Raw genomic sequence first — 72089 nt, forward strand, 5'->3', positions numbered from 1 at the left:
CCACCGCCATGTTGTTTGGCCTGCTCAACCATTACCCGACTTGAAAAAGGCCACAACAATTTCTTAACGATATTTTTTTTCACTTTCCTCACTCATATTATCAAATACCTGTTTATCATAGCTATGAATCGTTGTGTACATCGCTTTTGTGAGTACTTTAGTTTTCAAATTAGGAGCTTAGAGCAATTTCTTGCATTATGTGATACAATTTTCCACGATCTACTCTGACGGACGAATTAAAGTATATCATCAAAATATCATTTCGGTTTTAAGGATACAGTATCGTCCGGACTAAATAAGTATCGAAATCTGGAGTGAAATCTGATGATTCAAAGAAATAACGAGTCATATGACTAAGCTGATATACCTATTTACTTTAAGCAAGCAAGGTCCAGGCATTGTCCCTCCTCCATACATGCGCAAGAAAATATGAAATTTCCAAAGCACTAAACTTATCTTTTTCTTCTGTTTGGAAAATTATATTGAGTGAACAAAAATTGAGAAATGTTACAAAATTAACCAGTTTCATTGAGCTATATGATTTAATAAATTCATGTTGAGACCTCATGCCCTGTCCCCCAGAGGAACTGTTTATCCATAGCATCTGCCAGATCTGTGTCTATTTTCGGAGGTTTCACGAGGTGCTCTGCGGGGAATCGAAGCAAATCTGGTGAAAAACGGACATTTTAAAATAAAGTAATAATTATTACATGGACTGCGAATCGATGTACCATGTGACACGTGCACAGTCGAGCAGGCAACATGGTGGATTATCTGCAATGTTTATTTCATTGGCAATTAAACTTTGCCATGTCTCCAGGGTTGTTCTATGTTAAACAGCAACTCATTTGTGGATAAAGTCATTCTTTGAACAAATTCATTTAATTTCTTTGACTGCTGCAGGTGTGGTGAAGACCAGCTTTAAAGTTAAAGGGATCCTATATGGTATGCAGCCACAGCCTGGCCAGCCATTCCTTATCAAGCATTTAATTAGAGTGCTTGCCTGAGTGATTAAGCCACTTGCCGAGAGCCCGACAGTCGGTAGTGGTACAGCTCGTGTCCTGATCGGGATGTACAGTTGGCAGTTGCTACAAGGTAGAGGTACATGATTTACAAAGGTTATATAGTTTCTCTTTGTGAGTTTCAAAGCAAAATATATTTGATAACACCCGATTTCTGAGTCTTTTGCCATATTAACGCGTTTTCTAAATTACAGAGCCAAATTTTTTTTCCACCCGTTACATGACGATTGGCAGTTATTTATAGATTAATGTTTATGTACATCTCCCTAAAACGTCTAAAATGCAACGTTGTTTTAATAATTTGTTTATTGAAATTCCCCCAAAAGGTTTTTTTGGGTGTGTGCCAAAACACCCCCCCCCCCCCTTGTCATGGAATGACTCCTAGTTGGGCTTATCTTGGCCTTAAATAGCTTTTCTTTCTTTCAGGTCCTTTGACCTTTTCCATCTGCTTTTCGAGCTGTTTGTTCGTTCTTTTTAAAATCTACACATTTATTCCTAAGTGTGTTCAAGTCTTCTTCATCTGTCCTCTCCTTCTTCTTCAGGATTTTTCTACTCTCCTACTCTCAATCTTTCTCCCAATCCACCAATAAATAATTCGCTTCACCAAACCTCAATTCAATAAGCCCTCCTTCACCCCATCAATCGTACCTTCAACCCTGCAGGTTTATTCTTGCCCTTTGGTCCATCTGTATCTCTCTCCGTTACCACTCCAGCCATGCATTATTTTATTAAGCACATTTGGTGCATCTGTCTTCCTCACCACTCAAATCCACTCATTCTTTTATTCGTCCCAATTAACCATCCGTTCATCCAACACTCCCTCTGCTATTACTCACCACCAACCATCTGTTGATCACTGTAACTGCTGCTTTATTTGAGATTTTTATGAAGGTCTTCAACCTTAAAAGGTTGAAATCTTCCACATTTGGAACATAACCCCCATTTTTACATGTTAACTATTGCTTTGAGAACACGCCGTTTCGCAGGAAAGCATCCCCGCATTATACGAGGGTCACCTGTACTGGAGTTTTCATGATGGGTTGTCAATTGAAAATGCTGTCATTCTTAAAGGTCAGAGATTCCATATACCTAAGAGTATGAGACATGACATTCTGCAACAACTCCACTCAGGTCATTTTGGGCACTATTACCAACCCCCCCCCCCCAAAAAAAAATCACTTTACCAACCAAAATCACCAACACACATGATCTCACACTCGCACAAAAAAAACTCAACCACGATCGCCATGCTCGTGCACATGAAATGTCGTGCCTCTACCCTGGACAACGAGTTTGCATTCAGAAGTACAACAACCATTGTTGGGAGCTGGCCACGGTCCTCTCCACGTGTGAAGAGCCACACTCATATTTGCTTGTATCACCAAATGGTGAAACACTCCAACTCAACTGAATTAATATTCAGGAGCTTACAGCATGTGTTGCGGTGTCCCATCAACATACGAGCCAAACATAGAATTCTGAACCCACCGTGAATAGGAATGGCGAACCATATGCAGGGTCTAGTGTTGAACCTGTGAACCATGACTGTGATGTCACTCACCCAACCAGAGCAGAGATAGTTTGTCAACCTCCCCAGCAGTCTGCCAGTTGAAGTCATAAGTCACCTCCTTTGCAGAGCCTGACAACGGTCATACCAGGTCTGGCCGAGCTGTAAAGACACCATGTCATCTTGATCTATAAACATTTTGGTTGTCTGGTGTTAACGGTATTACATTAGGTTGCTGTTATTGCTTTGTGTTCATTGGAGTGGAAGCGCTGGAGTGTGATTTGGTAAAGAGGGGGAGTTGTGGGGTACAGTGCATTCTGGAGCTTCGCTTCACTTGGTGTGTGCTGATTCTGGTACTGCAATAAACTCGATTGTTTTCTTTGAACATTACCTCTCTATCATTAACATCAGAACTTTACATGAAAGTGCCTCGTCATTTACGAGCAGCCCAAAGTTCTTGAACACATGCATCCAAGATGTAAAAGGTATCCAAGATGTGGAGGCTCACCAGGATTTTGTAGGAATACAACCGGTCGTGTAAGAGCAAGGTAAGCCTTCTTCATCACCAACATGTTGTACAGTAATGGGCAGCAACAGCAGGCAGTTCAGCTCAACTGTTTAATGGCGTCTCTCCTCCAACCCTTCTCGACACATCATTTCACGTCGCCAGTTCAGCATCATCATTTCAGTTTCAGTTTGCTATCGAGTAAATCCCAATACCACAGTAGGTCTTGTCTAACAAATCTTTTAGAGTTTTATGAAGCAGTTTCTAATTGGATGGGTGAGGGAATGACAGTGGACATAGTATATCTAGATTTTAAGAAGGCATTTGATAAGGTACCACATCGGAGGTTGTTAGCCAAGGTGAGGGCTTGTGGAGTGGTGGTCATACAGCTCATTGGATTGCAAACTGGCTTAGTGGTAGGAAGCAAAGAGTGGCTGTAAGTGGGTGGATATAAGTCATGAGGTACCTCAAGGACCAGTATTGCTAGTGCTTGGGATGGGTAAGAATAATGAAAATAGAGATTCAATGATGCAAGGGGAAATCTTGAAGAATATCGCATCGGAGAAGGATCTGGGGAAGGTGATGGGGTGGGGGGGGGGGGTGGGGAGTCAGCAGATAGGACAATGCCAGGCAGATTTCCATATGCGATGTCAATGCCGCATCCTTAGGGTTCGAGGTATGACCGAGTCTCAAACAGGGCAATTTGTGAGATCACTGGACTTGGCCCAATCACACTGGATATTGCAAGGTGATGCCATTCCCTGTTTGGACATGTCTGCCACTTAAGTGAACATGTACCGGTCCATATCTCCCTGGAATTTGCCACAAATCTTTGCCAAGGTCAACAACCTAATCAAACCTGGTGTCATGCTCAAGGACGCCCAATAATCTCTTGGATATGCCAGTGTGCCAATGACATTGGCCTTAGCGCATGTGAATGTTGGCAGAATGCAGAAGACCAACAGTTACCTACGTGCTACGCCCCTTATTTGGGCATGCGAATTAGAAGTATTGGTAAAGGAAAAAGGGTTTTCGGTTGTATTCGGAGGGGTATCATTTATAAATCAAAAGAGGTGGTTTTAACAAGGTATAGGAATTTATTGAGGTTCCATCTATAATATTGTGTGCAGTTTTAGTCAGCTCAACTCATGAAGAACATAGCTGCCATAGAGAGGGTTCAGTACAGGGCTACTAGATCGATTCTGGGCCTAAATAAACTCAGCGATAAGGAGCAACTGAAGAAGACGGCGCTTTATACATCAGAAAGGAGGTGGTTATGAGGGGGTATGATAGAGATGTTTAAGAAGGTTTAATGTGTAAAATGTGTTCTTTTCCTGAGTACAAGCTAAAATACACGCAGTTTCATGAAAAACTTGCGTTTCTCCATTATAATAGTGATTTGGAACAAAACAAAACAAAAAATGAGTCGGAACAAGCTAATGTGTTAAAAACGCTTATATTAGTTAAACAAGTATTTGCATGAAAAAGGTTTCTTGTGTAAAATGTGATGTTTGGTTTAGTCCAAGGTAAATTACAAACTATTTGATGAAAAACATGCGTGTCTGCATTATAAGTGATTTGGAATACAAAATGCAGGTCAGAACAAGCTAATGCATTTAAAACCAGAGTTGGTGTCAAAGCCACCCAATGCTCGCCTGTTTATACATTTATCATTTTTAAAAGACTCGTCTAGTAATATTTTTTATAAAGCATTGCAGTGAAGTCAAATCCAAATAATTTTAAAGCAATGTATGTATTTGTATATTGTAATCAGTAAAAAATAGTGTTGTAGATAAAAACATTAGAAAGGAAATAACTTGCACCAAAAACTTTAACATTTTCACGCTCACGCTCACACCGGGGGTATCGCTATAGCTCTCTGTGTTCTTCGAACAGGCGAGCTAAAAAGCTTGTTTGAGGCAAATAAGATCATTTTTGTATGAAAAATGTTTCTTGTGTAAAATGTGTTGTTTTGCTTCCTACGAGCTAAAATACACACTATTTGATGTAAAACACATGCTTCTGCATTATAATAGTGACTTGGAACAAAAAACGGTGTCGGAACAAGCTAATCTGTAAAAAAAAAAAACAAAAAAAAAAACACTGGCATACAAGATCATTTTTGCATGAATAAGGTTTATTGTGTAAAATGTGTTTTTTTGCTTATGACAAGCTAGTTTGATGAAAAACATGCGTTTCTGCATTAGAATAGTGATTTGGAACAAAAAAACGGGGTCAGAACAAGCTAATATGCCTGGGGTTGCATTAATGGTTAGGGTGGTGGGCTTGGGATCCTCGGATCTTCAGTTAAAATCTCACTCGGCTGTTGAATTAATACCAGGTTGGGATGACTTTGCCTGTCATCCTTCTGAAGTCGGCAAAATGAGTGCCAGCTTGCTGGTATCTTGTGTCGGAATGGCGACCCGTCCAGGATTGTGCCCAATAGCCAAGGAGACTGCTTAGGCAGCACCAATGCTCTGCACAGAGTATGGTCCCGATGGATGGATAGTTGGAACAAGGTAATCTGTTAATAGTTGTATAAAAGTAAAAAAAAACAAGATGTGATGGAAATTGTTGACATCACATGGACTGTTATTGTATTTTGTTTTCTTGTACATGATGGGAAAACAAACAAACAACGAAACAATTACAAATCATGACACCAGTTTCTCATGCTGCTTTTGTTGCCCAACGTGTGAGCATACTGCGAACCCCAATCTCTCTTGAAAACCGCTCGAAGTTTTTCTTGCACTGTGAGGCCCAGCCCCTTGGCTGCCTCCTTTGTCTGGTTGACCACCAGGCCGACTCCCGCCGTGGAAACAAAGTAATCTTCTGACCAGTTTGACGTTCCTGGAAATAATATTTAATTATCATCATAGTCATAGAGAAAACTCACAGACTTGGACAACTTTCACGAATTTGGTGTATTATATTATGTGGAACGCACCGATGTACGCTGATTTGTCCGTCACCAGGAACTTATGGTGGTAGATCCTAGATGCTGCGATTCTTTTCTGAATCTCATCAACAGGCAGCTTGAATAATTTCTACATAAAATAATAAATAAATAAAAATCAGATTTTAAGAACGTGTTCAAACTGATGTTAACACAGCAATTTATGCATATTCACAAAACGAATATATGACAATTTCAGCAATGACTGGAGGAAGTCGTACTTACAAAATTAGAAATATTCTTCCTCCTCTGCACTTATCTTTCCAAGCTGGAAAAGGAGCCTCAGTCCTACTTCACAACATTACGGATGTATGGATATTTTATCAATGTTTGATTCAATCTAAAGTACTGTCGGACCCCGCTATTCATGGAATGGCTGTTCGTGGACCCCGCGTATTCGCTGTTTGTAAAATGCAACCTGCTTTGACATTCACATCCCTGTGCTTTGCATATTCCCATTTTTTTTTTCATGTTTTCACGTTTTATTTTGCATTTTCGCAGTTCTTTTGTGTGCGTATTTACAAATTTTTGCATGCATATTCGTGTATTTTTCATTGGATTATTTTATTTTCCCTCATGAATCATGAATCACCGGGAACCTATCCCCCTTTTTCCATTCAAACAATGTCCTGGTATCCACTGATTCGGTATTTGTGGCATTTTTCAGGAACGTATCCCCCACGAATAGCGGGGTCCAACAGTACACACAAATATAGACCGTTATACAACCCTGAACTGATTATGATTAAATAAAAAATGCATACAGTGGTACTCACCCATTTAAGTACAATACTGCATTATCCAAAACTTCACAAGTAAATTATTGAATCTTGTCCAAAAGATAGCACTTGTCATGTTCAAAACAATATTATCAAGAGATTACAGTCGACTAATCACTACTTTATTCATTGGCGATGATTTGCCATTGTTTTTCAGTGTATTTGAGAAATCAACAATTGTCAATGTCACCCTAGAAAGCCAATGTGGCTTTCATGCTGGATGTGGCACGACCGATATGATGTTCTCTGCTCGTCAACTCCAGGAAAAGAGTAGAACACAACATTGTGACAAAGACATGGTCTTTGTCGACCTTAGTAAAGCATTTGATCTGGTCAGTAGAGAAGGCCTGTGGAAGCTACTGTACAAAGTCGGCTGTCCCGCTAAGTTTGTTAACATCAGATCTTTCTATGAAGGCATGGGTGTTTGTGTGAGGGACAGTGCATGCACTTCTGAGCCATTTCCTGTTTCCAACGGCACAAAGCAAGGCTGTGTCCTTGCTCCCCAATGCTTCATGATGCTTTTGAACATTGCACCTGGAAAGTGATGATCCAGTTTCGCACCGATGGTTGTGTCTTTAATTTGCAGCGTCTGAAGGCCAAGTCCAGAATCATGGAAATGTTGCTCCGTGATCTACTTTTCGCTGATGACTGCGCACTCTTCAGTAATAACCTCAAAGACATACAGTTTATTGTCTACTTCTTTGCGCAATCTGCTCATCGCTATGGCCTTACGATTAGCCTCAAAAAGACCGAGGCCATGCTTCAGCTGAGACTAGAAGGTGCATATACTGTCCCATACATTACCATCGATGATACGCCACTCAAAGGTGTAGATAAGTTCTGCTACCTCGGAGTTGTTCTCTCTCAAAATGCAATGATTGATGATGAAGTAACATCAAGACTTGGTAAAGCATGTGTCCTTTGGAAGATTGACACATCACCTTTGGCATGAACGTGGCATTTGTCTGGACACCAAGATCAGCATCTATTGTGCCGTTGTCCTATCAACACTTCTCTACGGATGCGAATCTTGGACACCCTATCGTCATCATATCAAACGCCTTAATCAATTTCATAAGCGATGCCTTCATAAGACTCTTGGCATCACCTGTCTATCACCTTGGAATATCTAACACCTCAATCCGAGACTGCTGTCGTATCCAAGGAATTTAGCATTTCCTGATGCAAGCTCAGCTTCGCTGGTCAGGACACTTCACACGTATGGAAGACCATAGAATCCCAAAAGTGCTTTTCTACGGCCAACTAAAATTTGGTAAATGGTCACATGGTGGAAAAAGGAAGAGTTATAAGGATGTCCTGAAGTCTACACTCAAATCGTGTGCCATTCCAGTCACCACCTGGGAATGTCAAGCCACAAACAGGTCAGCTTGGCATAACATTTGCCACAAAAGCCTGGACCACTTTGAATGTGAGAGACTTGCTATCAAGAGACAGTGGAGGCAAGAAAGGAAAATCTGCCAATGCCCACCTCAGTAAGGAACAGCCTATACCTGCGATGTTTGCAGTAGATGCTGTAGGTCCTGCTTTGGACTACACAGGCATCGCATGATGCACAATGCTTAGTGAACACACCAGTGTAGAGGAAAGATTCATCGAAAGCGATGACTCACACCATCATTTGAGAAATTCAAACATTTTAGTGCGATCTTCGTGATCATATAAGGGATATCATCACTATTTAGCTATTTTCGGTCCATTGCAGAATGAAGACCATTGCAGAAAACGTCTGAATGACGTTACAGTTACCACATCAACAGTGTAACGGTTTTGAAACTTGTATTTCAAATAAACAGATACAAAGTCAACTGAGGAAGTTCACCATTATATACAATGTCCAACTCCGATTCCCACATTGAGTTGTTTCTGCCCAATGTCCCCATCCTGCCGGCTTAACTCCCATGTGTTCACCTCATAGGCCAGGGCTGTCGAACGATCGAGTCCTGTCACATCGTTCTCACTTGACGTCCTTGCAGTGTCCGTCGGGGCAGTCCAATGAGCGACTCATGTCACGTTGTTCTCTCACGTACGCTGGTCCGCCCAGGATGATTGAAGAGCTCAAAGGAATTATTTCCCAATGCACAATCTTAATGAGTTTTAATCAACCTAATTATAATCAGCTCCACATGTTAACAACCACTCTGGACATTAAAACCTTGGTCACTCATCAGAGTTAAATCGAGCATGGGGACGATAGACACACACATCTTGTCACATGTCTTCCGTCTCTCTCCACTTCCTTCTCGCGGGTTTATATAGTAACACAGAATGATCCCATGCCTTCCAGTAAATATGATTCTCATCTATACGGGAAGTTTTGTATGAGAACAATCGAGCATCGACATGAATCTCACCAGGCAGTTTACAGTGCTATACTCCCATTGACAGTCAACCTCTGCCAAGCTGGACAGTTTATGGTTTGTATCCCAAAGAGAGGCTGGATCTGCATCCGGACCTGAACAAAAATCGAATCAGCTTATTCGTGTCACCGAAGCAACTCATCTACTAAATCCATCCACAAGGTTTTGAAATATCGTGCTCTATATCGTCTTTGGCCCGATCATCAAATGGTGAAGAATCACTTCAAAAATTAAAATAAACTCTTGTATCTGGATCCGGATCCGGATCTTCACCCAAATCGAATCAATTCATCCTTGCAACACACACCGAATCTGTCCACCAGATTTCGTTCGAATCCGTCCATAAATTTTTGAGATAACCTGCTCACAGGCAAACATACAGCGAGACTAACAGACAGACAGAGGTGAAAACATAACCTTCATCCACCTTCGGTGGCAGAGGTAATAAGGGATACAAGGAATATCGAATGTAATACTCGAAAATCAAAAGCAAACAGGATTTGCAAGAAAAGCAATGAAGCAAATCAGAGAGAAGCAACAAAGAGTAAATGAGATAAACAAGAGAAGAAAGAAGAACATTTCACCACTTGGATGTTGCAGCCTGTGGAGTTATCGGCGAGAGCGAGCAGCGACTGCAGGAAGATGAACAGAATGTCATGGGTTTTTCTCCAGCAGCCGACAAGTAATTGCACATGAACCTGGCGCTCGTAGGCCGCATGGCGAAGGGCATCGTCGATCAACGGCCAGAACCTGATGGCGAGCATCGAGGAATATCAGTGAGTTTGGTTCTTGACCTGACGAGAAACTGTCAGATTGATGTTTCATGCGTAAATGGCATTTCATTCAAGCTTTATTATTAAACTAGCAGGGGTACCCGGCATTGCCTGTTATTTTTTTTCGTGGGGGCCCAAAACACTTCCCTACACCCACTAAGGAATGGGGTCGAGGATCATTTCATATTACCTTTCACGTAGCTACAAAGGCTAAGGCACTATAAGAGAGATTAGAAATTCCTTCCTTCATTAGCACTGGAAAGGAAGTAAACCCCCCATGTGTAATCCTTGCCCACTGAACTTGCCTTCAGGAGATGCCCTCACAAAATCCCTCAGGGTACATCTGGCGCACGGCCTCTCTAAACCCTTCCCCTCCAGTCAAAAAACGAACTTTTATACCTCCACCACCGAAGGTGGATGGAGGTTATGTTTTTACCTCTGTCTGTCTGTTTGTTTGTCACTTGCAAAATCATTCAAAACCATGATCTTTTCTACCCATGTTAATCCACCCCAAACCCACCTCCTTCAAATTTCCTGCTTTCCTTCCTGAAAGCCCCTGTAGTATCCATCTTGTTTACCTTGTGTACCCAGCCCAATCCCTCTCCCTTCCATAGATCTCCTTATGTCTCTGTTCCCCACTGTTTTTTCCTTCCCTCTTCTCTCCCCTTGTTCTACGTTCTGTGTTGGCTCTAAAACGAGCCTTGACATTGCATTTAAAAAATTTTTTTTTTAATCCGATTCACCTGAGCTTTGATTGAGATTGTCAAATTTAATCTTAATGAAATGGACAATTTGATGTATCCATGGCAATCTTTGGAGAGGGGGGGGGTGGATTTTGCAAGTACCGTGGTCTGCACGACATCTTTTTCTTGTAATTGTTTGTGAACAAAATAACTCAAAAAAAGTTGTGGACGGATTTGGACAAAATTTTGTGGAGACCTTGGGTATTTGACAAGGACGAAATGATTCGATTTTGGTGAAGATCCGAATCCGGATCGGGATCTGAGAATTTTAAAAGTGATTTTTCACCATTGGAAGATAGGGCCAAAAAAATGACATGCAGCAGGATATCTCAAAAAGTTGTTGCCTGATTTGGACGAAACATGGTGGGCAGGTTACATATGTAACAAGGAAGAATTGATTCGACTTTGGTGAAGATCCGAATCCGAGAATTTTGAAAATGATTCTTCACCATTGAGTGATTGGGCAAAAACAACATATTGCAGGATATCTCAAAAAGTTGTGGACGGATTCAGACAAAACTTGATGGCTTAGTCGCGTACGTAACAAGGAAGAATTGATTGGACTTTGGTGAAGATCCGAATGCGGATCCTAGAATTTTAAAGTGATTCTTCACTCTTGAGTGACAGGGCTGAAACGATATATAGCAAGATGTTTCAAAAAGCTATGGACTGATTCGGACGAAACTTGGTGGGTGAGTTGGCTCGGTGACGAGAACAAGCCGATGAAATTTTAGTTCAGATCCAAATCCAGATCCGGCCAATCAGTTGGATACAAAACGTAAAGTAATCAGCCTGGCGGAGATATGCTCTCTACCGAGTGCCCTTCTTGTTTCACATGTAATGAGGTGTATATAACTGAAGATGCGGTCTCGGAACGAGGGAAAGGAAACTGTCTCGTGCAGCAAACATTTCTCACAATTTCCGCTGTAAAGATTAAATATATAATAAGGTAGGTAAGGTAAGCCTTCCTATTATTGCAAAGCGTTCCAAAGATTTTAAACGTAAAATCTGCAACAATTGCATTGAAGAAAATGTTTTCAGTGGTTAATTATGTTTACCTTTTTGAAGCTTACTAATACATTATGCTAACAATCAGGATCTGTTAGTTGCTAAACATTGTTGAAAAAGATGGATATCAATAAGGTATTTTCAGTATTGGCCCTGTTATTGTCATTTTAATTTCCAGATTGAACAACGACTTCGACGACTGAAAGAGAAGGATGTAGCTCTTCAAAAAGGGCGAATATTCAAAGCAGTATTCACAGTTTTTTATTTTCCAAAAAAGACAGAATTACAGGACCATAAAGACAAATTAAAGTGCATGTAGAAAACGATTAAAAGAGTTAAACTGTTTCAATTTGATTTTGGAACTCCACTAACTGGAATAGCCTTGCCAGTGTGTTGGAATTTAGTAATGACAATTACAAGTATGGAGAGTCGTGTTGTTGTTAATAATATCTTTTGTTTGTTTGGTGTTTTCATGCATCGTGATTGTGAACTATATATCCATTGAAGAAAGAGAGCACACTGTGCGTTTTAATGTAATTTTCCCATTGCGTAGTATATAAAGCCGCTGTCACACCTTGACGTTTTAAAACGCATATGGCAACGTATCAAAATGTATGTAAAACGCTGGCGTACGCTGAACTATTGATGTTTTTTTTCCAGTTTTGGGCATATAATAACGTGTTGGACGTATGCATAACGTATTAGTAACGTACACAGAACGTTTCGATAACATATAGATAACTTATACCAATGAATGCTGAGCGTGTCGTCGGCGTTCACAACCTTTGCCCAACGATAGTCTAACGTATGCATAGCGCGGCAACATATCGCCGACGATCACGTGGCGTAGCCTATTAAAAGGCTGCGGCTCGACGATTCAAATCCTAACCGCACTAGACATCGAAGTGTCAAGCCGCTGTCACACCTTGATGTTTTAGCCAGCGTAAGCCGACGTATGAAAAATTTGCCGAATACGCTGGCACACGTCGAATACGTTATGGGAAAGTTTTGTATACGTTAAGAGCGCACTGAAGCACGCTGGCATACGTCGTAGTACGCCGAGTACGTCGACAAATTTTCAGCATGCTGAAAATTTTTCGACGTATGCCAGCGTATGACACACGTTCCGCATACGCTGGCCATAAGTTGTGGGCACATTACGCGATCGTTGACACACGTCGACACACGTAACTTGAAAGTTACTCATAAGTCAAAACGCGTCGAGGTAATGTTTAGCGTACCCGGAACTTATTTCTAACCTATGAGTAACGTGCTTTGAACCTATGTGTAACGTATCTCCAACGCATATTGACGTATGTAGATGTATTTGACGTCTTCCAGACGACCATAGAACTTACTGAACGTGTTACTAACTTACAGCTACCGTACAATGGTGTATTGGCAGCGTTTAGGGGAATTGGTATAAAAAAATGGGCTTCACACAGGAGGAACCCGTCAGTGTTCCAGACTCCATGGTTTTTTGTTTTTTTTTTCTTCGGCATGACAGTGATGTTGACACTTCGATTTCTGGTGCGGTTATGATTTAAATCGTTGAGCGGCAGCCTATTAATTATATTATATTATAACCGCACTTGAAATCGAAGTGTCAATATCACCGTCATACTGAAGAAAAAAACCCCAAAAACCATGGAGTCTGGAACACTGACGCTAACCATTACCTTGACGTGTTTCGACTTATGATTAACTTACAAGTAACGTGTGTCGACGTGTGTCAACGATCGCGTAATGTGCCTACAACTTATGGCCAGCGTATGCGGAACGTGCGAGTCATACGCTGGCATACGTCGAAAAATTTTGACCATGTTAAAATTTGCCGACGAGCTCGGCATACTACGACGTATGCCAGCGTACTACGACGCATGCCAGCGTACTACGACGCATGCCAGCGTGCTCTTAACGTATACAAAACTAACCCATATCGTATTCGACGTGTGCCAGCGTTTCAGACAAATTTTTCATACTTCGGCATATGCTGGCTAAATCGTCAAGGTGTGACAGCGGCTTAAGCTTGGTACATAAGAGATCCTGAGTTCTTATCTCATTCTATGAACGTTTATTTATTCTTAATCAAAATCTATACATGCATCGCAAAGATTCTGAAATGATTAACAATAAACTAACCTCGCTCTGTTTGGAAAAATTACATTTTTTAATGTGATCTAAATCTTTGCGCCCCCCCCCTGCCCCCCACCACAAACTAAAATCCGCGGTCAGGCCCTGGTTATACAGTAAAGCAAAAGAGACAGTGCAGAGCTAACCTGATACTAATACTTCAACAATCTTACTTATGCCAACAAACTTTTCGGTTCCGGTTCTTGAGCGACGGTGGCGGTTCCTCTTCAGGGTCTCTGTTGACTTTCTGAAAGATGTTTTCCGGTTGTTTTTACTGTCATTTTGTTATCTCTGTGTTTCCTGTGTGTTTCTAGTTCAGTCTTGTGTTAAAATTGTGCTAATTGTGGAGTTTTTGTCGCATTTTCATGTCGAGTCGCAGGTTTCCTTGAGACCAACCTTCTTCCCATTTGTGTGCACAATCATGTTTATTATATTTTCTCCTTATTGCCACGAGTTATTATTTTTCCCACTTTTTCCTCCACCCTCCTATCCCTCACAACTCTACCCTCCGTTTCATGTCTTAAAATATATTTTAAAAAACGTTTTCCCTCACATTTTTTCCCCACTAACCACGTGACTTCCTGCACTGACTGCACTCCTGCACTGACTTCTTCCTCCTTCTGCCGATCTACCATCTTCGACTTTTGCCGACCCACATTCACCATTCACGATTTTTGTCTCCAACCTTTCTTTAACCTAATCTTTAAAAAAAATTCTTCTTTTAACCTCTCGTGTTACACCTCCTGTAACCTGTAACCACGTTTCTCTACCTACTCTTCTTCTTCCTGTAACTTTCGTCAAACTACCAGCTTCCTTCTGTGTTTGCTGATCCAAATTCACCAAACACTGACACGATTTTTTCTTCAACTTTTCCTTTTCCTAATCTTCCGTAATCTTTATCGAAAAATAAAAAACACGGCCTCTTAAAATGATCCTCCACACATGTGGTTCTCGGTATTGTGTCATAATTCACTCTCTTCTTCTTCTTCTTCTTCTTCTTCTTCTTCTTCTGTCAAACTGTTACAACGTTTCTTTTCTCCATTCTCTTAATTCTCCTTCATTGCATCCCAGGGGTGCAAATTAACATTTTTATCCACCGGCCAGCAGGGCCGGTGACTAGAAAAAGTTACCGGCCCAGCAGAATTTCTACCGGCCCAATAAAATAAAGAAAAAAGTCACAAATTTGATATCAAACACTTTTAATATACTCCCATGAGTGAGTTTGATGAGTGAGGTTGGTTGGATGAGTGAGTTTGATGAGTGAAGTTTGCAGAATGAGTGAGTTTGATGGAGGAGGTTGGGTGGATGAGCGAGTTGGATGGATGGATGAGTAAGTTTGATGAGTGGGGTGGGGGTGGGGGGATGATGCAGGGAGGAGGTGGTTGTGGGTGATGGGGGACCATTTTTGTGTGGATGATGGGGGCAGGGGGTTGTGAGTAGTGCTGGGGGGGATTTTTGTGGGTGATGGGGTGGTTGTGGCTGATGGACGATGGGGGGGGAAGGTTGTGGGTGATGGACGATGGGGTAGAGGGGGGGGGGGTTGGGTGATGGACAATGGTGGGGGTACTACTCGTCCACCCAACATCAAATATAAACTCACTCATCCACCTAACCTCACCCATCAAACTCACTCCTTCATCTAACTCACTCATTAACCCAAAAGCCTCAAACTCACTCATTCACCCAACCTCACCCATCTAACTCAATCATTAACCCAAAAGCCTCATCAAACTCACCTCACCCATGAAACTCACTCATTCACCCAAATTCACTCATTTAACCAACCTGGGCATAGTGTTGGGCACCGATAACCAAAAAGTTAACTTCGATAATGATAATCCGATAACCCCAATTTTTAAGTCCGATAACAATAATCCGGTAATTATAATACAAAGTTATCGGAAGGTAACGATAACTACTTTTTAACAATAATTCAAAAAAACAAGGAAAAACCTTCAAAACCCATAGAAAAGGCTTATTTATGCTAAACCCAAGAATAAAATAAGCATTTCGCGTCTTTTTAGAGTTTACGAGTCGTCACACACACACACACACACACACACACACACACACACACACACACACACACACACACACACACACACACACACACACACACACACACACACACACACACACACACACACACACAGCACGGTTAACCGGACGGAGTCCAACATGCACTGGGAGGTTAACGGGACGGGTCAAGGACACAATGTGAATCCAACAAACAAATTAATGTCCATTTCTTACGGAAAGAGCAACGGGAATAGGTCCGCGGACGCTGCGCACACAAACAGGAAGGCAACGTTAATTCAAACATGAGAGGCCCGACCTCACAAACACACCGAGAACAGTCACAAACATGGCGCGACGGTATCTCCACGCCTCGACACTCATGTCCGACTGTCCGTCGCTCTGCCAAAGGTTAGACCGTCCTTGTGTTTGAATTAACCGATCTGTACGTTTCCCAACCTTGACCGAACCAGTACCTGCAGAGCTGAGCAGCCGCATGGCTGAGGAAGTCTTCATTGTAAGGTTTCTTCTTCTTCTTTCTCCTCCTTCTTCTTCCTCCTCCTCTTCTTCTTCTTTCTCCTCCTCTTCTTCTTCCTCCTCCTCCTCCTCCTCCTCTTGCTCCTCCTCCTCTTCCTCCTCCTCCTCCCCCTCTTCTTCCTCCTCCTCTCCTTCCTCCTCCTCCTCTTCTTCTTCTTCTTCCTCCTCCTCCTCCTCCTCTTCTCCCATTTTTCTTCACGCGGCGGCCTGATTCAGCATTATCTTGTAAAACAAGTAATCTATAATCATGTACATTTTTCTCCTCCTTGAAAATTAGTTCGGCGAAATGCGACCCGGAAACGATAAAAATGTTATCGGACAAAAAATTAACGGACATTATCGGAGTAAAAAATCGAGTTATCGGAAGTTAACTGGTCCGATAACGATAAATGGAAGTTAACTTCCAATAATAGTCCGATAAAAAAGTTAACTTCGATAATTATCTGTTATCGGATTATCGCTTTTGTGCCCAACACTGCAACCTGGGCATGAGAAAATGCGTCCGACTGCGCCAAACCGTCAAATCTCGCGCAATCTCGCGGGATTTGGAACGAGATGAAAACAGACAAAATGGCCGCCGCAGAATTACTGGTGATTTCTACAGATTTTTTGCGCACAAAAACAGTAGTTCCAGTTGAGAAAACTAGTAGAGAAGCTCGTACAAATTGTACAAAATAACAGGAATCACCGGTGATTCGCCAGCCGGATGGGTAAGGCAGTTTTGTGTACCCGCCCAGCACAAAAGTGAGGGGCCATTGGCGACCGGGCGGCCGTTAATTTGCACCCCTGCATCCCTCACATAATGTCTTTAATCGCATCTCTAAATTTAAAAAAATTTTAATCCCAATTTGCAACGTATCTTTGTGTTCCATCAATCGTCCTTTTTTCCAACTTCAGTACCAATTCACCCCACCTACTTCAATCTATCTCATCCTCCTAACTCCTCAGATCTTGTACCTCGCCTGCCCGGTCCATTCTTCACCATACCTCGACCAAGTCTCATCCTTCCCCTCTCCCCACCTCTCCCATCGCCCTCCTGCACCTTAACCATGCTTGCTCTCATCGTCTCCCCTCCCTCTCAAGCAACCTTCACACCCTTCTCCCTCAACTCTCCCCTCTCACCCTTCTCCCTCCAATCTTCATCCTCACTCCCCCTTCCCAAAGTTGCTCCCCCTCACATCAACAAAGCTGCCTCTTTCCACAACCCTCTCTCTTCCATCTCATCACTCCACCTCCTCCAATCTTCAACTTCCCTCTGCCCCCTCTGTTATTACCCACCACTGTACCTCAACCCAGCACCACTGAGCCTTATCTCCTCCTCATCCTGTCCTCTCCCCTAACTCTTCTGCAACCCCCCACACTCTTTAAACAACTCTCCTTACCTCCTCCCCTCCTTCCTCATCCTACAATGCCCCTCCCCTCCCCTGCACACAAAACCTCCTCCCCACCCTCTTTCTTCACAGTTTGCACCTCAAACATCCGGGCCTTCGCTCAAACCTGAGCGATCTTTTCCATACAGGTTGCCACGAACAAACCAGACATAATCTGTTTAACAGAAACTTTCCTTCTTCAAGACATCTCTGACTCTCCAGTATCTCTTCCTGGTTACTCCCTCCTCCAGTATGACAGACCTGAGCCTCATCCTGGTAGCAGAGTTGCTCTTCATCAAAAACTCCATTCCTCACTCACCATGCACTGACCTCCTCTCTCCCCACCCTGGTGGTGGGCTAGTGCCCTGTTCTTTTTCTCGTTTTCATCAATGGTCTCTGATGCTCTCTGGAAAATGCTCTTTATCTCCTATCTCTGATAACTCCACCCTCTGCCGGACCATCTGTCATCCCTCAGATCAGCAAGCAGCAACCTCTTCACTCTCTGCAGATCTGGATAAAATCACAAGCTGGTCCAACATGTGGAACATGTTTTTCAATCGTGACAAATCTCACTATGTCGCTCCGAAAGGACTGTCTGGAAAACCCCCACATCTACTTTCTCAACATTCCTCTTGAAGAAGTCCTTTCATTCAAACTTCTGGGTCTCACTATGTGCCATGATTTTTCCTGGAAAACACACATTTCCAAGCTGGCCTCCAAGAAAGTCACCGACTGGGTATCCTCCACCGTGCAAAGTACTTCCTTGGCACACCTGAGCTCCTGACCACATACAAAGCTTTCATTCACAGCCTGATGGAGTACTACTCTCCCCTCTGGGCTGGTGCTCCCGCCTCTCACCTTTCTCGGCTTAATGCTGCGGAAATCATGGCATTTAGGATCATTCGCATCTCCACGATGAGGCTGAGTCTTTGGGTCTATCACTCTCTCACCGCAAGCAGGTCGGTGGTCTTTCTGTCTTCTACAGTCTCCTCTCCGGTCTTGCCCCCCTGCTCTGTCTGAGATATGTCCCCCTCCCACCCTCCCCCCCCCCACATTTCTGCAGGGCGCTCAAGTTCCACAAGCAACCCCCTTCTGGTAAAACTACCAAAATCACGAATCACTGCTCACCTTCACTCTTTCATTCCTCTTTTTTCCCACCTTTCAATCTCCCACACTCTCTTCAATCCCATTCTTCCATCCAGGTCTTTAAAACAGCTGTTCACCACCCTCTCTTATCTTCCGCCATCCAAAACCATGATCTTTTCTATCCCCACTAATCCACCCCAAACCCACCTCCTTCAAATTCCCTGCTTTCCTTCCTGAAAGTCCCTGTTGTGTAATTTCTGAGAGTCCCTGTAGTGTAAGGACCTGAAGGTCCCTGTAGTGTAAGGACCTGAAAGTCCCTGTAGTGTCCATCTTGTTTACCCTGTGTACCCTGCCCCATCCCTCTCCCTTCCACAGATCTCCTCATTGTTCCACACTGTTTTTTCCTTTCCTCTCCCACCCCTCTTGTCTCCTGCTCCCCTTGTTGTACGTTCTGTGTGTTAGCTCTCATACGAGCCTGGACAGTGTATTCAAAAATCCCCAAAAAACAGGAGCCATCAGGGTCATTTCAAGGAAGGGTACATCAGAGAGAGAGAAGATAAGAAAAAGACAAGGTGGTTTTGATCTCTTTGCTCAATCACCAAGCGGGGTTGATGAACCCATGCTGCCCAAACGCTGAGGAGGGGTGAAAGAGGAGGAATAATGGTTGTATATGCGGTGTGTATTTGAGGATTTGAGGGTCCGGGTGAGGGGCAAAGGAGGTACAGATGAGGTGCAAGGCAGAAACTGGAAAGAGGTGCGTATCTGTGAGGTCACTCTGAAAAGAACGGTTTGGTGGGACTTGCCCTCGCCGAGCTCTTGTGCATCCACAGTGGATGAGACGGAAAGTGGGGTGGGACAGAACATGTAAAAAGAAAGTTTACTTATGTGTGAGATTATATGTGCATCAAAATGTTTATATCGGCTTGGCTCCAATGAATACACTCGATATGGTGCCTGGATCACTTGCTTGCCCAGTGCTCCGTTCCACAAACTCCGTTCCCTCCACTCTGACAAGTCAGCTACGTTCCACCCCTTGCCATGCACCGCCGACCAAGCCAATACAAGAATGATCTCTCTCATTGTCTGGAACGCTTCCCTTACATAGTCGCTGGCCGGGGGCAGAGCCCGGATGTGGATCAAACGGGTCGCTAGGCAGAGGGACCGGGACTTATGGTGCCCCCATTGGTTCACATACAATAACTCCAGCACCAGCACCGCTTACGCGAGGCCACAGCCACGATGAGGCTGGCATTGACCTCTCGACGCCTCACGAGATGGACTGATCCATTTTTGCATCTTTTTATGGTGTGATGTAATGATGTGATGTTGCCTGATTTCCAATCAGAAGGGTCATTCCGTGCCAACTCACCTAAGGGTCCCCAGGTCACCTCCTCAGATTTTGCTGGAAAAATTATTAAATGTAGATCTATATGGCTCTACCCACCATGCAAAAGATTAGCTTTCAATTCCTCATAGTTTAAAAAATATCTATCTCTAGAGACCTTTGAAATTTGGCCCTAAAAATGCCAAATGGGAAAAACGCATTTTTCCCAACTTCAGTGGCTTATAATTTTAAAATGGACTCCTCTAGAAAGCTAATATTGCAAATATTTACTTATTGGCATCCAAAATTTTCAATTATGGCATCAGATAGCTTCTTTCTGGGATACATATTTTTCACTCTATAGGAACACTATATAGGAACACTCTATAGGAACAATTTTTCACTCTATAGGGACAAAAATGGCTTTTTGGCCAAAACGAGCTAAAATAAGGTGAAACTATAGGAGCCCCCCTGAAAATATGGAACAACTTAGAATTTTTTTCCTCATAACACAGTGATTATAGGGTCATTATTTATCCATAGATTCATTTTTGTTGGGATAATACAGTTAGGTGATGAATTATAAAAGTTTTACCATAAGCCCTTGCCTCCGAGGGCTCTAAAATGGACCAATTTTGTCCCCTGGTTTGACCATTTGGCTAGGGGTTTAGGATCTTAATTTTTTTTCTAACGATTGCCTCATATAAGATGTGTCTACTAACCGAATGATTTTATCTCACGCCCAAGGCTTCATAGTAAAATAAATTTTTATTTACATGCACGTTTTTTATAATTATTCACTTTTTTTCATATTGAGAAGTTTATAAGTCTTAAATGGAACTATCCAGGAAAGAGTTACTGCAGAATTTTATAAGCTGGTATACAAAATTTTAGATTGTGGCATCAGAATGTCTCTAGAAAGCACATACTCCTAGTTTTAGGAAGCCAAATATGGCAATTTGGCCCACTTGGTACAAAACAAGGTGAACTTGCAGGGGTGCGCATGAGGCTAAATTATGCTTCTTATTAGACATTAGTGATAAGGATGTTATTTATTCATAAATACATGCTAATGATTACTTTCGTAAGTGATTGCAAATTATAAATTGGAACAAATTTGATTAGTTGAGTAGCAGCTTTTTTATTTACAGATATACAGAGACAATGAATATTAGTAATTTTTAAGTTATTCCTGATCTCCATGAAATCAATTCTTGTGACTTCTTCAAAGCAGCAACTTGTTTAACTCCTTGTATAATAGGTCTTGTGACACTCCTGGTCTAATTTGGTTCCAACAGTGCATCTACTTGTCAAACTTGTGCCACTGGGCCCAGGTTTTTCTGCATCCATTTCCTTTGTTTCCTCCTCTCCTTTGTTCTCCAAACAGACAAACAGACAGACAGGTTGACTGTGCTGCCCCTAGTGTTGTGACAGACCATTACTCCATCTAGTGGTGTATGTCATAAATAATTAATGACTTCAAATAGAGAACTGTAGGACATGTTTTTTAAATTAAAACCCAAGCATATGTTTGGATTATCATGACAATAATTTATTTTTGAATAAAAAATGTACTTATAATTATTAATTTATGAGAAGAATAATCGAAGTTGTTACATAACCCCAGTTAATGCCCCCTGCATATTCACCATTTTGGTCAAAGTGGCATTTTCAACTTCCTACAGATAGAAACATATGCATTTATCAGGCATTCTGATAACAGATCCTTAAATTTCATATGCCAGTTTATAAGTATCTGCAGTATCACTTTGCTGGAGTGTTCAGTTTCAGATTTATAAGCTCATGAATATGAAAAAAGTGAATAATTATAAAAAACGTGCATGTAAATAAAAATTTATTTTAATATGAAGCCATGGGCGTTAGATAAAATTATTCGGTCAGTAGACACATCTTATATGAGGCAATCTTTCGAAAAAAATTAAGATCCTAAACCCCGAGCCACATGGTCAAACCAGGGGACAAAATTGGTCCATTTTAGAGCCCTCGGAGGCAAGGGCTTATGCTAAAACTTTTATAATTCATCACAACTGTATTATGCCAACAAAAATGTATCTATGGATAGATAATGACCCTATAATCACTGTGTTATGAGGAAAAAATTCTAAGTTCCATATTTTCAGGAGGGCTCCGATAGTTTTACCTTATTTTAGCTCATTCTGGCCCAAAAGCCATTTTTAGCTTCCCATAGAGTGAGAAATATGCATCCCAGAAGCTATCTGATGCCATAATTGAAAAATTTGGATGCCAATTAGTAAATATTTGCAATATTAACTTTCTAGAGGAGTCCATTATAAAATTATAAGCCCCTGAAGTTGGAAAAAAAAATGCGTTTTTCACTTTTGGCATTTTTAGGGCCAAATTTCAAAGGTCTCTTGAGATAGATATTTTTTCAACTATGAGGAATTGAAAGCTAATCATTTGCATGGTGGATAGAGCCACATAGATCTACATTTAAGAATTTTTCCAGCAAAATCTGAGGAGGTGACCTGGGGAGGTTTTTGAAATTTAGGTGAGTTGGCACGGAATGACCCAGATGTAAGATGACCGATGGTATATGACAGGGTGAAAAGAGCAGAAAGAGGAAGTGAAAGAGCAGAAAAGCAGGTTTTTAGGACTTGTGAGTTAATGCCCCTCCATTCCAGTTGCAGAGTCAGAGTTGAGGGTTCCCAGAAACTTTTTCACCATTTCAGGTGTCAAAGACACATAATTCAGGAGCAATTGGGTATGACTGGGAAGGATAGTTGCAGAGAGGGAAGGTTAGGGAGACAAGATTTTGAAGCAAACACTGAATTGAGACATTCAGCCTAATCACGAGTGGAGTCAGCTGTGATGCCATTTGAAGTGAGGAAAAGGATGAAAGGGGAGCATACATCAGAGACGGACTTGACATGATGCCACCAGGTTTTAGATGAGAGAGACAAGTTTGACAGTTCAGTCTTGAGATTGGATAGATGTTGTTTTCTGACTCTCCTGAGAGTAGACACACTTGTGGGCTTTGTGGAATGATCTGAGGTTGTCTTTGGTTGGATTTGCTTTGCAGGAGGAGAATGCAAGTTGTTTAAAATCAAATGCCTCACCACATGATTCAGAGTACAAGGAGCGTAAGGATGGGTAAGATAACTGAAGACTAGATGGGATTAATCTGTGCATAAGAAAAAGCAAGTTTCCGTGGAACAATTCCCATGCTGAATTAATATTAGTGATGGTGGATATAGGAGACCAGTACTAAAGTGTGATGGCTTCTTGCAGTCCCTGTCAGTTTGCTTGAATGAACTGTCAGACTCGCCGGTATAGAGGCTGTTCTCTGAGAACGGCCAAAGAGATATTGACTTCGCTAGCACATGATCAGAAGAGCCAATTGGGGCAGAAGACGAGCAAGATACATTCCCAGGGAAGTTGGTCATCACCAATTCCAGAAGGGAAGATTTTTCCATTGGGAGAAATCTGGGTGGGAAAGGTCACATATTGAATCAGACCCATGGAGTCACAGAAGTCCTTTGCAGAAGTGCCATGGCTGGTGAGAGAGGTACCAACACCCAGCTAAGTAACATGGTGACACTTGAAGTCACCACATATGAGGAAGAGAGAGTTGGGATGAGTGATGAAAAGTTAGTCCTTGTCATGAGAGAGAGAGAGAGAGAGAGAGAGAGAGAGAGAGAGAGAGAGAGAGAGAGAGAGAGAGAGAGAGAGAGAGAGAGAGAGAGAGAGAGAGAGAGAGAGAGAGAGAGAGAGAGAGAGAGAGAGAGAGAGAGAGAGAGAGAGAGAGAGAGAGAGAGAGAGAGAGAGAGAGAGAGAGAGAGAGAGAGAGAGAGAGAGAGAGAGAGAGAGAGAGAGAGAGAGAGAGAGAGAGAGAGAGAGAGAGAGAGAGAGAGAGAGAGAGAGAGAGAGAGAGAGAGAGAGAGAGAGAGAGAGAGAGAGAGAGAGAGAGAGACAGACAGACAGACAGACAGACAGACAGACAGACAGACAGACAGAGAGAGAGGAAGATGGAGTCATCATGGTTGAGAGGATGGTACAACACACAGACAAACATGAGATGAGAATGGAGATGAAGTCGCAACCAGTGGTACTTCTGGGGTTTGGGGGGGTGTAATAGCAGTACATGGAGAGTGAGAAATTGAGTTTTTGATGTAAAGCGCGACTTCGCCACCAGCACGGAGTTCAGGTCGATCAAACTAGAGGAGACAATAGCCAGGGAGAGACACAAAGGAGTCAGGGATGTCCTGTGGGAGGAAGGACTCAGTTTCGCAGACGATGTCAAGTTTATTGGCAGCAGCCTGGATTGAGGAATCTGTCAGGCTGGAACGGAGGCCTTGGATGTTTGAGGTCCACAACACCAGGGACAGGGAGAGAGGAGCTGCTGATAGGACATAGGAATGTGGAAAGTAGCAAGGAGAGGGTGTGGGTCGGGGGAAAGCCGAGGAGGGGGCGAAGCTAGGAGGTGCAGGGGTGAAGCTTGAAGGAGGAGGAGTGGGGGGGGGGAGTTGAGAGGGGGAATTATGATGGGGGGCAGAGGTGGGGGATGGTACCGACACGGAGGGGTTTGACACCATGAATGGAAGTAAAGGGTAAATGTTTATCAGGTACACGCAGCCTTTGCAAGTTGCATCGCATTTGATGAAATTGGTTGGTGTTCCTGAGGCTTGTCATAAGGAGGTGGTGTGGAAGAAGGAATACCAAATTCAAAGGACAAATAGAACTATTATTCAAATATTCCCCAATAATATTTGACCTCACGCATATAGACTCAGTGTACAAAACATTAGGAACACCTTCCTAATAGTGAGTTGCACCCCTCTTTGCCTTCAGAACAACCTCAATTCGTCGGGCCATGGACTCTACAAGGTATCAAAAGCGTTCCACAGGGATGTTGGCCCATGTTCACACCAATACTTCCCACAGCTGTGTCAAGTTGGCTGGTAGTGGATCTCTACTCCGAGTAGCTTGTTCTGTCTCATCTGACAGATTCTCAATTGGATTGAGATCTGGTGACTGGGTAGGCCACTGCAGTAAGCTGAATTCAATGTCATGGTCACGGAACCATTCCTGGACAATCCTTGCCTTGTGGCATGGGGAATTATCCTGCTGAGGAAATCCATTTGCAGATGGATACACTGCTGTCATGAAGGGATGCATTTGATTGACAATGATGTTCAGATATCCTGTGGCATTCAAATATTGCTCCACTTTTACCAAGGGGCCCAATGTGTGCCATGAAAACACACCCCACACCATCACACCACCACCACCAGCCTGAAATGTTGACACACAGCATGATGGATGCATGTACTCATGTGGTTTTCTCCATACCCTGGTCCTCCCATCAGCGTGAAACAGCAAAAACTGGGATTCATCAGACCAGGCAATGTTTTTCCAATCCTCCGGTGTCTAGTGTTTTCGCTCCTTAGCCCACTGCAACTGCAGCTTTTTGTTTTTTGCTGAAAGAAGTGGACCTCTGTACGGTGTCGGCTTCCATACCCCATTTGTTTCAAGGTACGACGAGTTGTGCATTACTTTACGGGTCTTTCGGCACCCAATGTTGTACTGGACTGTCAGTTGACTAATTGCAGCCCGTTTGTTGCTCTGCACAATTAGTGTCAGCCTCCTGTGGTCACCTTCATGAATGAGTCGTTTTTGACCAACGGCCTGCCATTGGCTGGAAATCCTTTGGGTGGTGGACCATTGTTGATAAACACGGGAAGCTTTTGAGCATGAAAAACCCAGCAGCACTGCAGTTCTTGACACACTCAAACCGGTGTGTCTGGCACCTACTACCCATACCCCATTCAAAGGCACTTAAATTTGTCTTGCCCATTCACCCTCTGAATGGCACGCACACACACACACACACACACACACACACACACACACACACACACACACACACATACACACACACACACACACACACACACACACACACACACACACACACACACAGTGCACCTACCGACGATGGTGGCGAAACTCTGATGATGGAAAATACTTCATGATGGCAATGTTGATGAAGCTCTGGGCATTTCCAATGATTGATAAGATGGAGCTCAAGTCTGGTGTTCGACCATGTCCATTCAGTTGTGTCGGGGAGCTCTGTACACAGCAACAAGCAGTAAAACGTACTTCTATCGTAAAGAAAACTTGAAAATGATCTCCATAAAGAATGTTGGCACAAATATAAATTGTGAGAAAGGAAAATTACTGTTCCAATTCAACTCGAAAGCCAGCCATAAATTCACTGTTGAGATCTCAACATTCAATCGAGTTATGTCACATATTATTACTGTTCTTCCAATGTGTCCACCCATCTAATCCTCTGAACATGTTCAATAATTACTTTCACAAAGTGTAACATCTTGAGTTTCATCAACAGCCAATGGCCTTGTCCTGAACATACCACGTTTCCAAACTCCGCCCCCCCCCCCGCCCCTGAGAGCCAAACTGAATATACTCTACTGGGCCAAGTCTTTTGTTTACCTCTGTGGAATCCAAAGTTTTCACCATTATTTGAATCTCTCATGACGATGGCCTTGAGGTACACACGCTCGCCTCTGAGCCCGCCGGCATGAGTTGGAATGTCAGCCCAGCTATAAACTGTCATCATGGTGTCTTGCATACTGGGTGAGGCATCAACATGTGTGTGCCGTCCCTCGGTTGGACGTTAAACAGGACAACCCGTCTGCCAGCATTAGTTGGTGGATAGTTAAAATCACTTAAAAATAACTGGAATGGCACTCGGTGGAGCACGTACCTCCCTCCGCCAGGCTGATTAGTTTATGTTTTTGTATCCCACTGATAGGCCGGATCTGTATTCGGACCTTAACCAAAATGAAATCGGCTTGTTCTTGTCACTTAACCAACTCATCTACTAATTTTCGTCCAAATCCATCCACAGTGTTTTGAGATATTGTGCTATACATCGTTTTTAGCCCTATCTCGCAATGGTGAATAATCACTTTAAAAATTCCAATATCCAGATTTTCACCAAAATCAAATCAATTCGTCCTTGTAACACACCCAACATGTCCAATCAGCTTCGTCTGAATCCGTCCACAACTTTTTGAGATAGCCTGCTCACATTCAAAAAAAACAAACAGACATACAGGGGTGAAAACATAACCTCTGTTCACCTTTGGTGGCAGAGGTAATAAATACATAGCATTTTATCATACTATTTATTATAATAAAAATTATCATATTATAATATTATCATATTATAATAAAAATACTATTTATCATTCCCTTGTGAAAGCATGCATTACATCTGGAACTATTCCATTCATGAGCTTTCAAATAGATTTACAAACAAGCTTTGTCAAATCCACTGGGGTAAAAAGTGGACTTACAGCGATGTACAGTTCTGTGGGAATCCCGTTCATGTTCAGGCGAAGAGGATGGGATCTGTTGATGTTGGTGTTGAATCGGGGAGGCCACGGACGTGGAATAGAGCTATTTCCCTTCCCGATCTCCCAGTAGGAATCAAACACCTTCTGAAGGTCCCTGGCCAGGCAGCTGCAGTTGTATATTATGATGCCAAGCTCCTTGACCTTTGAACCACAAAGATAACAAGAGTGAGAATTGCTTTACATGACATGTCCTCCACCGATGTGATAGTTTCTAACTCTTAAAAGGGCATAACTCTGTGAAAAATTGACGAAACGCCCTGAAACTCGAAATAATTCTGTAACTTATCATAATAAAGCCATGTACCAAGTTTCAGTTGAATATATTGTTACGAATTTACCGCCCGCCCACCGGACGGACAATTCAGTCGCGACCTTCCGGAACAACGCCGGAAACCAGTCACGGGTGTGCTCCAAACGCACACCATGGCCTAGTCAATATTCTACCCGCGCGCGACAGGGTCAATCGCAGAATTATCGATATACCTAAGTATTCGCGCGGGCAGACTACCGAGAGACCGTACCTCGGCGAGGTCTGCTTGGACACGAACCGCTTAAGCGGTTCGTTCCGTTCTGGGATAACCGAGCGGGGTATTATCGCGAGACCTCGCTTGACCCAATTCTTTTATCGGCTATTAAAAAGCCCGCTATTATTCCGAAAGCAAGATAGCAGTTCAATTGGGGAAAAGGGACACGACGAACGGGTTAACATTCACACAAGGACATTTATTTATAATGCACACGTAAACAGGGATGGAATGAATGGGGGAAGGGGACAAGACACGAGCAAGGTAAAAGCACTACAACCGTCTATGGTTATTATTTACAAACACTCACACATTTCTACTTGCGGGACATTGCGCCACAACATTCACACAAATAAAAGCAAAGAAAGACCCCCTCAAAGGCAAGGGAGTCAGACTGGACCCGTAGGCCTTTATGTCCAAGGAGCCTGGTTGACCGAAGGGACTCCCAGAGGCCGCCGCAGGTTACCTCCACCCTCGTGGTGACTTGGTTGGGCGACCCTCGATGGACCCTCTCAAGCAACTCCACCGACTGACTGCTTCACCCAGACCGAGACCTCCACCGACCGACTGCTCCACCCAGACCGAGACCTCCACCGACCGACCAACAACCAACTCCCTTCGCTTCTCGACTCGGTTCTCTCCACGCAGCTCTGCTACGCTGCGTCCAGCATGCCCTTTTATTCCCAACGCTCCCGCCCCTCCCCTCGTGGCCCGCAGGGGAAGAAGAATCTGCTGCCCTGGCCCTAAGGGGGTGGGGCGCCGGGCCCATTTTTCGCCCAAAAACAGGCCCCCACCCTACATCACCTTTGACCCCTGGTTCAATCTGCTATTCCCCCGTCCCGAAGCGTGGGAAAGCAGGAGGGAAAATCCCATGCGTGGTGTTGGAGCTCGTTCTTCTTTCTCCATGGCAGACAGTTTTTGATGCGGAGAGGGTTGTAGCGTGGGTGTGGAGAAGGTGATTGGTGGTGTGGTTGTTGTAATGGTGGCATGGTTGGCGTTGTGTGGTGGTCGTGAGGGTGGTGTGGTTGGGTGCTTGTAAAAAAGGTGGTTGGTGGTGTGGTTGGTTCAAAATAACGATAGCAAAGAATAACGGCTAACTCAAAGATCACAGCCCTGATAACACGAATAAACCTCTTTAGACAACGGTGGGAAATCTATCTGAACGCACACTTAGCGATATAACTGATCTTGGGGATATCCTTTTTGGTGTCCTGTGAATTTCCACAGCCGTAACAATATTAAAGGTATCAGGGAAAAGTGTGAAAAACTACAGGTGAGACGGACGGTCAGACGGACGGATGGAGAGTAAACAAAAAATCCTCTCTGGTAAAACTGGTCGGGGACAAATAACTAAGACCAAAGGAGGGCTATACAGTAGTTTGTAGGAAACTTTTTCTGAGAATGCTAAAATAAAATGATAAACTATTCTTAATTGCTGGTAAAACATGACATCATGCATTATAATAAATGGCACATAAAAAATAAACACAATGCTGATCTGGTCTTATTTCATGGGAATATCAAATACAAAAATAAGATAGCCTTGAGATGAGATCAGACTCAGATTCTTAGTGGAAGTACAATGATAAAAAAAAAAAATGTGTAAAACTTTCTGTAAAGGAGAGGACGTGAGCATTTCAATGGCATTCTCAAGGAAATTCCAACCATGCCTTGAGCCTTGACTAAACCCTTTATAAAGTTGATGAATCATGATCAAGGGGCTCAGCACAAGGGAATTAATCTTCATTTACACTGCAGACAAGGACAGTGAAGTCGTGAGAACACAATTTGAACAAAGGGAATATCTGTTAAGACATAAAACTCCAAAGTGTAGATGTCTTCCCCAGTTTGGACACTATTTATCAAACAGCTATTAAAACATTTCTCTCACTTTGAAACAATGCTTTGAATTTAGTTTTATAATGAACCAAAAAACGAAAAGGAGTGTGAGGGGGGGGGGACACAATAACCTGGATAAAAATATGGACTTTAAGGGGGGGGTTAATGAGTATGGATAGGGCATGGATAGAACAGACTGAGGAAGTTGGTTCCAGAAGGGCGAGTAAGAGGAACAAATGAGTGGAGGTGAACAGTGATCCCTGAATTTGAGAGTTTAATAAGAAGAGAGTTACTGGCAGACTGCGTGCAACCAGCAGAGAACTGGGGTGGACAGAGCGAGGGAGGGGTAGAGGGTGCAAGTCTAAAAGGAAGCGGTCAAAGACAGCAAGACCATCGACCTGTTTGTGATGCGAGATTGACAGGCCCAGAGTTCAGCTTCATCCTGAGAGATTCCAATGATTTGGAGGGCCTTTATGTCCACGGCATCAGGAAGTACAAGGTTTGAGGCAGGGAGTCAACCCAAAGGGAAGACCAGTACCCCATACAGTTGTGGATGACTACCTTGTGAGCTGATAGAAAGATTTGCCAAGCAAAGCTATTGTACAATGGTGGAAGACAACCTGGACATATGTTTGCACAACAAAGATCATCGCTGATTGTGAGGCCCAACGTTTGAATGACTGAACTTCTTCAAGAAATTTGCAAAAGAAGTAGATGGGAGGGTTCTCCAGACAGTCCTTTCGGAGAGATAGTGAGAGTGTGAGATTTGTCAGGATTGAAAGATGTATTGAAGTGTTTGACCAGCTTGTGATTCCATCAAGGTCTGCACAAAGGGAAGAGGCTGCTGCCTGCCTATCTGAAGGATGAGGGATGTTAGCAGAGGGTGCAGTCATCAGGAAATAGATAAAGGAGATTTTCCAGAGTCAGAGAGATCGATGATGAAGATTAGAAATAGAACTGGGCCCAGAACACTGCCTTGGGCACTCCAGTCTTGACAGGAAGAGGAGATGAGGGTATCTTGGCAACATATTGGCTACGAGAGAATATGAAATCAATAACCATGTGTGGAGGTTGTCTTTGGATGCCGCAGGCAGATAGTTTGGAGATCAAGGTGGGGTGCCAGACTGTATTGAATGCTCAACATATGTCCAAAGACACGGCTCTGAAATCATGTCTGAGATTGAGGGACTCCATCTAATGATAGGAGAGCAGCAACACCATGTTCAGGGTAGAGTGACTGGGTGTGAATCTGTACAGATGGTCTGAGATCAGGATATGTATGTATGTATGTATGTATGTATGTATTCATATATATATATATATATATATATATATATATATATATATATATATATATATATATTATTTTGAGGGTGCGTTTGCACGTGCACGACGAGGCACCTCAATTCCATGTTCCACAAAGACCATCTCTGGCACAAAGCTAAGTGCGGGATAAAAGAGGTATTTTTCTTTTATTATTCGGTTCCCTTGTCTCCTGGTGTTGGCTTAGTGGGTAGGGTGGTTGGCTTGGAATCCTGGGGTCCTGAGTTCGTGCCCTGTTGTCACTGAATTAACACCAGGGGGTGTTAATTCAGTGTTCTACTATATTCAGTGTTCAGTGTTTAAAGATTTTATATTGTTCAACTATATATACAGTGTATCAAAATAAAGACCAATTACTGCACCGTATTCCCAAGAAGGAAGCCAGACATAACAACACACACACACACACACACACACACACACACACACACACACACACACACACACACACACACACACACACACACACACACACACACACACACACACACACACACACACACACACACACACACACACACACACACTCAAATTGTACAGTATCGGCTATTCCTGAAATATAATATAATTTAAAGGATTGTTGTTAATGATGTTAACCTCAAAATACAGTTCCCTTACCGAAGGAAAGAACCGTAACCTGTAAGCAAATTGATGGTTTCCCGACTCCGTGGATCATCAGGTGGGCATCGATCTTCCTCGAGGTTTCGATCCTTTCAGCCCAGAACCTCTCCAAACAGCGGATCCACAACTTTGGTAAAGGATCCACATCAGTAGATCCACAACCTCAGTTGCGTCCATGCGGTCAGTCAACCCATCAATGCAACATCACTAATTATACTTTACTCGCTGGAGGATTTAATGCAGTGATCTTTACGATTGTTTGACAGGGGGCCACTTTTGCCGATAAGACATCAGTGTGAGAGCCGCCACCACCTGGAAGACTCCATAATAGCTGCGACTCGGCTCTGTCTCCACATACTCTTCTTCATTGTGGTTAACTAGGCTGCAAGTGTAATTATTTATACACTGCAACCATATCCTGATGTCATGATGTAACTTTTATGCTTCACGTTGGAACACTCATTTGAAACCATTGGGTCAATTTGATAGCATTTATGGCGGATTATGTTGGGGTGTTTTCACATTTGTGTATTATCGGCTGCACGGCAGGGGCCGCACTTTTGGCCACCAGGGGCCGCCAGTGGATCGCGGGCCGTCCAATGAAGAACAGGGATTTAATGTTATCACATAGTTACAACTCCCATCACACATTCTATTTTATAATAATATGTGAAATCATGTACACCTTACCATATATATAACACATCCACCAACAAGCTTGACCATGCCACTAACCTCGGGATCAATTGTTCAAATATTCAAACGGTTATATATAAACGGCTTTTTACCGGTTTTCTTGTCTCCTTGCAACCACTGAAATAGGTTTGAATGGTGTCCATATATATAAATATATATTGTTATGGATATGGCCCTTATTAGTCTACTAAATATAGGATTAGCTCAGATCCCCCATTAAATGCATGTTTAGCTAGGTTGTTCGGTAAAATGGACGTTACATGTGTGTCGGGAGGAGTAAGAGGCTGTTTATTGTTTGTGCGGTGGCGGTGGATCGAGAGCTCCCTCTTCTTCCTTTGCCTCTCCGGACGATAGGCCCCGCTCAGTCGGCTGAGGGGGAGTGGCTTGGAGAGGGAGGTGGTGCTAAGGGGAGGAGCTAGTGGCTTCAAGGCAGCGAACGAAGACCTCATGAAATGGTTCAGTTTTGGGGAAACACGGTTTCGAGGCGTGCTCGGGTTTCGAGGCGAGAAGGAAAGGAAAAAGTGGTAAGAAACTGAGAGGACAGAGGTGATTCTGCCGTGAGAGAAACGGCAGTCGGCTTTGAGAGGAAGCGAGCGAACAAGGAGGGACAGTGTTGAATCTACCGGGAGAGAAGCTGAACCTGAGCGCATCGATTTCTGATTTTTTTGGCATTAAGAGAGGCTGCCTGCATGTCGAGTCTGCCTTTTTGGCAGTAAGAGAGGCGGCCTGCACGTCGAGCCGGCGATCGACATGTTCAACCTGCGTCTGGCCGCGGAGCCTCCGTCCTTATTCACCTCACGGCTCGACACGTTTGTCGATCCACCTGCGGAGCCCGGCACCTCGATTTGGCCTTGTCTGGGGAGCAGGCCAGGCCTGGAATTGTATGCTGGACCTTGAGAGAAATCAGCTGAAACCCATCGTCGATCTGGTGGTCTTGTGCCGTCGACATTGCGCGGGGCCAGAACACGCTGAGGAGGGCGTGCACACGCGGTGCCTTGAGAAGAAAGAGTACGGCGCCACCATCTTGCCACGTGGCGTGTCTGAGCTTCGGTTTGAATCAGTGGACATCGGCTTGTTACGAGTGACATTCGTGCTTTTGACACTTTCCTCTCGTCCATGAAACACCACCAAGTACTCTGTCTTGTCTGCATGCTGTCTGTCAGTCTTGTCTGCACGTTGTTTAAGCCACATCTCGGTCGGGACCCCCTCAAAACCTGTAATCCGTAGTTCCCTAGTTAAGAATGGGTTAAAGATTGTTAAAGTTAAAGAATGGGTTAATAAAAACATTGTCGTGAATGTTTTGCTTGTGTTGTGTTCCCCGGTGTTTCCCAATAAATCTGGTTGGTTCATATGAAGTTGCCGCGATGGATTAATTTGTGTCACGTCGAGGAACGATCCGTTCGATTGGCATATAAAACCAAAATGGTTGCAGACTGGCAGAAAACGCTCGGCATCTGACAAAACCAGTCTGCAACCGGGTTCTATTTCCCCAACTGATAAGGTCCAGGATTACGTTGGTATCGTGATTGAAGACGCGTGACCCAAGGCCTGTGCCGAGCCAGCCGGCGTTATAAACCCCGGAGACGGCTGGAGTGGGTTGAGAATCCCTCCATCGCGGATCCTTAACAATATATATATATATATATATATATATATATATATATATATATATACACAGACATACACACACACACACACACACACACACACACACACACACACACACACACACACACACACACACACACACACACACACACACACACACATATATATCTTCTTCTTCTTCTTCTTCTTCCTTCGGCTGCTCCCGTTAGGGGTCGCCACAGCGGATCATCCGTATGATCCGCATAGTGATTTGGCACATGTTTTACGCCGGATGCCCTTCCTGACGCAACCCTGGTTGCCTCTTACGACACAGGGATATGGTACACTTATTTTAATCAGGGTATACACCGGCCCAATACACTGGTACTCACTTCGCCGACCTCGGAAGGATGACAGGCTGAGTCAACCCCCTGGTGTATTAATTCAGTGGCCCAACGGGGCTTGAACTCAGGACCTTTTGGATCCCAAGCGCTGCCCTAACCACTGCGCCAACACCAGGCTCAATATATATATATATATATATATATATATATATATATATATATATATATATATATATATATATATACATATATATGTATGTATATATATATATATATATATATATATATATATATATATATATATATATATATCCATATATATATATATATATATATACATATATATATATATGTATGTATATATATATATATATATATATATGTATGTATATATATATATATATATATATATATATATATATATACATATATATACATATACATACATATATATATATATACATATTGTTGCGGTATTCGCGCCCGCCGGCGTGCTGGACGGCCACGTAACTCGAATCGCGGCACGTCGCCCACCCCGGACGGACAATCCAGTCGTGACCCTCTCGGACTAACGCCGGGAACCAGTCACGGGTGGACCTTTCGGTCTCACCGCGATCGAGCCAATCAGCCCCCGCGTGGGATAGGGTTGCTCGCCAAATTCGACCTACCTAAGTACCCACGCGGAGGGTAGACCGGGCGATCACACCTCGCCGCAGGTCGACTTCGGACACGGGCCACTTAAGCGACCCGTTCCGTACTATCAGAATAACCGAGCGGTGTTATCGTCGACCTCGACGGTTCGATTAATTATCGGGCGTACTCAGCCCACTACCAACCCTTTACGTGAAGCAAGATGAGGGTTCAATGGGAGAAATGACGAAGCGAAGCGGGAAACAGTTCAACACAAAGCACATTTATTCGCGACGAACGGAAAGCACACATATTCAATTCCACCAAAAGCACACAAAAAAGACACAATGCAATTTACACAAAAAGCAAATATAAAAGCGAAAACACAATGCAGAGCTAATACCGACTACCGAGCACACGGCAACACTTATACAATTCTACCTCACAGACGGCGCCGACAACACATACCCAAAACCAAGGAAAAGAATACCCCCAAGAATGAGGCGGGCCTGAGGCCGAGACCCGGTCGCGCCTACCCGTCTGGTGATGAGACGCGGAGCGGCGATGGCGCCCCAACTCCGCGGACCTCGCGGACAGTGTCTGGCAGGGGGTGGGAAAGGGGCCCCCTTGGTCGCACTATCTCAGCGCGGGGGGAAACAGGAGGGGGTTGCTGATGCTCGGGGTATAGAGGATCTTTATTATCCCTGGTGTGCGTCTCCACCTCGGCCAGGTCGCGCTGTCGGCCTCCCTCGGGTGCAGCTCCCTGCACGATGCGAGCACCCCCTCGTCTGGTGTCGCCGCTTTTCCACAGCTCGTCCCCTCCGTTCCGACTCCAACGCACACGACGAGCAGCTCCACCGCCCGCGAAGTCTTGACCCTCTGCTTCCGACTCTCCTACTCTCCGCCTCTGGACTCTCCGACTCTCGACTCTCCTTGACTCTCCGACCGACTCTACCCTGGACTTTCCGACTCTCCTGACTGACGAACACGGTCCTTTTATCCCCCCGTAGCTTCGCCTTTGACCCCCTCCCTTTGACCTTTCACCTCGCTCCCCATTGGCCCGAGAAAAAGTGGGCGTGAAGGCTTTTTTATCCACAAATTTGCATATATCGATCGTCCTGGAGGCGGGGCCAAATCGCCCCTCGCTCACCGATTGGACGGCAAAAAGTGGGCGTGTGTCGTTTTTGATCCGTTTTTGAAGCACAAAATCCGTGATTTTGTACACGCTGTTCGACGCGCGCCCTGCACGAGTCCAACACTGGTACCCACAGCGGGGCAAGAACGGTGGCGATGCTACGGTTGCGAGGTGTGACGTGAAGGTCGTGGCGGTTGTGGTGAAGCGGCGTTGTGGTTGGTGGTTGATGTTGTGGTTGTGGTGGTAATCATGGCGGTTGGTCCAAAATAAAGATAGTAAAAGAAAAACGGCTATCCTGAAGAGTCGCAGCACGCATAAATGACATGTATTCCCACTAGACAACGGGTTTGGGCCTAACTACACATGCACTTACCGAGATACCTCACCTAAGGGACCTGAATGGTGGTTTGCGAATCTGGTAACCACAACAATATATATGTATGTATATATATATATATATACATATATATATATGTATGTATATATATATATATATACATATATATATATATATGTATGTATATATATATATATACACATATATATATATATATATATATATATATATATATATGTATATATATATATATATATATATATATATATATAGTAATGCATTTATATAAATATCTCGTTAATAATATTTTTTACTCTTTTTATTGTATTTCACTAATTCTATTTAGTGTTGTTTTATGATGTTAAACAAAAGTTGTTTTAATCTGCTAACAGTTGACTTCTTGTAATCTAATGACAAGTTCGGTGCTGTGTGTGGTTGCTCTCACGGTCCCAATGACTTTACCTGCAACTGTACCATTGAGTAGAGAGCAAAAAAACAAAAGTACTTTAACGATTCTCATAAAATCACATCTCATTGCACAATAAATTAAAGATTTTATATGGGATACAAATTATAAGACAGCAGGAGTTGAGGACATGAAAATCGAGAAAAACTTGACCAAAGGTGGTGGAAGAAGAAATGCGGGTAAGGGGATTAACAAGGGCAGATGCAGGAAATAGGGTAAAGTGGAGAAGAATGTCACGGAGCCTACAAGACTAACCCCCGCTCTCGTGGGGAAAATGGCCTTTAAAATGCCTGTTGTTGTTGGTGTACATGCACAGTTAAATTTACTTGTGATATACCTGAGTAAAAGCCCTCCAGTCCATATTTGGACTTCCGATAAAAATATGCTGCTGGTCGACCACCCAGAGTTTGCTGTGCATCACTCCTCCAGTCAGTTGATGCATGTGTAATACTCGTACCTGCACACCTGAAGAAGGAAAAGCACCACATTCATCCAGTGGAGACCACTTGAGTAGTTCACACCTTTTTCGTTAATGAATGAGCAAAGATTTTCCGAAGAACAGACATGAATTAAAATTACAGCACTGTTGGACCCAGCTATTCGTGGGGGATATGTGCCTGGAAAATGCTGCGAATGGTGAATCCGCGAATAGCAGAGCATTGTTTCAATGGAAAAAGGGGGGATAGATTCCCGGCGTTTTGTGATTTATGAAGGAAAATCAAAACTTCTGCGAAAAACTACAAATATGGCCCGCGAATATAACTGTGAAACCCCGAAAAAAACCTCCGCAAATATGCCTGCAAAAAAACACGAAAACATCACGAAACGTGAAGTACTTTCATCAAGTAACAAACAGACAAATAGGAGTGAAAACATAACCTCTGTCCACCTTCGGTGGCGGAAGTAATTCTATCACATCAAAATAATTTTCTTCAAAGGGACATTCTTCAAAAAAACAAACAAACAAGCAGTCATAGACTGGTACTTACGAAATCATCAACTTGACCTCTGACCTTGTCTAATAAAAGCTGTCTCTAGAGAAGGTAGCGACGCAAACCAGAAGTTTCTACGATGATTCTGTACCAAACCATCAAAAATCGTAACGTCGACCGAAGCAAAAATCTCCATTTCTCCACACAATTATTTTATCAGAGTCACAAAACCATAATATTCAGCCATCCACCAACAATCTTTACACAATCCGACGGATTAGCGAGTCAGGCATGCAATGATAACCTTTATTGGGATAAAAAAAGACTTTTAAACACCATCTTTATCGAAAACACCGTCAGCGTGCACACGCAAAACCTTTACGTGGTCAACGCCGCCTCTGCTCAAGTGCACTGCACCATGTGACGACCCGTGACGCGCGAGTGAAATATTTTTTATACCATCTTAAAACGTCTCCAAAACATCCGATTTTTACCAGAATTTCGACAACGGTGTTTTAAGCGTCCTAAGCGATCGCAAAAACCGAAGACAAAATTAAAATCGAAGTTAAAACGAACTCGTAACGTCGAGCAAAGCAAAAATCTCCATTTCTCCACACAATTATTCAATATTATTTTCTCAAAGTCACAAAACCATAATATTCGGCCATCCACCAACAATCTTTACGTAATCCGACGGCTCAGCGAGTCAGGCATGCAACGATAACCTTTATTGGGATAAAAAATGACTTTTAAACACCATCTTTATCGAAAACACCATCAGCACGCACACGCAAAACAATACGTGGGTCAACGACGCCTCTGCTCGAGCGCACTGCATCATAGGACGACCCGTGAGGCGTCGAGTGAAATATTTTTTATACAATCTTAAAACGTCTCCAAAACATCCGATTTTTACCAGAATTTCGACAACCGATCTTTAAGCGTCCTAAGCAATCGCAAAAACCGAAGACAAAATTAAAATCGAACGTCGAGCGAAACAAAAATACTCCATTTCTCCACATTAATTTACGGAATCATGTTTCACCTCACTGTGACCTTGACCTTTGACCGATTTTGACCAAAATCTAATCAGCGCTAGCCATCACCCTCCTGAATCACGTGGTGTAATTTGACATTGGTCACTTCTTCCGTTCTTGAGTTATAATTTTTTTTTGATGTTTGACCTCACTGTGACCTTGACCTTTGACCGATGTTGACCAAAATCTAATCAGCGCAAGCCATCACCCTCCTGAATCACGTCGTGTAATTTGAAATTGGTAGCTTCTTTCGTTCTCGAGTTATCTGTACCAAACCATCAAAAATCGAATGTTTGACCTCACTGTGACCTTGACCTTTGACCGATTTTGCCAAAATCTAATCAGCGCGAGCCATCACCCTCCTGAATCACGTGGTGTAATTTGACATTGGTAGCTTCTTCCGTTCTCGAGTTATCGTGCCTACAAACAAACAAACACACAAACACACACACACAAACAAACACACAAAGAGGACGGAAGTCATCAATAAAGATTTCGTAAGTAATAAATAAAAATAACGCTGTGTCTCACCTGCTGCTGTCATGTTGGCTAAGTCGGAGAAGGTGGTTTTCATGACATCACTCGAGATGGCACGAAATACCAATGACTTGGAAGGAAGCGAGAGCAGCAGTCGAAACATTTCTTCACCCTAAGACAGGAAATTGTTTTGGGTGCAATTATTTCCGACAATGATCATCGTTTCATCTGCAATAACATCCCCCTTCGATAATTCTCCAGTATTGTATTATTGTGTTTACACTGACACCTACTTCCACACCATTGAATTTCAAAAGACACCACAAAATAAATCAAACTATGTGATTTTGCAACCTTATTTGACATGAAATGGCCGTTTGACGCATCACACACCTGTTGCATCCTTTCCAAACAACAACATGTAACGCAAGTGGTCTCACAAAACCAGATAAAATAATAGGAGGTTCAGGGACAAAAATGCAAATGTGATTGATGATATTTCTAATATGCGACTTTCAAAATGATGTATGAATGCCAAATGAGACCTTTTGCGCATGTGCGGTGTGTACGTTTATACTAATTTGGTTCGGCTCGCTGGGCACTTTTAACCTGCCGTTGCTAGAGCAAAATCTGTGATTCAAATCGTCTTTTAAACATAATTTTCAGCAATTGGATGAAAGAGTGGCAATTTCAAGATGGTTAACCATAATTGTTCTGTTCCTGAATGTAAAAAAAAGACTCACAAAAATACAAGGAATTCGAGAAATATCCATCTATGAGAGGAGTCTGGTTTGTACCATTTCCTGTTAATACAATTATCGAGTGGTGATGGTGGTTATAACACACACCCACACAAACATCCACATAAACGGATGTTTGTCCTTTGATGAAGAGATGCAAAAATGTCGTATAATTTATTTTGTGGCGCCGGAACAATACTGTATGTATATATATATATATATATATATATATATATATATATATATATATATATATATATATATATATATATATATATATATATATATATATATATTGTTGTGGTTGACGAAATTCGCAAACCACCATTCAGGTCCCGTAGGTGAGATATCTCTGTAAGTATATGTGTAGTTAGGCCCAAACCGTTGTTTAGAGGGAATAAATGTCATTCATTCGGGCTGCGACCCTTTTAGATAGCCGTTTTTCTTTTACTATCTTTATTTTGGACCAGCCGCCATTACTACCACCACAACCACCACCAACCACGTCTCAACAGCCATCACACAACAACCACCAACCGCAACGCCGCTTCACAACAACAGCCACGACCCTTGCCGTCACATCTCACTCTCGCAACCATCGCATCACCGCCATTCCCGCGCCGCTTGTGGGCACCGATCCTGGACTCGTACAGGGCGCGCACCGAGCAGCGGGTGCAAAAACACCAGCCTTTCCGAGAAATCGGATCAAGAATGATTCACGCCCACTTCTGTTCCGTCCTATCAGCGAGCGTGGGGCGATTTGGCCCCGCCTCCAGGTGCGTCGGAGTATAATCGCTATATGCAGATTCGCGGATCAAAAATCATTCACGCCCACTTTTCCTCTGCCCAATGGGGAGCCAGCCAGAGGTGAAGGGTCGAAGGTGAAGGAGCGAAGCCCCGGGGGCTATAAAGGGCCGCGTTCGCTCGCCGACAAGGCAGTTGTTGAGGGAGTTTCTGAATCGGGAGAGAAAAAGAGTTTCTGAATCGCAGTTGGACGGAGTTGAGAAGAGTGGAGAGTGGGGGAGTTGGAGAGTTGTGGCGGCGGCGAAGGCAGTCGAGAGGGCGCTTGTGTCAAAGTCGGGGAGCTGTGGAGAGGGGAGGCCGGTAACGCGACCGAGGTCGCGGTGGAGACGCTCGTCGCGGGACCCAAGCCAGCGAGATATCCTCATTCCCCCGAGCATCAACAACCACCTCCTGTTTCCCCCCGCGCTGAGATAGTGTTAGAAGGGGGCCCCGTTCCCATCCCATTCCAGGCAGTGCCAGCGAGGCCCGCGGAGTCGGGGCGCCGCCGCCATCTTGCGGCTCATCACCAGACGGGTAGGCTCGACGCGGTCTCGGCCCCAGGCCCGTCTGCCCCCCTCATCGTTGAGGGTGGTCCCTTTTTCTTTTGCTTTGAGTATATGTGTTGTCGGCGCCGTCTGTGAAGTAAAACTGTATAAGTGTTGCCGTGTGCTCGGTAGTCGGTAGTAGATCTGCATTGTTGCATTTGCTTTTTGTGCAGAATTGAGTGTTTCTTCTATTTTTACATTTGCTTTTGGTGTATAATTGTATATGTGTGCTTTCCGTTTGCCGCGGAATAAATGTGCTTTATGTTGAACTGTTTTCCCCATTTCGCTTCGTCTTTTCTCTAATTGAATCTCCATCTTACTTCACGTAAAGGGTTGGTCGTGGGCTAAATACGCCTAATAATTAATCGAACCGTCGAGGTTGACGATAACACCGCTCGGTTATCCCGATAGTACGGAACGGGTCGCTTAAAGTGGCCCGTGTCCGAAGTCGACCTGCGGCGAGGTGCGATCGCCCGGTCTACCCTCCGTGTGGGTACTTAGGTAGGTCGAATTTGGCGAGCAACCCTATCCCACGCGGGGGGCCGATTGGCACGATCGTGGTGAGGCCGAAAGGCCCACCCGTGACTAGGTCACGACGGGATTGTCTGTCCGGTGGGCGACGTGCCGCGATTCGAGTTACGTGGCCGCTCGCACGCCGGCGGGCGCGAATCCGCGACAATATATATATATATATATATATATATATATATATATATATATATATATATATATACATACATATATATATATATACATACATATATATATATACATATATATATATATACATACATATATATATATACATACATATATATACATATATATATATATACATACATATATATATACATACATATATATATACATACATATATATATATATATATATATATATATATATATATATATATATATATATATATATATATAAATAATGGCTATCACAGCCCACAAAACTCCCACTCCCTTTGCCTTCTTCAAACCATGATTAATAGTAAATCTCATAATTTCTAACCTACCCTGTGCAATGTGCATTGACAAGCCCCAGATATGACCTTCCCATCGGTGTTAAGAAGCACGAAGGTTTGGGAAGAACACGCTCGTCTACGAGCCCTCGGGCCTTTCACGGACCCACACGGTTGAGAGTTTTTGCAGTACCAGATGAAATATATCAACTTTTGGATGAGTTGATCAGACAGTTCTCCAAATCTTTCGGTGTGCAGAGGCACACTTCTTTCTCACAGGTATGTTTCCAGTTAATTTTAACTTCTTTAAAAGCTCGGTGAGCCATTTCATGCTGCAATCCTTATCTGGCCCATATGATACACGTCGAGGCCTCTCCGACGGACTTCGTAACTCGAGGTTTCTGTGCATGACTGTGGCAGATTACGTCATTTCAAAAGTCACGTATTAGACGTTCACTACCGCTAAACTCGACTTCAACCAACCTTTTTATATTTTTTATTTATATTTATTATGCAGTACTGAGTTTTATATGGACACTATAATTTATATTTTATGTGGATTCGTCAGGTATAATTAGAGGACCATATATTATACTTGACAGCCCCTTCCTCTCCCTTCCTCATCAGCACCATGCACACATATTTAACACCTCAACATCCGCCCTTTGTCTTCAACACTTAATGTACAAAGCAAAACAAAAAGATTTATTTTCCCTTACAAAATTGAATCATCAGAGGAAAGGTAGGCTGGAAAAGGGTTGGCGGGATAGGTTATAGAGGTATTTGCACTCGTCTTTGAGCTATCAATCTCTGATTGCTCGTTTTCTTGTTTATCTTGTCATTATGACTGACTGATGTACCATACTCTGTTATGGAGTGTTGGTTCTACTTAAGCAGTTTCTTGGCCAAGGGCTGGGAGAGGGATAGCAGTTTCAGTTTACCATCCCATCTCCCAGCAGTAGTTAGGGCAGGAATTTGTAATTTGTTCATGGTGCTGGTGATATCTCGCATACTCTTCACGAAAGACACATTGGTATCTTTAAACGTCCACCAACGAATGCTGGATGACGGGACGCCCGGTTCAACATCCATCCGAGGGATGGCACACCCATTAATGAAATCACTCTGTCTGTAAAACACCGGGATGACACTTTATAGCTGGGTCGAGATACAAACCCAGGCGAGACAGCTGAGAGACGAGTTTGCGTAGACTTAGGTTACTGTGTCAGCCCTCTGTGACATCCACGATTAAAAGGAAACAGTTTTAACAAGCATGTCTTTGACATTTTAAAGATCGTTTTTGTTTCATTTCCATTACTATTTCAGACTGTAGCTCTAATTTAAATAGCAAATACTCTCAAATCAATGGTGTGGATCGTATCGAACTTGAAACAATTAAATTGCTCCAACCTAGCACTCTATCTTGAGTGATTTTCTTGACTACAAAAGAACATTGCTGACCAGGTGAGCAGAGCTGTCGTTGATGCCAATGTCTTGACCCGCCATTGTCCAGTAAAAAGAAGCGACGTCCAAGCGACTGCGAGCCAAGTGCAGCAGGTGGGTGAAGCCTTTGTCCAGTGGGGTCAAGTATGTTGCATTTGCTGGGAATTTCAGTCCAATCGGGATGCTCTCCACCATCTCAAAACTTCAAGAACAACGACAACACGTTTTTACAATCATCACACAAAAATGGAGTTATGTGTACGTGGGTATGTATGTCCACTCTGTACCCATTAGTTGGACAGCTGGCCTGACTTGACCCACAATTGTAACCTGAACAATATCATGCATCTGCCATTGTGTGAAGGCCCACACGCCTCAGGCCTCTAATGTCAGCCCATGGCCCAGAACAATTGGAATTATTTGAGCTATGTACACATGATGTATTATATATGCACATAAGCAGTATAGGTATGTTTTTACTTTATGTATGTACCCTGGGATATTAGCCAGCACTTGTGAAGTGAAAAGCTGAGTCAAGCAATCGGTACCATACGTACGTACGTGCATGTCTGAATTTCGTTATTCCCTTTACTCCGGAACCGCTTGATGCATTGACACGAAATTTTCAGCGTATGTGCGACGACTCGTGCGGAATGTTTTAATGATAATTATGTCGCCATAGGTCACGTGGTGTGGCAGCCATGTTGGAAAAAATGGGAAATGTTGAACCTCTATCTCTGCAGCTGCTCCATGGAAAAAATTGAAACTTGGCACTTGTCAAGTACTTCCCAAGGGGAATAAGTGTAATATATATATATATATATATATATATATATATATATATATATATATATATGATGTCATAGGTGCTTTTGTTTTGACATCATAATTGCATGAAAAGTTTTGAGGGTCATCGAGGGATAAATTGGTCAATAAATAAAAAATGATGACGTCATAAGCCATGTGGTTCGGCAGGCTTCTTTTTTTTTTAAACATTCAAAAATCTTCTCAGCAATGGCTGAACAGATCGAGGAGAAACTTTACAGGTATGACGCCCATCCAAGAACAAAAAGTTCCCCACCTATGATGTCATAGGTCACATGGTTTGGCAGCCATATTAGATTTACCCAAAAACCTTTAAAAACCCTCTTCTCCAGAATGGATGGACAGGTCGAGGAGAAACTTCACACACGTTCCCCAAGCCTAGGGGACACCAGGGTGTTCACGAATAAATAATCGGTCACATGGTTTGGCAGCCATATTGGATTGAAGGAAAATATTTTTAAAAAATCATCTCTCTTGAACCGCTGCATCAATTGACATGAAACTTCAAAATTATTATTGAGTAGTGATGGGGAATAAATGTTTTACATTTCAACATGATGAGACACATGGTCTGGCAGCCTGTCCAGTTTTTAAAAAATATTTAATTAGAATTATTTAATTTTTTGATCTGAGTTTTATTTTATTTTTTATTTTTGAATAAGGTTGACTTGGCTGCACCTGGATGGGTTTGAGGGTACAGGAGTAGCAGTTGAAACCCAAATACTATCCAGGTTCCTTCTGATGACTTCATCCTTGCTTTTTACTTGTTGAGACTCCTGATAACTCCATGACAGTACATGTTTTATTTGGTCTTCCATTTGAAATTAATTTTTTTAATTACAAATTTGCCATCACAACAGTTGGCTCACACCAAGTCATTCATAAGACTGCACGGTGTAAGTGTTCCATGAATACCATCCAGTTACTTGCACAATCGAAATCGAAGATTCACAAGTATATCAGTTGGTCTGATCTGTGATTCTGTCTTTTGTCTGTCTGTCTGTTTGTCTGTATGTCAATCACCTGCAAGTCACAATTTTAAACCAATCTTCATAAAACTTCATGAAATGGTAGAGTTGGTCATAAACAAGAAGCCTATTGATTTTGAGGACCTGTTGATTGTGAGGTCCAAAGATCAACAACATTGTCAATTTTCTAAAATCATCAACATTCATTTGATTGACTTGAAATGTGAAGAGGATTTGTACATCACATCAGTGAATTCAACCACCAATTATTTTTATGGTCAAATTTGTTTTTGGGATTTTACAAGTGTCGTGCTCCATGCAGCGTCTTTCTTGTTTTTTTGTTTTTTTTTACTTTCAGGTGCAATTGCGGCAGCAGTCTGTTGCCTATAAACTGCCCAAATTAAAGGCCCTGTCACACCTTGACGATTTAGCGAACGTATGCCTGACGTATGCAAAATTGGGCTAAAACGCCAGCACACGTCGAATACGTTATGGGTAAGTTTGTATACGTTAAGAGCATGCTGAAAAACACTGCTATACGTCATGGTACGCTGGCTTTCATCGTTGTACTTTGCGGTTGTCTTCAAATTTTCCATGCTTGAAATTTTACGACGTATGCCAGCGTATGACTCACATGTTCCGCTACGCTGGCCATAAGTTGTAGGCACGTTATGCGATCATTGACACACGTCGAAGCACGTTACTTGTAAGTTACTCATAAGTTGAAACACGTCGAGGTAATGATTAGCGTACCGAAACTTATTTATAACCTATGAGTAACGTGTTGTAGGCACGTTACACGATCGTTGCACCCACGTCGAGGCACGTTATGCGGTCGTTGACACACGTCGAGGCACGTTACTTGTAAGTTACTCATAAGTCGAAACACGTCGAGGTAATGATTAGCGTACCGAAACTTATTTATAACCTATGAGTAACGTGTTGTAGGCACGTTACACGATCGTTGCACCCACGTCGAGGCACGTTATGCGGTCGTTGACACACGTCGAGGCACGTTACTTGTAAGTTACTCATAAGTCGAAACACGTCGAGGTAATGATTAGCGTACCCGAAACTTATTTCTAACCTATGAGTAACGTGCTTTGAACCTATGTGTAACGTACCTCCAACGCATATTGACGTATGTAGACGTACTTGATTGACGTCTTCCAGACGACCACAGAACTTACTGAACATGTTTCTAATTTACAGCTACCGTATAATGGCGTATTGGCAGCGTTAAAAAACAACAACAACAACAACAACAACAACAACTTCAGATATTTCGTCACGTGCCTTCACGGAGCCAAGGAGAAAAAAAGAAAATGTGCCTCGACGGAGAAAATAAGTTTCGGGTATGCTAAACATTACCTCGACGTGTTTCGACTTATGAGTAACTTACAAGGAACTTGTGTCGACGTGTGTCAACGATCGCATATCGTGCCGACAACTTATTGCCAGCGTAGCGGAACGTGTGAGCCATACGGCGAGTACGTCGTAAAATTTTCAGCATGCTTGAAATTTCATGACGTATTAACCGTACCACGAAATATGACAGCGTACTTCATCGTTTTTCAGCGTGCTCTTAACGTATACACAACTTACCCATACCGTATTTGACGTGTGCCAGCGTTTTAGACACATTTTTCATTGGTCGGCATACGCTGGCTAAATCGTCAAGGTGTGAATGCGATGTTGACACTTCCAATTTTCAGGCGGTTATGATTTAAATCGGCGTGCGGCAGGTTTTTAACAGGCTACGCCATGAGTTCGTCGGCGATACGTGCAGCGTGCTATGCCTAAGTTAAACTATCGTTGGGCATAGGTTGTGAATGCCGACAACAGGCTAAGCATTCATTGGTAAAAGTTATCTACAAGACAACGAAACGTTCTGTGCCCGTTACTAATATGTTATGCATACGACCAAAACTTTTTAAAAAAACATCAAAATTTCAGCGTACGCCAACGTTTTACATACATTTTTATACGTTGCCATTGCTGGCTAAATCGTCAAGGTGTGACTGGGCCTTAAGAGCTGATCAATTTGTGTAAACAAAATAAGGTTTTGTGTGTAATTTTGGTTTTAGTCCGAGTTTTCAAGGCTGAATAGTGTGAAAATACAAAAGGGTCGCTCATCATTCAGACGAGCTTTTCTGCTAGTTCTTACAACTGCAGTAAATGATTAAAAATTCTCTATAAAACGAAGCATAACAAGAAGCCTGGTGTATGGATACACAATAATTGGAATCCATCCATCTCTACACTTTCAAGTATGGTGGAGTTTCTAAGCAACAACAAACCCTTGGATCAAAAATATAGGTTCTCTATATATTGCCGCCATAATAATGTTATAATTAATTTTACAAAGCAGAAGTTGGGAAAGCACAAGTTTACTGTCATGAGAAACAAAGTAAGGCTGACATTTCAGGCATTACCCTTCGTCAGAGCAAAAGCAATGTTATACTTTGGCACGATAGCAAAAGCTCAACAGCGATGCTATAGTTACAAAAGAGTCAGTGAAATTAATTGATGTTATTACATCGTTATAGTTAAGACCATTTCTTGTCACAAGCCTTTTTCGAGCTTGCCGTCCGAGCTTCACTTCCATTTCCTTTGCTTCCAATCACACCTTTGGGAGAACCTATTACACATGCAAATATGGTGGTAATTTTTACCCACACGTCCTTATACTCTCCTATCATCCTCTCTTCTCTTCCTTTCTTCAATTTAAAATCATTCTCAATTTAAGCCCTTGTCCTCAGGTGCCCCTGCTTTTGAAACACAACCAGCTTGCAACCTGCTGGTGAGGTTACTGTCTGCATCCACAGCTTACTTTTCCACTTTGATCAAGAGAGTACATTACACTCTTTACCAAAATGGAATCTCTACTTTTCACATCTCTTGATCTCTGAGAACCTCAACTACCACCACATTGATTGATTGGAGGTCAGCTCACTGACACTCCAAGGCATTGCAGTGAAATCATTCTGTTAAACTACAGTCATCGCTCAACCTCTTGCTTTCCCAACTCACTATCCTTAAAGGTTGCTCAATGACTATTTGACATTATCATATTTAACTTCTTGCATGCCAGATTCAGAGGACTGCCAAACAGACGCCACATCTCGGAATGAAATCAGGCAGACTGTTGTCATTTGCAGTCCTTTGTCTCTCTCAGTGACTGGTCAATTATAATGCTAAGCTTCAGATGATGAAAAAGCTTGATATCCGTTCCTCATAAACCTGCACCCTCTTTAGCATCAATAGCAGCTTGGCTTCCCAAAGTCATGCTCTTGCTTTACCAAATAATGTGGTGAAGAAATTGCTCACAAACAGCTTGCCTTTTCAACCAAAGTTAACCCCATTGAAAGAAGTCTGTGGTTGCATCATAAAAGAACACAAGCAGTGTTCATTGATCTTCAGACAAGTTGGAGCTCAACTCTAGATTCATCTCAGATCCAACCTTTTTGGCCTCTTTTCTTCTTCTGGTGGAAACTGGTCAAATCTATTACTGCAACAAGCTCTTCATCTGCCCTCTTTACTCAGCAAGGATGGAGCCCATATGGACAGATACAACTTGTGAGCAAAGGTAGAGTCTCCAATTCCTCCTAACCAGCTGTTCAATACAGAAAGTGAGCTTCCATCCTCCAAAAGTATGTGGACAACCTCTACATACATCTCCTCAGTCAGTATCTGGGCAACCACTATATCTCCTCAGTTAGTATCTGGGCAACCACTATATCTCCTCAGTCAGTATCTGGGCAACCACTATATCTCCTCAGTTAGTATCTGGGCAACCACTATGTCTCCTCAGTTAGTATCTGGGCAACCACTATATCTCCTCAGTTAGTATCTGGGCAACCACTATATCTCCTCAGTCAGTATCTGGGCAACCACTATATCTCCTCATTTAGTATCTGGGCAACCACTATATCTCCTCAGTTAGTATCTGGGCAACCACTATGTCTCCTCAGTTAGTATCTGGGCAACCACTATGTCTCCTCAGTAAGCGGTTGCATGTGATATAGTGCTTTAATCCTCAAAACCTGTGTATCTTTCCTGTCTTCTCACCTTTCTCTGCTCTTGAGCAAGTCGTTCTCAGATGGATGCCTGCATTCATCATGGAAAATCACGAATATTATCCTTATCCATAAAAAAAGGTTCAAAGACCGATTGTCTCAACTCTCGACCAGTTAGCACCTTCCCATTATTTGCAAAATGCATCCATTATGATTCATTTTACTAATGCCAAGTTCTGAACCTCAAATCTTGTTTGCTAACTCTCTTGATCTCAGAACATCAGTTTTATTTCTGCCCTTGCCATTCCACATGAGACATTCTTCTCCGATTAAGTCAGAAACTGATGGATGCACTGAACTTCAAGTGATGTCAGGTCCATCTAAATGGAGATTCCCGAGCCTTTTGTAGAGTTCAGCATCCCTCCCTACTCTCTGTAAACTTTATATTAATGGCATTTAGGGTCCAATCCTAAATAGTTTTTAATACAGGTCTTGAGGCTGATGGAATTGCAGAACAGCAGGAAGCAAAGCATCAATATAGATTTCCTCCACACTTAAAGCAGTGAGTTGCTCTCGAGAGCATTCTCTCCTGCTCTACCTTTGAAGGTTGTTGCTCTTCGAGAACGCATTCTCGGTCCAATCCTCTTCTTGGTATTGATATTGTAACAGGTACAAGATCCATCATGGCTCCTTAGGCTCCGATTAGTCAAATACGAAGCCGCAGAAGAGGGACTCGTTACCACCTGGACTCACGGTTTTTGCTGCCCTTGCAGTGTTTCTCACGAAAAAGACAGCATGAATGCACACACCCAATGATTTAACAAGCAATTTAATAATGATGCTTTAAGAATTACAAAATAATAATTTCAAACAAGATACATTTCAATAAATTCTGCACAAAGACGATGGCTACGAACTGGCGATGGAGTGCGGGGAAGAATAGTGTGGGAAAGAATTAAAGATCTAGCAGCCATGATCCTTTAATGGTGGGAGTGATAGTGGCTGACTCGTATTGCTCGCCCAGAGAACGCTTCAGCCAAAAGAGCCCAGCGGGCAGTGAGAGCAGCCCTGTTGGATACTCACCCCTCCTGGGACTGCTTGAGCTCCACCTCTTAAAGACTTGAGATGGGGTTTTACCTGTTTGCAAACCATGGTTGCCTCGCACCACAGCGCTCAGGCATTGTTTTCCTACCATTACAGGCACCATGTGGTATGCAGGTGTATGCATCGATAACAGGAGGGTGATGCGGGGAAGTGGGAGAAACGGGGAACGCGTAGAACATGTGGCCCTCCACTCATTATGGCTTTTATTGATGTCCAATGCCTTCTTGTTTGACACACAAAATGTCCATGTGGATTATACACAAAAGATGTGCACAGCGTGGTAATTTATACAAGAATCATGAAACAAAAGGTGGTGGGGTTGGGTTCCTACCCCTCTCCATGCACATTCCATTATCAATGATTTTGGATCTCTGGAAAACCCTATGCAACACTTTGCAGATGACTTCCATTTATCTCAGATACTCCACCTTGTGCATGATAATTGCTAATCCATCAGAAAGAACGGCTTTGGCAGCTACATTGTTTGTTGATCTGGGACAAAAATCAGCACCTGGTCAACTAACTGGAATATGTCGTTCACTCCCTCACCTTGTCTTTCCATAAATATTACATGGAGAAATCTCCCAGTCTACTTCTTTAGTCAATCCCAATAAAAGGAGCTGTAGTCGAAGCTTATTGGACATATAATTAGCTGTATATTGTCCATGGAACACCATATTTCGAAACTATCCTCCATCAAGCTCAGTCCTTTCTCAACTGTAACAAGCTCATTATCAGGGTACAAGTCTTACATCTGCAGTGCCATGAAATATTGCTCCTCACTTTGGGTTGGTGGAAGTTTCGCAATGTTTGCATACCTCTCGGCCATCCTGCCAGCCCACCTAGCGTTTCTCTATAAAATTCTTCAATGACACATTGCCCATTTTTACTACTGACGGTTGGCAAGAAAGCTCAGTCATGACCTTCCCTGGTTCTTTTTACCTGATGCCATGATGTAGTTTTGGAGCCAAACAAAACTGTCATTTGTGATTGGGCAAGCAACGATAGCGCATCTTGTCGCACTCCATGAGGTTGGAAACAGTGCTTTGGATGTTCACTACATGAGGTAGACATTGAACACCCCATGATACATTTAGGTCAGCATCCTCATCAAACTGGAGTTCATAGACCACCTTACCCCGTGTAATCTTGAGAAACAAGGACATGGGCAGGGTGTGCGAGCAGCAAATTTGATTGGTCGAGATGATGTAAAATGCCGTAATATTTTGTCCAAACCCTGCGAGAAGGAAGGGTTTTGAAAGTGTCAAAAAGGTGATTTGTGTTCTGCAATGTTCAACTGTATAATTCAATTGAAATAAAATAAAGGTCGTAAGGGTTGTAGGAAAACAAATTCCAGAAGTTTACCACCATTGACGCAGCATCTTTTACGCCACCTTATTCTGGATGCTTATCCCTCTGCCGGATGCTTGTAATGATGATTCGCCCCCCCCCCCCCCGGGTCTTTGATATGTACTGATAATCAGGTTTTAGTAATGGTTACCAAACCATGCAACTAAGCACTCACCAAGCAAAACAAAACTAGAGAGTTTATAGAACACCTTACCCCGTGTAATCTTGAGAAACAATGACATGGGCAGGGTTGGCGAGTGGCAAATTTGATTGGTTGAGATGATGTAAAATGCCGTAGTAGTTTGTCCAAGTATGGCACTGCGAAACGAAAGGATTTTGAAAGTGCCAAGAAGGCGATTTGTGTTCGACAGCGTGCAAGTATATCGTTTGACTGAAACAAAATTAGAATTTTAAAGGTTGCAGAAATTATTTTTTTTGGAAGTTTACTGCCAGTGATGCAGCGTCTTATACACCACCTTATTTAACACGTTACATTACTTCTTCGTACCTGCTTGTATCCTTGATGATGTCCTTAAAAACAGTAAGTTTCCTGTTTGGAATGATTTGAAATTTTTGGCAGACAGTAAAATAAAAAGATCTCACTCCTCTCTGCGCATGTGCGATCCGGACAAATTCAGAGCCAAGGTACTGCTAAACTGCAGGTTTGTTTTCCGATTCGTTTTCAAAATATAACATTCAATTGAAATGAAATTGAGTCTCGATCATAAACTGGCATTTCCAGACAGACAGACAGACAGACAGACAAAGTGAACCAATTGCTTCACCCTTTTTATGCCGGGTGCCCTCCATATTAGTACACCCAAAGAAAATGACCTCCGAGTAATTTTTATTACAGAAAACGGATGACTAAGTGTGTCTGATCACAGAGGAGATGTCCAAGTTTCAATTGCCAGTGTCATCAGGGCGCTACTGGTGAGAGGTTGTGTCCAGCTCCACACAAGGGACAAGACTACATATTGGGTGGTACCCAAGAAAAGCAAACCCGACGTGCACACTGCCATCAAAAAAACCCACAAGTTGATGTGAAAAATGCCAGAAAGGAATTCATGTGAAGTGCTTCAAATAGTATCACACACGGTAGCACAAAGATAGTAAAATATGAGAGTAAAAATATTTGTTCATTTTTGTTTGGATTATGTCCTACATGTGGGACACCATTTATTTTAGTTATTTATGCATTATTTCCAAAATAAATATCTTTTTCATTCGATTTGCGTCTAATTGATTCAAAAAAAAAAAATAGAGATTACATTAATATTTCCAATTCAAAACACTTGTGGCATAAATGGGTTAACCCCGCTTTTCGTGCTCGGGGGGAATTACAAGTTCACTGCAGGTCAAGCATCATATTGAAGATCATGCCTCATTCGACCTTTTATGGCTTACAACTACTACAGGACAGTGCAATGGCCGATAGGATGGTGCAGAGGTAGCGTACTTACTTTTAAGCCGTCTCGTCTGGGTGTGATTCCAAACCCATCGATAAACTCTCAGATTTAATTGTGATTTGCAGGCTGGCTGTTGCATCACAAAATGCACAGTCACTCGGATTGGCATTAGGCTGGGTGTCCCACATGTGAGCATTAACTGGTGGATCTCAAAGGTCCCACGATGTTTTTCACAGAGAGTTGGCACATTATCAGCGGCACCAAATAAATGACAAATTCCTGCCTAAAATATAACACCTGGCCAGCTTCATGAAAGATTTGGGTCAAAGTGGACAGTGGCCAACCCCATAAGAAGGTGGAATTGGGACCATTAAAAGCAGTAGCAATCATTCATTCCTAGATGCCTTTCATACAGCCGAAGAAGGCTGTCCACATGTGACATATGAACAACCTAGGTATATCAATTTGTTTTTGTACTTCTGCCCAGACACCAACCATAGTCTGAGATATCAGTGCAAGAGTTGGTGTCAGAGAATATCCAAGACCAGATCTCTTTCTAACCACAGTTTAGAGTGGAATTTTGAATTTGTTCAGGGTGCCAGCAATAACACATACTCTTAACGAAAGACACCATGGGATCTTTAACGTCCACCATCCAGAGCTGGCAGACAAGTGCTCTGGCTTATCATCATTCCGATGGACGAAACGCCCTGATGTATCACACTGCATGCAAAACACCAGTTTGACAGGTTACAGGTGAGTCAAGATTTGAATCCAGGGTAGATAGCTCACAGGTAGTACACAGACCTCTAAGCTATTCTGCCAGCCAATAATATTGTTGTGGTTTCTCACCCACCGGCGTGCGAACGACCGCGTTTAACCAATAGCGGCTTTCCGGATCAACGCTGAAAACCAGCCACGGGTGTGTTTTTAACCACACCAAAACCTTGTCCGTATTTTACCCGCGCGTTACAGGGTCCGATCGCCGAATCTTCGATTTACATAATTACTCGCGCGGGTAGGTTACCCAGAGATTGTACCTCAACGGGGCCGCTTGGAAACGAGCCGCTTAAGCAGCTCGCTTCGTTTTGGGATAACCGAGCAGGGTATTTATCGCGCAGCCCCGTTGGTCCCGATCACTTTATCGGTTATTTAACAACCAACTATATTCCGAGTGCAATCTGGCAGTTCAATTAGGGAAAGGACGCAACGAACGGGTTAACATTTATTGAAATAGCGGCACATATGCAGTCATGTAACCAAGCAAGGCAAGACACGCATGCAGTTATACAACCAACAAAAGCAATGCAAAAGAGCTACTACCGTCTATCTATTATGTACACACTTATACAGTTCTACTTACGGACATGGCGCCACAACCTTCATTCAAAATAAATAAGGAAAAACCCCAGGAAAGACGAGGGGTAGACTGGACCTCTTGGGTCTTTATTTCACGGAGCTGTGATGACCGCAGAAGCTCCGCGAGGCCGGGCTGGTTACCTTCACCTTCGAGGTGCCTCGCTGGGGCGACCCGCGACGTCCTGTCCCCACGGCAGCTGTCGTGACCACGGTCCGGCCCAGGCCCTGTCTAACGGCCTGGTGATTCGGGCCCAGCCGGCAACGCCTCAGAGGAACGAACGGGTCTTATGCTCTTTCAGAGTTGATGCTCTCTTTAAAAGCCCATCCGTCCCTCAGCGCTGCTCGGACTGTCCCGAAGCCCGATCACCTCGGACCGTTTTATGCTGGCTGGCGACCTCTCTCCGGTTCTCCCCACATCCCACACACAAACACGCAGTTCTGCGTGGCACGGCTGGCCTGCTGTGCTCCCAGCTCCGTCTCCTTGGCGAACCCAGACCTTCACTGGACTCGAACCTTGGTCTTCACATCACACCAAACCCCGACCGACTGCACCTCGACCGACTGCACTGAACTGGCGCTCTGTGCGCCTTTTTATAGGGTTCGTGAGGTGAGGTTTGATCTCCGCTCTTTCCCCTCTGACCCCCACTGGCTCCGCCCCTCTTGCTCTCCTGATCTGAATTCCGAGGCGAAGCTTGGAGCGAGCGGGACATGGTAGAGATCATCGACGCTGAAGGAAGAGCGGACGTGGTAGAAATCACCGTCGCTGACAACAAGGAAACCCCCGCGCTTGTTTGCAGCGATCTTGCCGTGGTCGGCGCAAAGATGGCGGCGCCCGTGGAGTTGAAGGTGAAGCGATGTTGTTGGTGGAGGTGGTTGTTGTGAAGCGGTTGGTCCAAAATAACGATAGCAAAAGAATAATGGCTACCTCAAAGATCACAGCCCTGATCACACGAATAATAAATCCCCCTAAACATCGGTGGGGAAATCTATCTGAACACAGACTTATTAACATAACTGATCTAAGGACCTATATGGTGCTCTGTGAATTTCCACAGCAGTAACAATATTAATATTAGTAGTATTTGTAGTACTTGTAGTGGTAATGTCAAAGCAGTGCCACTATGTCATTACGAGGGAAATGTGGAAATAAGAAGGTCATAAAATGAAGAGATCAAAACTATTTTTTTGCAAAACCTTCTGAAAGCCACAATTGATCTTGTTGCACTCAGCAAGTATGGAACTCAGTTCAAGCATTCGTTTCAAAGGACCTTTTTGCAAACTTTTAAATCAACGGAATTTTAATAAAGCATCACATTGAAACATCTGGGCAGATTTTTCTGCTGTTGGTATTCAGAGGGTGGAGGAAAGAGTAAAGCACCAAATTAAAAAGTATTCATCATCGTTGGAGTTGATCAAAAGTTTTGGAGGGAGGCCAGTTTATGTCGGAGACACCTGCCATAATACTATCGTGTTTATTCAGTGAAAATGAATCCTAAAACATGATTAAATTATAAGTACAATGCGATGAAGGTCACATCAAATACTTTTTATTGTAAATTATATGAAACCAATTAACGGAACATTTGTCACGAGAAGAATGATGTAACGAAAACAAGGTACCGACCTGCACGACTCGTCCACGAAGATATTTTCAAAACCCATGGCACTATTTGTTTGTTTTTGTTGAATGAGAAAGGCAATCAATACCAGGGCAAGTCCTGAGATGCATGTGGTCCAGATAATGAATTTCATCCACGTCTTCCGACTCTGCACAATGAGCAAAGGAATAGAAAAAAAAAGAACAAAAAAATGAGATTCACTTTTTGTTACCGATAATTATCGATTATAATCAATTTTTGTTACCGATTATAATCAATCATCTCATCTCATCTATCCTCTTAGGGCCAAATGGTCCAAAAGGCTGCAAACCGATACTCATTAACAAGTAGTAATATAAAAAGGACAGCCCATGAGACCCTTGGGATGGTACCTTGACGGTGGTCGATCCAGTTTTCATTGGTATTTTCCTTGGATATGCTTTATCATTATTCTTTTTACCTAAGTATATCTTCATGTTGAACTCGTTTTTCAAGATGAAGAATTTGAAATCCTCAGGTGGTACGACAGCACACCTACAAAGCTTTATTACTTGGAACACTATCAAAAGTATACTTCCTTTCTGGTTGAAGGTTTTAGTAATTTTAGTACAGTTATCAAAAAAAAAAAGGGAAACAGGGAGGGTACGGAAGGGGGAGGGATGGAGAATTAAAAAAGATAAAAAGTCTTTTTTAACTGTTTTATTTTGAATAAAAATTCAAAAAGCTTTGTGAAGAATTGCGAAACAATCTCGTCTTAATCATAATCCAACATTGTCACACTTTATAAAATGAACTATTAAACAATCAAAGCACCTTTTTTTTGTATACACTGTCAAGGCTCGTATGAGAGCGAACACACAGAAAGTACAAGGGGAGCAGGAGACAAGAGGGGTGGGAGACTGAAGGGAAAAAACATTGTGGAACAGAGACATTAGGAGATCTGGGGAAGGGAGAGGGATGGGGTGGGGTACACAGGGTAAAGAAGATGGACACCACAGGGATTTTCAGGAAGGAAAGCAGGAAATTTGAAGAAGGTGGGTTTTGGGCGGAATAGCGGGGGTAGAAAAGATCCTGCTTTTGGATGGGGGGAGATAAGAGGTGGTGGTGAAAAGCTGTTTTGAAGACCTGGAGGGAAGAGTGGGATTAAAGAGTGTGGAAGTTTGTTCCAAAGGCAGGAAAAAAAAGAGGAATGAAAGAGTGAAGGTGAATAGTAATTCGTGATTTTGGTAGTTTTACCAGGAAGGGGTTACTGACAGACCTTGAACGCCTTGCAGAAATATGCCCCTCCCCCCCCCCATATTTATCATAATTCTTTCCTAAGTGTAACAAACATTCATCAGTTTTGTGCCAGAAATGTTTGTTACACATATTCTTTCCTAATGGGGTGGGACATATCTCAGGGGCGCCAGACCGGAGAGGAGAGGAGAGACGGTAGAAGACAGAAGAGCACCGACAGGCAGGGTGCCAGACCGTATCAAAAGCATGTGATACGTCTTGGGGATATGGCCCAGATTTCATGTCCAGCATTGAGGATCTCCATCCATTGTTGGGAGAGCAAAAGCAGCATATCCCAGGTAGACCGACCTGGTCTGAATCCAAATTGATTGGAAATCAAGCCGTTGGAGAAAGAGGAAGGATTTGTCAGAAGCGATGATGGGTTCCATAACCTTGCTGATGATTGGGAGAAGGGTGATTGGTCTGTAGTTGCAGGGATCTGTTTTTGCACTATTTTTATGCAGAGTATTAATGTTTGCAGATTTCCAAGCAGATGGCAAGATGACCTTGAGCAAATGAGAGGGTGAATAGAACAGAGAGAGGGTGAGCAAGAGCAGGTTTTTAGGACATGTGGACTGATGCCGTCTGGACTGGTTGCAGAATCAGTCAAGGTTCAATAGCAAGCTCTCCAATTTGTCAGGAAAAAAGGACACAGAGTCCAGGAACAGGTGGATTCGACTGGGTAAGTAGTCCAAGAGCATTAGGTCAAAATAGGCCCTAACCTGGACATTTTTGGTAACAAGCTGATTTTTTCAGGATAGGTCCAGGAATATGTCTAGAATAACATACTAAAAGTCCTCATAAATCCTCCTTGAGCGTTTTCCGCAATCCAAGATGGCGTCCAAAATGGCCACCTCTTCTGTTTTTCTCATAACTTTGCAAGCAGGTTTCCCCAAAACACACTTTAAATGTCTACATATATGTTTTGAAGTATGAGGAACTCATTAGAATACATCTTAAGAGATGCTGAAGCACGCAAGTACCAATAAGAACTCTTGAGTTCTTCCAAAAGTCCAGGCAGAAGCAGACGCCGACACCCTGATTGTCTCCACAGCACTAGCACTGGCAGAGTCAGAACATGTGCCAGTTGCTGTCGTTGGTACGGACACAGACTTACTGGTAATGCTAGTTGCTCGGGCAACCTCTTCCACAGATGTGTACATGCTATGCCGCAGTAATCCTGTCACGGTCTTCAACATTCATGAGATTCAGCATGCCATAGGGGACACAAGAAATCACTTGATGTTTCTTCATGCTGTGACGGGATGTGACACGGTCTCTGCGATCTATCGTCAGGGCAAGCGTAAAGCTTTCAACATGGTGCACAAGAAGCGGGACTACGACTTGCTGGATACCTTCACAAACAGTGGAAGCACCCATGATGAGGTGGAAAAAGCTGGGGAAGGCTTCATTCTTAAGCTTTATGGAGCCAGCAGTTTTGAATCTCTTGATGACTACCGTCACATCGCATACAAACGGGCAATCGGTCGCAGTTCCCTGAGTTCATCCTTTCAGCTAGAAAGTCTACCTCCAACTAGTGCTGCAGCAAAGCAACATTCATATCGCGCCTATCTTACCGTCCAGGAATGGATGGGTAACTCCTTATCTCCAACAGAATGGGGCTGGTGATTTCAGGACGGGACTCTTACCCCGGTAGAAACAGACATTGCTGTTGCACCCGACACTTTGCTGAACATGGTGGCATGTGGGTGTAAACCAGATGGTTGCAGAAACATGACATGTAGCTGCAAGAAACTTGGGCTCTTTGTACCTCAATGTGCAGTAAATGCAGTGGTCTCAATTGCAACAATACAGCACCAACTCTTATAGATGCCGACGATGATATTACCCCAACTTCAGAGGACATCAACATTGAAGATACAGCATCCGACAATGAAGACAATGACTGATGCAACTAGGTGTGTGCATGCGTAAGGTAAAGATTCATCTGAAACTTTTGAGGTTTGAATCTCTAGCATGATCTTGTTTTGAATGTCTTTGCCTCTTGAAACAGGCTAAAACAGCAGTGTGTTGATAAGTGGCGGACATTTTGAGCACCATTTGAATTTCAGAAAGAACTTCAGCGGTTTTATTGTTTCCTTTGTACTTCAAAGTATCTGAATGAGTTCCTTATTTCTCAAGACATAATATATTTAGAGATTTAAAGTGCATATTGAGGTAACTTAGTCACAGGGTCATGAGAAAAACAGGAAATTGCAACCATCTTTGGTGCCATTTTGGATTTTGGGACTAGTTCAAGTAGTTTTATTGGTATAGATATGCGTGTTTCAAATCTGCGAATAAGAATTTATGTAGATTCCTTGACTCCCATAACATATATAAAGACATTTTAGTGTGCTTTATTGGGTTACTTAGTTGCAGAGTTATGAGAAAACAACAACAGCAAAAGGGGCATTTCGGGCGCCATTTTGAATTTCAGGATGAGCTCAAGTGTTTTTATTGGTAAATGCGTGTTTTTGAAAAATTCCCAATAAGTATATGATTCATTTCATTGAGTCGCAAAACATATATTAAGACATTTAAAGTGCGTGTTGAAGTACCTTGGTGTAAAACCAGAAACAGCAGCAATTTCTCGCCATTTTGGATTTCTGAAAGAGCTTAAGCGGTTTTATTCGTTTTTGTGTGTTTCAAAATCTTCCGATATGTATTGTATTGAGTTCCTTATACTTCAAAACATATGTGTAGACATTTAAAATGTGTTATAGGTAAACCTACTTGCAAAGTTATGAGAAAAACAGGAAATGGTGGCCATTTTGGACGCCATTTTGGATTGCGGAAAACGCTCAAGGAGGATTCATGAGGACTTTTAGTATGTTATTTCACACACATTCCTGGACCTTTCCTGAAAAAATCAGCTTGTTACCAAAAATGTCCAGGTTAAACCCTAATGCTCTTGGACTAAAGGTGGGTGCAGAAAGCGAAGCGATGGGTTTGGTACACAAAATTTAGAAGCAAACACGGTGTTTAGGCATTCAGCCTTTTCACGTGCGGTATCAGCTGTGCGGCCATTTGAGGTAAGGGATGGAGGGGGAACGTACACCAGAAACAGACTTAACTAGATGCCACCAGGACTTGGTGTAGGGAGACAGGTTTGAGAGTTCAGATTTGAGATTGGAAAGATGTTGTTTTTTGGCTCTCCTCAGGGTAGAAACTGATGAAGAAACTTGCACAAAACTGATGAATGTTTGATACACAAATTGTGCTCTCCAAAATGTGAAAAACTTATTCACCAGCTGAGAAGGAAGCTTCTCTTTTCAAGTAATTTTTGGTATTTCCTGTACATGTGGTGCTTTGATACGGTACAAAAACAAAACAAAACCAAGTGACAATAACAAAGCTGTAACAAGTGCAGGGTATTAAACCAGGGCTTTATTTTTTTTTCTTTTTTTTCAAAAATGCAAAAAGAAACATCACATGCATGAAAAATATATTATGTGGCACACCGCTGCAAAACAATTGGCATAACAACAATTATAAATGAGGGTTCTAACGTATATAATACACAGTACATGTGGCTATGAAAACGAGGTGAGTGTGTGCACCCCATACACGTCAATAAATAAATAACCAAACTACACAGTACTCATCTCAATTCAACGAGTGCACCCAATATGATAAAGACAAAACTTCTCACAGAGGAACCAGAAGAGCCAATTACTGGCAAATTTGTTTCAACCGAATGGCAATCAAATCCTGGAATTTAGCCACTCGTAATGAAGCACTAAAATTTTTAGCAAAATGCAGGATTTTCATTTTTTTTTTTTGCCTTTTGTACACTCGATTATGCGATCCAGAATAGCGAGTACAATGACATGCTTCTAGGCATGAGCATCACATCACCCATGTATTACGACTACTGCTACTAAATTGATTTATCGACTACTATCCAAATATAATTCACATCTCATCAGCAATTTGATACAAAGAACAAATATGTCACATTTTCGTGCGATGACGCCAAGTCGCAGAACAATGATTTCCTGCAATTGCAGTCCTATTATCCCTTTAATAAAGTTCCCCCCCCCCCCCCATGATTAAAATTATAAATACTTCAGCATCCACAGTGCCCCATAAGAAGGCATGGGTGCAATGGAGATGCACTTGCCAAAAGAAGAATATATTTTCTGTGTGCCTCATTTTATTAGTCAAGTGGAAGAGGCTTCCTCGGTTGTCGTGCTCAGGTAGAGGATGGTCCAAATGAGTCTTTCACATTCAAATTTTATGTCGCAAGAAAGGTAATATGAAGTTCAAGAAAGAAAGGTAAACTTCAACTGGTCAACACTTCAAAAAAAAAAAATGAAACTTCAATTGTGAAGTGGTGACGACAAATGAAGACCCCCATTTAGACCTCGAACAGTGAAGAACTGCAGCTTTTTAATAGTGCCAAATGAAATACCCATCACTCACCCAACTGGGCAAAAACATTTGATATAACAAAAAAGAACAAACATTGATTACATTGAGAAAAACAATGTAATGTTAGAACAAAATTATATTCTGGTTTTCCCTCAGATTCTCATCATGGACAATGTAGTAGAAATGGGTGACCAACTAACAGCACGGAGGACAACACCATGGCATGCTGCAATACTTCAGCCTTCAGAACTAGTTATGTCTCTCTGATCAAAAAAAGGATTATCATAATTATTATTATTATTATTAAATAAAAACTTCACAAAAGGGGCTTAAAGGCATCAAGGAATATCTAAATATTTCTGTATAATATAGTACAGAATAATGTCGTAAACCAAGCAGGGCTCAATGAACCAAAGTTGCATGTACCTTGACAGGTGTAAGGTTGTAACGAACAGCCCTTTATTTATTATCCTAGTCACAAGAATTCAAAAAAGAAATTATTGTATGAATGGCTATAAGGCTTTTGGCCTCTATTTTCCTTCCCTCAGCTGTCTGTGACATTGAGCTTCAGTCCTCAACCACTGGAGATGATGCACCAGCAGAGACCCCTGGAGCACATTGTGAAAATGGCTGTCCAGGAAAGATGCAACCTTTTCCTGGCACTGGGCCTGAGACTAACTTTGCACACACTGCGTCAGTCTCCAAAACCCTGTCCGGGTCAATGATGAAGTCGATAACTGAAAAAAAAAGAAAAACAAAGAGGCTCGTTAAGGAAGAAAGTAAAAATTCAAACAAAAAATATCCTTGATAGCTATTTGCAGCCGTGTGGTTATGAAACATAAGGGCTACGATCTTCCTAAAAACGGAGAACAAAGGTCAAAGGTGCTTGGAGGGAAGGAACAACTTGTCTCCTCTTGTCTGATCTCACCAGATCTCAACCTTGCACCCCTGTCCCATCGGAGAGAGGTTGGTGACCTAGTAGTTTACTAATGCATCATTTCAGGTCTCACTCCACCTGCCCTTACAACTATTTGTTCTGTCTGAGACTGATCAGGCTGCACTCGCTCAGCTCGCACCCGGAACTCGTCACCCTCTCCATATCCAGGCTAAATGCTCACCTACACTCTCCCTCTTCTCTCAACTGTGAACCATCTCCCTTGGTCTGTCCAAACATATTCCTCACTCTCTGTACTCCTGTAAAAATGGGAAGCCATTAGCTCATCTTATCTCTATTTACATTCCTGATCGTTTTTATTCTCATTGACTCTCCTTTCCTATCCACCTACACTTTTCACATTCGACCCCGATTGTCAGCTTTTCCTGTTTGTGAAAACGTTCCTTGCCTCCTCCCCACATGGTTCCCTATTCCTATTTGGCTACACATCCCTTGCGTACTCCCCACCTGGTTCCCTGTTCCTATTTGGTTACACATCGCTTGCATACTCCCCACCTGGTTCCCTATTCCTGTCTGTTTGAAAAAAAATTAATGAAATGTTATACCATCTCTCTACTACCTAGTTTGAGTCAAGTCCACTCAGTACTTACCTGTGTTTGTCCTCAATTATGATGATCACAGCATCAATGCCAGGGCTTCATCGTGTTTGACTCAAATGTCATGCAGAGATGTAGTGAGTTGATCACAGTGACGTTTCAGAATGCTGAATGCACATGGCACAAATGGCCATTGCCTATTTTTTTGATTGTGTGTCTTCTAGTGTGTTCACACTGTGCATGGACTAACGGTAAATGAACATCTTTTTGAATAACAGTCATGGTTAACAAAAGCTTCAACAGAACGTTTGGCCCAACGTCTGAAATATCCTGGCGATTAGATTATTATTAATGGCAGAAAAAAGTGACATTCATGATTATTTTTACATTTATGATGGCAAGAATAGTTCTGGGCATGCAGTCTTTGTTACCAGAAAACAAAGCCATACAAGTTGTGGTTGAATCTAGTCAAGTCACTGAATTTTGATAACTCCAGCATTCACTCAACCACTATTTACATGTTACAAATGATAATTCAACTTAAAAAAAAAATTCAATCCCGTCATTCGATTTGCTAACCATTCGTAACAGAGTCAGAAACTTACTTTCTGAAATTAATTTTGCTGGCTGAACAAAGCAACATCCTGCTAACAAGTCCTCTAATAACTACATTCTGCACTCTACATTTTCATAGTTTACAAATGTTTCCTTTGCTCCTGAACCAATGATGTATTGAAGATGTATTTTGTGATTTGCACACCAGCAATATAGCAAGCAATCACTCCATTAATGACAATGACTACATAAACTTGTGTAGAACATCTGTTAGTCGCAAGACAGCCTGTTTCTAGCTCTAAAACCTTCTGAACCTGTTAGTTGAGACAAAGCATAAATATAACAAAAGTAAATGCTTCCGAAAATATTGACCCTCAATAGACACTGGTTTGTTCTACCAGACTTGCACTGGCAGGTATAGCAAACACAAACTACACATGTTGGTAATGCATTTGTGCACTGACGAGTTCAATCAGAGGAACAATTACAATGTGACTCAAAGCATAGCAAGCAAACATAGAATGGGTATGCTGGCTTATTTATTAATTTATTAATTTATTAGTTTAACGTTTTCAGAAGTTTTAACATAAAAATTGATGTTTGATTTAATGGTAATAAAGTATTTTGTTTTATTAGAACCTGTCTACCGAGCTCTTTTGTATAAATAGTAATGCATCATAGAGGGGAAAAACTAGAGTATGAGATGGTTTCAACTGAGGCAGGCAGACGGAGGGGACAAGCTGAAATTGGTCATGCATACAAAGATCACCCGATTGAAGAAGAGAGGGTGCTGGGGGAGAGAACGAGGAAAGATTAATGATGGATTGTGTCAGTGTTGGAGACAAAAATGGATTTTCTACAAACGAGAGAGAAGAAAGTGCAAATTTACCACCGTGAGAAACAGAGTGAAGCTGACGTTTCGGGCATTAACCTTTGTCCAAGCAGAGTGGTGTGCGGGTCGTGGGATGATAATAAAGGAAGACAGATCTGATGTAAATAAACGTCAGACGTCAAGAGGCGGGGTGAGACAACGGTCAGGAGGTGAGACTTCTTTCATAAAGGATATTAAACATGCACTCAAAAGTTATGATCACTTCAGGTTTCCCACCAACAACAAACGTTTATTCACAAAGGATATTCAATCTTTATACAGGAATTCACAAAGATGGGGTTCTTCAGTGCTCAAACACTCATTCAACTGCTGTGCTACGAAGTAACATAGCACTGAAACTCTACTTTGCCTCAGTAAACTTGAACTCACCCTCAGAAATTAAACAGAAAACGAGAAACAGTTCCTCAACTGTTTCTCGTTTTCTGTTTAATTTCTGAGGGTGACTGATTAGGTGGTGGTGGGAACTAAAGCTGGTCCAAGCTATGCTCATATTTTTGTTGGTTGCATTGAACAACAGATTTTTTTGATCAGCTTGATGCAATGAACCATAATTATTTGGCCGCTACATAGAGGATGACCTGAGTGTCCTGCTGATTGATGACCTGAGCATCCAAATTATTAAAGATGGTACTAGCTCTGCCAGGTGGGCAGTGGTTTAGAAGTGAGGTACAGCTCAGGTCAGGTATGGGAGCATGTGCCAGAACAGCACGTCGCTGCGTCCACTTTCCGCCGGTACTCCAGGGGCCTCCGTCTGGCCATCCCCCAGGCAGATGCCAGGCCCATCCCCATCTCCTTGAGATGATGGTCAACCTGTTGCAACCATGAGGCACGTGGTCGACCCACTGGCCTCCTCCACTCATGAGACTCCCTCGCTGAGAGAATCTGGTGAGCAGGATCAGAGTCAGGAAAACGAGCCACATGTCCATACAGCCGCAACTGACGCTCACGGACTATGCAGGTAACAAATCTCATCCGAGTCTCTCTCAGCAACCGCTCGTTGGACACAAAATCCGACCAGCGATAGCCAAGGATTCTCCGAAGAGACCTGGTACCAAAGGAATTAAGTCTCCGTCTCAGATCCTTGGTCAGAGTCCAAGTCTCGCACCCATAGAGCAAGACTGGAAGTACCAAGGACCTGAAGACTCGGACTTTCGTCCTCCCGCACAGGTACCGGCAGCGCCACACCCCATGATCCAGTGAATCCATGACTCCCCAGGCCCGACCCAGACGTCTATTGACCTCTGACTCGCAGCCAGCAGAGACATGAATATCACTGCCAAGGTAAGTGAATCTCTCCACGACCTCAACATCCTCACCACAAACAGACACAGACAGGACAGCAGCATCCAAGATGTCACCGAAAGCCTGGATCTTAGTTTTGACCCAAGAAACCCGTAATCCCACTATGGCTGACTCCTCATTCAGCACCTCGAGGGCCCCCAAGAGGATGTCGAAAGTCTCCGCAAAGATGACTGCATCATCTGCAAAGTCAAGGTCCGAGATCTTGACATTCCCAAATGACGCACCGCAACTTGATCTATCCGACATCCTCCCTAGAATCCAGTCCATACAAGTGCTGAAAAGTGTGGGGGCAAGTACACATCCCTGACGAACTCCAGTAACAACTGGAAATAAGTCAGAGATGGTACCACCACACTTCACAGCACTCTCAGTACCAGAGTAGAGTTCAGATATCAGATCGATCAGTTTTGGTGGCACCCCACGAAGACCAAGAATCCTCCAGAGGACATCCCGATTCACTGAATCGAACGCTTTACAGAGATCAACATAGGCTGCAAGCAGTCCCTGCCGAAACTCTCGTGTGCGTTCGGTGAGGACACACGAAGTGCAAGGATACGGTCAATCGTTGACCTCTTTGGTGTAAAGCCTGACTGCTCTGGACGCTGGTGCTCAAGCAGATGGTGGCGAACCCTATCGAGAATTATCCGAGCAAAGACCTTGCCCGGCACTGAGAGCAGCGTCACCCCTCGGTAGTTGTTGCAGTCTTGGCGATCACCCTTCCCTTTCCAGAGAGGGACAACAAGGCCCCTCTTCCAGTCAGTTGGGATGATGCCTGTGTTCCAGGCAGAGCACAAAACTGCATGCAACGACACGACTGCAGCATTTCCACCAGCCTTGAGAAGTTCGGCATGGATGCCACAGATCCCTGGAGCTTTGCCCCGTTTCAACTGGTTCACCGCAGCCCGTGTTTCCACAAGCGTAGGTGGACCACAGTTGATTCGAGGGTCAGCAACAGGGATTGTAACACCCTTGACGTCCAACTCAACAGTTGGGGGATCAGCCTGGTACAACCGCTCAAAGTAACCTGCCCAGCGGGCCTTCACTTCAGACTCCTCTGTCAAGAGCCTACCACTCTCTGCTCGAACTGTAGTGCTCCGAGGGATGGGCTTGGATGAACGTAATGCGCGAATTCCCCTGTAAGCGGGACGAGAATCACCTGTCCACAGGTGATGCTCTACCCCTCACAGATTCCTCGCACATAGGCCTCCTTGTCCACCCTCAGTGCACGTACAGTTTTACGCCTCAGCTCCCTGAACAGCTCAGCTCTGCCATTCAGCCTGGCCCTGCGACTCTGGTCAATGGTATCCAGTGTCCCTTGAGAGACAAAATTCTTCTTTGCCCTGCGGTGAGCTCCAAGGCATCCACCGGCAACATCAAGGACGGTGGTCTTGAAGGCGCTCCACAACTCTTCAGGACCCCCCAAAGTACCCAGACCCCAAGTGTCCACTCAGCCTGTTCGCAAACTCCTCAGCTACTCTCTCATCCCTGAGCTTGGCAACATCCAGCCTCGGCTGGGATGGTACCATTCTCCAGGATTTAAGGTGCAGCTTTAGAGTTGCTACAACAAGCCTGTGGTCAGTATTGAGGAACTGAGCACTCCGGTAGACCCTGCAGTTCTGGATCATCCTCCAACGACCGTCAATGAGGACATGGTCAATCTCCTTTGCCACACCACCAGCGTTGGAATACCAAGTCCAGCGATGAGCTTGTGGGCGCTGAAACCATGAACCAGCCACCCCAAGTCCATGACTTCTTGCAAAGTCAAGGAACTTAGTGCCATTCTGGTTCATAGTTCCTGACCCATGGGGACCAACACACACCTCATAACCGTCCCTATCAGTTCCAGTCGATGCATTGAAATCCCCAAGACTAGAAGTGTATCTCGTCTGGGGCACTGATCAACCACAGACTCGAGTGTGGCGTAGAATGCATCCTTCACGGTGAGATCACTCGCCTCAGTCGGAGCATAAACAGAGACCAGGGAAATGACACCTAAGGAGTGACGAATCCTTAATCTCATAATACGCTCGTTGACCGGTGTTACCTCAATTATCATTGGGGTCAGCTTATTGGACACAGCTACAGCAACTCCTTGGGTATGGTAACCATCAGAGCGACCAGACCAATAGTAGGTGTAACCACCCACCATTATCTCGCCGCAATCCGGTCTCCGAACCTCAGAGAGCTGCAATCCCGATGTCCAAACGCTTGAGCTCAGATGATAACAGAGACAGGTGATCATCCTCTCTTAGGGATAGGACATTCCAGGCACCCACCCGAAGGGACCGCCTCAGGTTAACCCAAGGAGACCGCCGTCTGGTGGACGACACCTCAGCACCACTCCGACACACTCTCCCGCAATCTGACCCAGGGATGTTACCCCGTGGTTTCCTCCTATCAAAGATTGGGGGTCCCGAAGGCTTTGCCCCAATCCCGCCATCCGGTGAGCTGCCCTGCGAAGGGAAGCTGCACAGGAGGTACTCCCACGGAGTGGGTTTTCAGATTTTTTTGCGTTTTTGCGTTTTGCGGAATGAAGGGTTTTACGGTGGCCGGAGTGCAAATCCTGCCACCAACCTCCTAATAAGAAGTGACCCAACTGCAGGAGGACGTCCGCAGACACAGTTGGGCACTAGATGTGGATGGCCGTTGGCTCACAAGGAGCTCCTCCGCCCTTTGACAGGTTTTGTTTTTAATCCTGCTGGGTGTCCATATCCAAACACCCTCCTCACCAGAAAACCTGGGAGTCCCTAGTACAGCTAGGGAGTTTGAATGTGAGAACAATGATCAATTGGGGGGGGGTCAAGGTGGTGGAGATGATGCAGAGAAAGAGGTTGGAATTGTTGTGTGTGCAGAAGACTACATGGAATGGAGACAGGGTGAGAAGGTTGGTAGGAGGATACAAGCTGTTGCACATGGGTGGGGATGGAAGGAGTAATGGCGTGGGAATAATAGCATCGGAAGAGATTGGGAAACAGGGGTTTAGAGTGGAAAGATGGGAGGGATGTATAGTTATGGCATGGGTGGTGATACAGAGGCAAATCGTTTGTGTTATGTTAGTATATGGGTCACAAATGGGAAGGACTGGGGCAGAGAATCAGGAATTCAGGGAGGGACTGGAGAGTATGATGGGAATGGTTGAGCTGGACGTGATGCTGTGCGTTGCGGAGGACTTTAACGAGCATGTGTGGGTAGCAGAGCCGGGTGAAGAAAAATGTGTTGGTAAATTTGATTGGGGAACAAGGAATAGAGAGGGTCAAGGGCTGGTGGAGCTGGGGGCAAGGAATGGGATGGCCTTAGCTGATTCATTCTTTCAAAAGCAGGAAAGTCACAAGATTACCAAGAGGCATGGACAACATAGAACAGAATTGAATTTGGTGGTGGTAAGGAAATGACAGTTGTGGAGGGTTAAGGATTGCAAGGCAGTGGCAGGAGAGCATGCTACTACCTAGAACAAGCCTGTGGTGCTTGTGGTCTGGATGAAGAAAAGGAGGGAGGTTAATAGCAGGAGTTGGAAGATTATTAGGTGGGGTAAGTGTCAGGCAATGTCATCGTAGAGGACAAGGAGAGAGTGAAGGCCAGGTATGAGCAACTTAGCGAAGAAGCAGGTTTCGAGGAGGAGTGGAAGAAGAATAGAGAGGAGTTTAGGGGAATTGCAGAAGTTTTGTGTGGAAGCACATCAGGAAAGGGTGCATCATCGAGGGATATAAATCAGGTGTGGTGGACGGAGGAGGTAGCGAAGGCAGTGGGTGAAAATAAGGGGGTTTGTAAGAGGATAGAGAAGATCAAGGATAGAGGGAGGCAACCAGATGCAGGGTTGATGCACCTGGATGGGCAAAAGAAGAAGGCAGCAAGGAGGCCTGTGGATAAGGTGAGGAATGACATGGAGGAGATATACAACAAGTTGAAAGAGGATGGTGGGAAGAAGATGGTTTATAAACTGGCTTGTGGCAGAGATGAAGATAGTAAGGACATGAAGGGGGGAGGTGATTAAGGATGGCAGTGGAAGGCTAGTGACAGAGGGGGGAAGGTGGCAGTATTGAAGGAGTTGGAAGGATGTTGAGCCGGGGAGGGGGCGGCAGTGAGCTGGAGCTTCCATGTTATGTGGAGGAGAAATTGGAGTTGGTGGAGATCACGGAGGAAGTGCAGATGGCATTGAGGAGGATGAAGAAGGGAAGAACACCAGGCATTGATTGTGTGTTCAGAGATGATAATTGCAGCAGAAGTTGGAGTCAGTTGGAAAAAGAGGTATGTATGATAGAGGGTCCCATTCTGGAGGAGTGGAGGACAGGGTTACTTGTGCCGATATGGAAGGGGGAGGGAGATGTTCAAGATCCAGCGAAGTACAGGGGTATTACGCTCTAAGTCATGTAATGAAGGTGTTGGAGAGTTTTATGGATGGGAGGATAAGTAAGAGGGTGGAGATTGAGATTGGAGAAGAGCAATAGGGCTTTAGAAAGGGTAAGGGGACAATGGATGGGATGTTCACGCTGAGACAGCTGGTGGAGAAGAGGTTGGAGGTAGAAGGTGAAATGACATTGGGATTTGTGGACCTGGAGAAGGCCTTCAACATTGTCCCAAGAGAGATGGTGATGGTGACACTGAGATGGATGGGAGTGCCTGAAGCCGAAGTTAGGTTGGTTGAAGGGATGTACGAGGTAATGAAGGGAAGAGTTTTGTTTGGTCCTGGAATGTCTGAGGAGTTCAGCATGAACATTGGTTTGAGGTAGGGAAGAGTTCTCAGCCCACTATTGTTTATTATAGTGATGGAGCTGGTAAGCAGAAAGGTAAACATGAGGGGTATTCTTGGGAGGATGTTGTATGGGGACGATATGGCGTTTGTGGTGGAGAATAGGAGGGAGATGCAGGATGTACTGGGGGAGTGGAAGGATGCATTTGAGAAACATAAGCTGAAGATGAGTATGGAGAAGACTGAGGTGATGCGGGTCAGGCAGTGGAGAAAATAAATTAATATCAGGTTAGAGGGGAAGGAGATCAGACAGGGAAATAGGTTTGAGCATCTCACATGTACTCCCATAGAAGCACAATAGAGGGGGAACAGTGACCGGGGATGGTACATCGGAGGCAGAGGTGTGCAGGAGGATTCAAGTGGGTGTGAATATGTGGAGGAGGGCAGAGGGATTAATGGAGGACAGAAAGATATCAAGGAAATTGAAAGGGAAGGTTCTGATGTCGTGTGTAACACCAACCTAGCTTTGAGGTCTGGAAACGGTGGCACTGACAGAGACAACAGAGGCTGCCGATTTGTGAGAACAACTGGGTCAGGAGGATTGCAGGAGTGAAGAGGGTGGCTAGAAGGAGGATGGATGAACTGAGGGAAGAGATTGGTGTGCAGATAAGCTTGACGGAGAGATTGGTGAAATGCCGGTCGAGATGGGTTGGGCACTTGGTACGGATGGGGTAAGAGAGAATAGCAAAGAGCGGATAGGTTGAGAGAATAAGGGAGGAGGAAAAGAGTAGACCGTGGTTGAGGTGGGAGGATTGTGTAAGAAGGGACATAATTAATAAGGTGGGAATGGTTGGAGAGTGGAGAGAGTTGGCTGAGGACAGAGGGAAGTG

At 43.4% G+C, this 72089-nt stretch overlaps 3 protein-coding genes across 11 annotated transcripts in view; all 3 read right to left on the reverse strand.

The window, feature by feature from the left end:
- Positions 1–2692, reverse strand: part of LOC147011868 (uncharacterized) — a 52460-nt gene extending 49768 nt beyond the window's left edge. The window contains exon 1 of one of the 3 annotated variants that reach the window (XR_015051755.1): positions 2584–2692. Coding sequence is in view for 2 of the 3 variants with exons in the window: in XM_085857369.1 (XP_085713495.1) it covers positions 2584–2640 (57 nt within the window). In the remaining variant the exon portion in view is untranslated. The remainder of the gene's footprint in view (positions 1–2583) is intronic. The other 2 variants (XM_085857369.1, XM_085857368.1) reach the window with 2 other exon arrangements.
- Positions 2693–5150: 2458 nt separating this feature from the next.
- Positions 5151–57191, reverse strand: LOC147011870 (5'-3' exonuclease PLD3-like). 3 transcript variants are annotated; one of them, XM_085857338.1, is made up of 11 exons: positions 57013–57191; positions 56647–56789; positions 52043–52141; positions 44007–44190; positions 39564–39681; positions 37401–37528; positions 27502–27702; positions 26109–26248; positions 9732–9897; positions 5982–6081; positions 5151–5884 (listed from the first exon to the last, which is right to left on the reverse strand). In XM_085857338.1, exons 1-11 carry the CDS (start codon positions 57094–57096, stop codon positions 5682–5684), a joined length of 1566 nt encoding a protein of 521 aa, XP_085713464.1. In that variant the 5' UTR covers positions 57097–57191; the 3' UTR covers positions 5151–5681. The 3 variants fall into 3 exon arrangements, with proteins under 3 accessions (XP_085713464.1, XP_085713465.1, XP_085713466.1); XM_085857339.1 differs by lacking the exon at positions 52043–52141; XM_085857340.1 differs by lacking the exons at positions 52043–52141; positions 56647–56789; positions 57013–57191 and adding an exon at positions 50399–52002.
- Positions 57192–61256: 4065 nt separating this feature from the next.
- The window catches only part of LOC147011871 (centrosomal protein of 170 kDa-like), a 139689-nt gene continuing 128856 nt past the window's right edge, over positions 61257–72089 (reverse strand). For all 5 annotated transcript variants that reach the window (XM_085857349.1, XM_085857350.1, XM_085857348.1 and 2 more), the window contains one exon: positions 61257–63009. In XM_085857349.1, coding sequence (XP_085713475.1) covers positions 62840–63009 — 170 coding nt within the window. In that variant the 3' untranslated portion in view covers positions 61257–62839. The remainder of the gene's footprint in view (positions 63010–72089) is intronic.

This window comes from Eptatretus burgeri, chromosome 15 (assembly GCF_056783735.1).
Source record: "Eptatretus burgeri isolate ZD-2024b chromosome 15, Ebu_testis_v1, whole genome shotgun sequence".
NCBI lineage: Eukaryota > Metazoa > Chordata > Myxini > Myxiniformes > Myxinidae > Eptatretus > Eptatretus burgeri.

What these genes read in the sequence shown, in the direction of transcription:
- LOC147011870 (XM_085857338.1), bottom strand. Translation starts at nt 57,096, where the DNA reads ATGAAGATATACTTAGGTAAAAAGAATAATGATAAAGCATATCCAAGG. An exon ending in GTTTCTCAAGATTACACGGG is followed by an intron (nt 44,191 to 52,042) that starts GTAAGGTGGTCT and finishes TTGTTCTTGAAG; the next exon opens with TTTTGAGATGGTGGAGAGCA. An exon ending in CAGGCTGCAACATCCAAGTG is followed by an intron (nt 6,082 to 9,731) that starts GTGAAATGTTCT and finishes TATTTTATGTAG; the next exon opens with AAATTATTCAAGCTGCCTGT.